General features: G+C 46.3%; 4 non-coding genes across 4 annotated transcripts; all 4 read right to left on the bottom strand.

Moving 5' to 3' along the window:
• Window positions 1-14590: 14590 nt before the first annotated feature.
• trnar-ucu (transfer RNA arginine (anticodon UCU)) lies at window positions 14591-14681 on the bottom strand. The gene is given in 2 exon segments: window positions 14591-14626; window positions 14645-14681. It is a non-coding gene; the product is annotated as a tRNA-Arg (tRNA).
• A 24012-nt stretch (window positions 14682-38693) lies between these two features.
• Window positions 38694-38776, bottom strand: trnal-uag (transfer RNA leucine (anticodon UAG)). The gene has a single exon. It is a non-coding gene; the product is annotated as a tRNA-Leu (tRNA).
• Window positions 38777-42490: 3714 nt separating this feature from the next.
• Window positions 42491-42573, bottom strand: trnal-uaa (transfer RNA leucine (anticodon UAA)). The gene has a single exon. It is a non-coding gene; the product is annotated as a tRNA-Leu (tRNA).
• Window positions 42574-66278: 23705 nt separating this feature from the next.
• On the bottom strand, window positions 66279-66369 carry trnar-ucu (transfer RNA arginine (anticodon UCU)). Its single transcript is given in 2 exon segments — window positions 66279-66314; window positions 66333-66369. It is a non-coding gene; the product is annotated as a tRNA-Arg (tRNA).
• Window positions 66370-72089: the final 5720 nt, after the last annotated feature.

The following is a 72089-nucleotide window of genomic DNA, read 5'->3' as shown; positions in this document are numbered from 1 at the left end:
AATGTTTCCAGCAGAAGAGTTAAATGTTTAAAGTTTCTGTAGGGAGTTTGACCTGAGATGGTGAGACACAAGGATGTGAGGTTATTAAAGTCTTCACCAAATGTAATAGGGAATAATTTTCTTCACTGGTGAACCCAAAGGAACAAATCTGGCACAAGAATGAGAAAAGTCAGAGGATTGAGAAACATCCAATGGTTCTTCACATATACAAGTCAGCAGACCCACAGAAAAACAGTAGGTTGAGAGTTCAGATCCAGTGATAGACTGGACAAATATCGAGCCAGTGCTTTTTTCTTTATAAACCTGACATCTGTCCACTTGGCTATTGCACCTCGTCTCGATGTATCTGATAATACTGATACTATTTGTATTCCACAGTTGCTTTGAAATCACAGGCAATATAAATGGATTGGGAATGTCAATGGTCAGGAACCATTAATGGATTGGGAAAGTCAATGGACTGGAAAATATCAGTGGATTGGGAAATTCTATGGACTGAGTTATATCAATGGATTGGGACAGTTCAGTACATTGTGAAACATCAATGGATTAGGAAACAGGAATTAAAGGGACAGATGGAGTTCAACCTGGAAAAGTGTGAAGTGATTCATTTTGGAAGGTCGAATTTGAATGCAGAATACAGGCTTAAAGACAGGATGCTTGGTAGTGTGGAGGAACAGAGGGATCTTGGGGTCCATGTCCATAGATCGCTCAAAGTTGCCACCCAAGTTGATAGGGTTGTTAAGAAGGCATATGGTGTGTTGGCTTTCATTAACAGGGGGATTGAGTTTAAGAGCCGCAAGGTTATGCTGCAGCTCTATAAAGCCCTGGTTAGACCACACTTGGAATATTGTGTTCAGTTCTGGTCGCCTCATTATAGGAAGGATGTGGAAGCTTTAGAGAAGGTGCAGAGGAGATTTACCAGGATGCTGCCTGGACTGGAGGGTATGTTTTACGAAGAAAGGTTGAGGGTGCTAGGGCTTTTCTCATTGGAACGAAGAAGGATGAGAGGTGACTTGATAAAGGGGTACAAGATGATGAGAGGCATAGATAGAGTGGATAGCCAGAGACTTTTTCCCAGGGCAGAAAGGGCTATCACCAGGGAGATAATTTTAAGATGATGGAGGAAGGTTTCGGGGAGATGTCAGAGGTAGGTTCTTTACACAGAGAGTGGTGGGTGCGTGGAATGCACTGCCAGCGGTGGTAGTAGAAGCAGATACATTAGGGACATTTAAGCGACTCTTGGATAGGTACATGGATGATAGTAGAATGAAGGGTATGTAGGTAGTTTGATCTTAGAGTAGGTTAAAGGTTCGGCACAACATCGTGGGCCGACGGGCCTGTACTGTGCTGTACTGTTCTATGTTCGATGTTCCAGATGAAAGGATTGCATTAATCAATGGATTAGAATGTGGAGAGGCAGGAGAAAATGATGCCATTTTAAGTAGGGGGCCGGGGGTTAGTAGAAACAGACCAGGGCTATTTTACTCTCTATCTCACTCCTTTCTTCTATCTGGCTCATTATCACATCCTCTCTCTCTCAGCGCGGTGGGAATCACTGGAACCCACACTTGCTGCTCAGATTGTTTGGTTCCGGGAAAATACAAGGTCCACATCAGATTGACAGGAAGGATAAATGTGATTCAGAGCCAATCATATTCCTGGGTCACTGACCCGAAACGTTAACTCTGCAAAGAAGGGTCACTGACCCGAAACGTTAACTCTGCTTCTCTTTCCACAGATGCTGCCAGCCCTGCTGAGTGAATCCAGCATTTCTTGTTTTTGTTTCAGATTTCCAGCATCCGCAGTACTTTGCTTTTATATTCCTTTTGGTGATGTGTGCTCAGCCTTGTTTTATCAGCAAAGGCAGCAGGAAATGCAAATCCTGAAGAGTTTTGAAAGAGTAAAGAAGGAGAAAGTGTTGCCAGTGACAGAAGGGTCAGTAACCAGAGGAAACACATTTAAAGTAATTGACAAAAGAATTCGAGTTGTGATGAGGAGATTGTTTTTTCAGCAGTGTGTTGTTCTGGTCTGGAATGCAATCCTGAAAGGTCAGTGGAAGCAGATTCAATGTTAACTCTGAATGGAATTGGATATGTACCTGACATGGAAAATATAAGAGGGCAATGGGGGAAAGGACCGGAGAGCGGGATGTGGGATTAATAGAATAGCTCTGTTAAATATCCAGCAAATGCACAGTAATAAGGTTCAGTGCTTGGACCTCAGATATTTTCACTCTATCAATGGCAGAGAAGGCTCGAGGGACCATGTGGCTACTCCTCATGTTCTTCCCAGTGTCCAGGATAAAGTGTAACATGACACTGATTTCCAGATGGCCGACACAAACGCAACAGACATCTTTTCTGGAAACATCACATTTAAAGTGAGAAACTAATCAGAAGGCACGTACGGGGATTGAAGCCGTAATCTTCAGTTTACAAGACTGACGCCTTACCACTTGGCCACTATGCCTTTTCTTAATGGACATCTGAGGCTCCAGAGGAGGATTTGTGATTCTTTTTCAATTTGGTTGAAACAGCATCGAGAAACATGCACAGAAATAAAGAGGGATTGTGGAATGGGAAACAGATCAGCCTCATTTACATCATCAGCATCATGAAATCTTCATTCAGACGTTCCATTCCCATCCTCAGCTTTTCTCACATCTGTACAATAATATAAGAGTGGACATTGGGTTGTTACTGGGCAGATTATATAAATAGACTATGTGCATCATCACAGGAAGTGATGTAATATAATCTGTACAGCACCTCATGGAGAGTTGTCGATGAAACCTTCAATGCAAGATGTGCAGAGTAAACTCAGGTTATTTTAACCGTCAGATTCTTATAAATTGTGTACTCAGCCTTGACAGATATCAGAATATTATATGGGGGCCACAGTAAACCAAAGCGAAGATGGAGAAATCTTTGCCTGCACCTTTGAAAAGGTCACTGGACTGAACCAAGCCGAGGAGTGACCGAGATGGTTCCAGAGGTTTGCAAGGTATCGGACTGCATCGGGTCTCGTGCAGAAGCCAGACATGGAGCAGGTCAGCACGCTATTGTCTGCAATGGAGGGAGTGTGCAGGCAACATCCTCATGAAGAACAGAAGGCTACATGTGAAGAAGTTATTAAGGCACTCAAGACCTATTTTAATTGAGGAAAAAAATGTCATCGTGGAGCCAAAGTTAAAACGCTGCATTTGCTGACAACGCAACCACCAGGTGACGCTGTACTAGCACATGCGCAAATGCAGCCTCTTCCACTGAAACGTCACTGTCTGTGACATTCAGGCAGCTGCCAGGATTAAAGATGGAGCTACTCAATTTCTCACAGAAAACAACTTCGACCCAAAAATCCCCTCAAAGGTTGCCATCACCGCCTCCGTCCCACCCCAACAGTCCCCCGCTACCTCTTGCGCATTCGCCAGTTATATAGTACCAAGTCATCTTAATTCACCTAAAGTGAATTACTTTAGGAGCAGTGATTGTCGTTTCATAAGCAAATATGGCACATATCTACACAATGGACATGTTTTGGTTGATGCAGCACAGAAACAGGCCCTTCGGCCATCATGTCCGTGCCGGCCATCAAGTACCTATCTATTCTAATTCCATTTTCCAGCACGTGGCCGTAGCCTTGTATTCTGTGGCGTTTTGAGTGCTCATCTAGATACTTCTTAAATGTTGTGAGGGTTCCTGCCTCCACCACTCCTTCAGGCAATGTGTTCCAGATTCCAACCACCCTCGAGGTGAAACATTTTTTCCTCAAATCCCCTCTAAACAGTGCCATCCCATTCTCCGGACGATCATTCCCCGCTTCCCCCCATCCCACTCTCTGACTGCTCACTCCCCGCTTCCCCCACCACCACCCCCATCCTGCTTTATGGCCGCTCACACTCCAGGCCATGTGCTCTGCCGCTTCCCTCCTCTCGGCCACTCGCTCCAACATTGCCCCATCACCTCTCGAGGCTCGCCTTGCTTTATCGGGTGGTGCGGTGAAGAATGATCGAATGTTGGAGCGAGAGGCCGAGAGGAGGGAAGCAGCATGGCTTAGAGCTAGTGTCTGGAGGGACGTGGGGGGGAAGCGGGGCGTGAGTGGACGGAGAGAGGGCAGTGCGGGGGTGGGGGGGTAGCAAGCGGCCGGAGGGCGGGGGAGCGGGGTAGCGAGGAGCGGGCTGTGAGCGGCCTGGAGTGAGTGGCTGAGAGGGGGTAGAGAGTTTTCCCGCGCATGCGCCACTTCGTCCTGGAAGATGTAGGCTGAGCATGCGCAGCATCTCAGAGCGCAGGAGACTGTTTGTGCATGTGCGAGCTTGGAGCGCTCTGATGACGTCGGCTGGCTGCTGCATTGTCAGGAATCACTTTGAATTTAATAAGCGTACAAAACAGAAAGGGGAGAGTATTCATTCATTTATCAATGACTTGTACAATCTCACGGAGGATTGTGAATACCGCAACTTAAGAGAAGAGCTGAATGGAGACAGGATTGTGTTCGGGGTATTAGACAACACCCTTTCAGATCATCTACAGTCCAGGGCTGATCTCACATTAACGAAAGAGTATCAATTGAGCAGACAAACAGAGGTTAGAAAGTTTAACCAATCCGTTGTTCGAGGGGACAGGGAGAGTCTGATCTCGAGAGCAGCAGACTCAATTGAATTTGTTGAGAAAACAAAAGGAAAAATTAGTGGTAAAAGACAAGAAAGACGGGAAGAGCATCTAGTGGTAGCTGCAACCAATTGCAGTAGGTGTGGCCGAGAGAGACACAAGTGGGAAAACCGCCTCGCCAAAGAAGCTGAGTGTTTTTCCTGCAGAAAGATGGGACACTTTCAGTCAGTGTGTGGCAGTAAAATACCAGCACTGAATATAATTAAAGGGAAATCCCCAGAGAGCAAAATCATTAATGAAGTACAGGATATCCAAAGTGTGGAAATACATTTTTTAGGTGAAATCCAGGAAATAAAGTGAGAGTTGCTGGACGACAGAAATTCTAAAATATTTTAAGACAGAGGTAGATAGATTCTTGATAAACAAGGGGGTGAAAGGTTATTGGGGGCAGGTGGGAATGTGGAGTTGAGGTTAAAATCAGGTCAGTCATGATCTTATTGAATGGTGGAGCAGGCTCGAGGGTCCGAGTGGTCTCCTCCTGCTCCTAATTGGTATGTTTGTATGTAAGAAAACATGTTCTAGATACAATGAGAACTATCATTTGTTTGGAAATGGATTTGAACCCTTTTATCAAAAGGTTATAGAGCTTTAATTTTTCTACAATTAACAGGCAAATCCTTGTGGAGTTGAGATTGACAGAAACAATGGGCTGGATTCTATAGAGCCCTCGACGTCGAGATCTGTGGTGGGGGTGGGGTGGGGGCCGCTTGAAGATGGCCCCGGATGAGACCCGCCACGGACCTCAACGCCGGCAGGGCCTGGCTCGATATTGCCGGCGACGACGAGGCCTTGTGGGGGATCTCCACCGCTCGGCAACGGGACCACAAACCTGCATTAACTTTTATCCCATCGCTTCCTGATGTTCCGCTGCGATCTTCAGCCCAGTGGCCGGCACTGCCGTGCCTTCGGAGCCCCATCCGGGCAAATGAGGTGCAACACTGGTGGGGAGGGGGGAGAAGGTAAGTTTCTCAGTGTGGGGGTGGGGGGACGGAGTCAAATTAATGTCATGGGTGTAGGGGATGGTGGGAAGGGTTATAGTTTACAGTTTGTGCAGTTTTGGGCGGAAGGTCAGATGGTAAAGGTAGGTTTTGGGAGAGAAGGGCAAATAATTAATTTAACTGTTATTGGGGGGATGGGAGAGAGGCAAAAGCAATGTATTTATTTCATTTCATTTAATCTTCCTTTAAATATTTTCCAGTAGGACTAACAGCCCTTTAAAATGGCTGACACTCCAGTTCAGTACTCAGGCAGTGCTGCACTATCAGAAATGCTATTTTTCAGGTGAGACAGAAAACTGAGGATCCCTCTGCCCTCTCAGGTGGATGTTAAAGGTACCATGGCACTATTTCAGAGAATAGAAGGGGAATTATTTCTGGGATGCTGGTCATTGTTTAACCCTGAATCAACATCACTTCAAAACAGATTATCTCGTTTTTATCACGTTGTTGTTTCTGGGAGCTTGCTGTGCGCACATTGGCCACCATGTTTCCTACATGACTACAGTGACTACACTTGGAAAGTCCTTCATTGGCTGTAAAAGGCTTTGCAATGTCCTGTGGTCGTGAAATGCAAGTCTTGCTTTTTCCATTGTTATCAGTGTCATTGTGATCAAAAGATAGGATTCGTGAACACAAAGTTTAAATCAATTTTGATTAAAATAATGTAAAAGCATCTATATTCTTGCACTGTACTTAATAATCTCCATCTTCCTATCCTTACAGAGTGCAATGTCATCGACCCTGAAATTGATTCCAGAATCTCATAGAATCTTAGACTCATAGAAAGTTTAAGGCACAGAAAGAGGCCACTTGGCCCTCAGACAATTTCAGCCCAGTTCTGATGAAAGGTCACAGACCACAAACGTTAACTCTGTTTCTCTCTCAACAGATGCTGCCAGACCTGCTGAGTATTTCCAGCATTTTCTGTTTTTATTTCAGATTTCCAGCATCTGCAGTATTTTGCTTCTGTTTTAATTTGAAAGTTAAAACTGAACCACCTGTTTACAATTCACACTGGGGTCTCCCATGAAATGATTCTGTATAATATTGATATAATGAATACAGATTCCGACACAGAGCTTCCTGTGGGGAATTGGGGATATGAAAACCAGCAGACTCTGCAGGGATTTCCACTGGGAGCACAAATTCACAAAATCTACCTTTTATATATCGATTCATTTTGATTGTCCTTCTGGAAAATTATTTTGCAACAATTTAAACACCAACCCACAGCTCCATGACTGGGTCAATTATGAGGTCATCCTCTGACAGGTCATGTGACAGCTGGAGCCACAAGACATCAGAACCAGATTTGTGACTGGATTAAAACCCGGAATCCTGTCCCAATTGATTTTCAAATAAAGCTGTTGCTGTTTGAAAACACAGCAGTTAAACTTTCTGCCTGACCATGAGGGGAGCTCGGGAGAAATTTACAAAACTCAATCCTTCAACAAAATAGTTCAAAAATCATTCATATCGAAATCATGTGAGGATTCATATGCAGTAGAGAAACAAGCAAATACAGAAAGTACAGAGGAGAGCTGAAAAAGGAAATGAGATCAGCAAGAGAATGTATGAGAAAAGATTAGCAGGTCACATAACTGGGAACACTGAAGTCTTTTACCAACATATGGACAGTCAGTGAAAGGGGGGATCAATTAGGAGATCCTGTGGAGACAGAGGGTGTGGCTGAGGCACTAATTAAGTATCACAAAATAAGCGGATGCTGCAAATGTCACAGTAAAGGAGGAGGAAGTGAAGAAATTGGACAGGATGAAAATAGATAAAGAGGAGACAATTACAAGGTTGGCAGCTCTCACAGTAGAAAAGTCACCCAGTTTGAATGGGTTGCATCCTGGGTTGCTGAGGGAAGTAAGGGTGGAAATATCAGAGACTCGAACCACAATCTTTCAATCCTCCTTAAATATGGGAATGTTGCCAGAGGACTGGAGGATGCAGGTAAGCTTGGGTAGTTCGGTATTAGTTTAATTTGACCATTTTTATAATGTATCCATTGTAATAACGAACAAGGTCAAGAAAGCCATTTTATAATTAACACATGACCAAAGGAGCCATTTTGTGTTCAGTACGAACGTGCCGTGTGGAGGACAATATTTGTGCTTAAACATTCGCACAACACGGGAAGAAACGGTTACCGATTATAAGCTCTCACTCAATTGGTGCAGAGTATGAGCGCCAGGGGTTACTTCTGACAGTTGAAGAGATCATCGCATCTCATTGGATAGCTACCACCCACTCCAAGCTGGGCAGCCCCCAATCAGTTAGGTGCTGTCCTGCCACGACCTGCTTGCTTCAATGGGTGCTTGGAGCTTAGAGAGTCATCTCTCAACAGGCGGATCGATAATCAATGCACCAAGAAAAACAAGCTCAACAAAGAAGACACCAGTCCTTCGCATCACAAGCTGGAATGTGAGGACCATGTGTCCTGGCCTTACTGACACCCTTCTGCAGGTTGATGACACACACAAGACAGCTGTGATGGACAAAGAACTCACAAGGCTCAATGTGGACATTGCTGTGCTGCAAGAAACTAGACTCGTCCAAAGTGGATCCCTCAAAGGGAAACACTACACCTTCTTCTGGCAGGCGAAAGCCCAAGAGGCAACTCGTGAGCATGGAGTGGTTTTCACAGTAAAAAACACGCTACTTGTGATGAGTGAACCACCCACAGTAGGCTCAGAGAGACTTCTTACTCTTCACTTGTCAACAAGCGTGGGCCCAGTTAATCTCATGTACATCTATGTCCCGACACTCACCTCCACCCCAGATGTCAAGGATCAATTCTATGTGACACTTGAGACTGCCATCAGTAGAATTCCCAGCACTGAGGGACTGTACCTTCTAGGAGACTTCAACACAAGCTTGGGTACTGACTACACAGCTTTGCCAATGTGCATAGAGCACCAGGGGATTGGCAAGATGAATGAAAATGGACAGAGTTTGCTGGAGCTATGCTGTCACCATAGATTCTGTGTGATGAACAGCTACTTCCAGGTCAAGCTGTGCCACAAGGTGTCCTGGAGACATCTGAGATCACGCCACTGGCACCAGCTGGACCTTATCATCACCAGTGCAAACACCCTCAGCAGTGTCCTCATCACTCATAGCTATCACAGCGCTGACTGTGACACTGAGCACTCCCTGGTGTGTAACAAGGTCAGGCTTCAGCCAAGGAAGCTTCATCCATCCAAGAAGAACGTCGTCCTCAGATCAACTCTTGATGAACCACTGATCCAGAACGGACCCAGGAGTTCCTCAACATCCTCGATCAGGCTCTTTCAGACAACAATGCTCAAGGTCTCAGTGCGGTGTCAAAGTGGAATCATCTGTTAACAAGCAGATGGAAAGGTGAGTGGAGCATTACCTTAAACTCTACATAACGGAGAATATTGTCATTGAAGTGGCTCTCAGTGCCATTCCAGACTTCCCTGTCATGGAGGAGCTGGACAGTGACCCCACCATAGTGGAGCTCAACAAAGCCATTGACCATCTTGCCAGTGGTAAAGCCCCGGGAAATGATGGTATTCCACCTGGAATCATCAAGAGTGGAAAAGCGGTTCTACTGCAGCATCTTCATGAACTTCTGTGTCTCTGTTGGAAGGAAAGATCTGCACCTCAAAACATGCGTGATGCAAACATTGTCACCTTGTGCAACAATAAGGGGGAATCGCAGTGACTGCAGCAATTAGCGAGGCATCTCCTTGCTAAGTATTGTGGGGAAGGTCTTTGCTCGCATTGCTCTGACCAGATTGCAGACCCTGGCATCACACATCTATCCTGAGTCTCAGTGCAGCTTCAGAGCTGGTAGATCGACAGTCGACATGATTGTCTCACTTCGGCAGTTACAGGAGAAGTACTGTGAACAGTACAGACCACTCTACATTGTCTTTACATATGAACATACGAATTAGGAGCAGGAGTGGGCCACTCGTCCCTTCGAGCCTGCTTCACCATTCAATAAGCTCATGGCTGAACTGATTACTCCACATTTCCATCTACCTCCGATCACCTTTCACCCCCTTGCAGATAAAGAATCTATCCATCTCTCCCTTAAAAATATTCAAAGACTCTGCTTCCACCGCCTTTTGAGGAAGAAAATTCCAAAGACTCACGACCCTCTGAGGGGGAAAATTGCTCCTCATCTCTGTCTTAAATGGGTGACCCCTTATTTTTAAACAGTGACCCCAAGCTCTAGAGTCTCCCACAAGGGGAAACATCCTTTCCACATCCACCCTGTCAAAACCCCTCAGGATCTTGTATGTTTCAATCATGTCGCCTCTTTCTCTTCTAAACTCTAGTGGATACGAACCTAGCCTGTCCAATCTTTCCTCGTAAGAGAGCCCACCCATTCCATGTATTAGTCTAGTAAACCTTCTCTGTACTACCTCCAATGCATTTACATCCTTCCATAAATAAGGAGACCAGTACTGTACTCAGTGTTGCAGAGGAGGTCTCACCAATGCCCTGGAGAGCTGAAGCATAACCTCCCTACTATTGTATTCAATTCCCCTGGCGATAAATGATAACATTCTATTAGCTTTCCTAATTACGTGCTGTACCTGCAGACTAACCTTTTGCGATTCGTGCACTAGGACACCCAGATCCCCTGCATCTCAGATCTCTGCAATCTCTCACCATTTAGATAATATGCTTTTTTATTCTTCCTGCCAAAGTGGACAATTTCCCACTTTCCCACATTATACTCCATTTGCCAGGTCTTTGCCCAGTCACTTAACCTATCTATATCCCTTTGTAGCCCCCTTATGTCCTCTTCACAACCTACTTTCCTACCTATCTTTGTCATCAGCAAATTTAGCAACTATACTTTTGGTCCCTTCATCAAAGTCATTTCGAGAATTGTAGAATGTTGAGGCCCCAGCACAGATCCCTGTGGACCACTCGTTACTTCTTGCCAACCAGAAAATGACCAATTTATGCTGACTCTCTGTTTTCTGTCAGCTAGCCAATCCTCTATCCATGCCAATATGTTACCCCTGACACCATGAGCTTTTATTTTCTGCAATAACCTTTGATATGTCACCTTATCCTTCTGGAAATCGAAGAACAATACATCCACCGGTTCCCCTTTATCCACAGCACATGTAACTCCCTCAAAGAACTCCAATAAATTGGTTAAACATGATTTCCCTTTCACAAAACCATGTTGACTCTGCCTGATTACCTTTATTTTTTCTAAATGCCCTGCTATAACATCCTCTGTAATAGCTCCAAACATTTTCCCGAAGACAAATGTTAAGCTAACTGGCCTGTCGTTTCCTGCTTTCTGTCTCCCTCCCTTTTTGAATAAATGAGTTACATTCACTCTTTTCCAATCTAATGGAACCTTCTCGAATCTAGGGAATTTTGGAAAATTAAAACCAGCGCATCAACTATCTCACTAGCCACTTCAGGACCTGGCGACTTGTCAGCCCGCAGCTCCAACAATTTGTTTAGTACCACTTCACTGGTGATTGTAATTTTATTGAGTTCCTCCCTCCCTTCCATTTCCTGACTTACAGCTAATACTGGGGTGTTATTTGTATCCTCAATAGTGAAGACCATTCCAATGTATCTGTTCAATTCATCTGCCATCTCTTAATTATCCATTATTAATTCCCCAGACACACTTTCCATAGGACCAACACTCACTTTGTTAACTCTTTTCTTTTTAAAATATCTATCGAAACTCTTACTAGTTGTCTTTATATTTCTCGCTAGCTTTCTCTCGTACTCTAATTTTACCTTCCTTATCAATCTTTTAGTCATTCTTTGCTGTTTTTTTATATTCTGTCCAATCTTCTGACCTGCCTCCCATCTTTGCACAATTATAGGCTTTTTCTTTAAGTTTGATAGTATCTTTAACTGTTTTCGTGAACCATGGATGGTGAGTCCCACCTTTGGAATTTTTCTTTCTCGTTGAAATGTATCTATTCTGTGTATTCTGAAATTTTCCTTAAATATCTGCCACTGCATCTCTATTGACTTATCCCTTAACCTAATTTGCCAGTTCACTTTAGCTAGCTCTGCTTTCATGCCCTTATAATTGCCCTTATTTAAATTTAAAATACTCGTTTGGGACCCACTCTTCTCTCCCTCAAACTGAATGTAAAATTCAATCATATTATGATCGCTACTACCTAGAGGCACCTTAACTATGAGGTCATTAATTAATCCTATCTCGTTGCACAATGCCAGGTCTAGTATAGCCTGCTCTCAGGTTGGCTCCAGAACTTATTTTTCAAAGAAATTATCCCAAAAACATTCTATGTACTCCTCATCTAGGCTACCTCTGCCCATCAGAATTTCCAGTCTATGTGGAGATCAAAATCCCCCATAATTATTGCTGTACCTTTCTGACAAGCTGCCATTATTTCTTTTTTTATACCCCATCCTGCAGTGTGGTTAATGTTCGGTGGCCTGTACACCACTCCCACAAGTGACTTCTTGCCTGTATTATTTCTCATCTCAACTCAAACTGCTTGTACATCGTGATCTCCTGAACTTAGGTCATCCCTCTCTATTGCGCTAATACCATCATTAATTAACAGAGTTACCCCACCACCTTTTCCAAGCTTCCTGTCCTTCCTAAATGCCATGTCACCTCCAATATTCTCATCCCAAACTCTGTCGCCCTGCAGCCATGTCTCTGTAATGACTATCAGATCGTACTTATTTATTCTATTTGTGCTCTCTGTTCATCTGTTTTGTTTCGAAAGCTCCATGCATTCAGATACAGAGCACTTAGTTTTGTCCTTTTATTATTTTTGTAACCTCTAGCCTTATCTGTTGATTTAATCTTAGATTTGTACATTTTGTCCCTTCCTGTCACAGTCTGTTTATCATTTCCCATATTTATACCTTTCTCTCTTGCCTTGCCTCTCCTCCTTGATTCACCATATCTTCCCAAATTTGATCCCTTGCCCCCACTATTCAGTTTAAAACCGTCTCTACGTCCCTCGTTATGTGGCTCGCGAGAACACCGGCACCAGCACGGTTCAGGTGTAGACCGTCCCAACGGTACAGCCACCTCTTTCCCTAGTACTGGTGCCAATGCCCCACGAACCAGAACCCACTACTACCACACCAGTCTTTCAGCCGCACATTACTTTCTCTAATCTTATTTGTCCTATGCCAATTTGCACATGGCTCAGGTAATAATCCAGAGATGATTACCTTTGAGGTTCTGCTTCTTAATTTGGTGCCTAGTTCCTCATACTGACTTTGCAGAACCTCTATCCTTGTCCTGCCTATGTCGTTGGTACCGACATGGACCACGACAACTGGATCCTCCCCCTCCCATTGTATGTTTCGCTCCAGCCCTGAGCAGACGTCCTGAATCCTGGCACCGGCAGGCAACACAGCCGTCTGGACTCTTGCTCTTTGCTGCAGAGAACAGTGTTAATCCACCTTACTATACTGTCCCCTACTACCACTACATTCCTTTTTTCTCACTCTTTGAGCCGCAAACACATTTTTTATTTTCAAAATATACTTTATTCATACAAATCTGCAAAAATTACATTGCCAAACAGTTTCAAACAGCACCAAAAAATACAAACATTGCAAGGGAGATCAGTTTCCTTCTCTCCTATCATGAGTTTCTTCACAACCCTTCCATTTCACTATTGTCATGCCAATTACAGTTTTACATTTACAGCAAAAGAAAATATCAACGATACAGTTCGAGGGATTTCCCATGGATCCAGCCCCTCAGTTCAGCTTGGTGGGGGGACCTTACACTGTGGTCTTTCCCCATTGAGCCTTTGCTGCGGCTGCTCCAAGCTTTAGTGCGTCCCTCAGCACGTAGTCCTGGACCTTGGAATGTGCCAGTCTGCAACATTCGGTGGTGGACAACACTTTGCGCTGGAAGACCAGCAAGTTTCGGGCAGACCAAAGGGCGTCTTTCACCGAATTGATAGTCCTCCAGCAGCAGTTGGTGTTTGTCTCGGTGTGCGTCCCTGGGAACAGCCCTGAGAGCACAGACCCCTGTGTTACAGAGCTGCTTGGGATGAACCTCGACAAAAACCACTGCATCTCTTTCCACACCTGCTTTGCAAAGACACATTCCAGGAGGAGGTGGGCGACCGTCTCTTACCCACCACAGCCAACGCGGGGGCACTGTGCGGAGGGGGCGAGACTTCGGGTGTGCAGGAAGGATCTGACGGGAAGGGCCCGTCTCACCACCAGCCAAGCTACGTCTTGGTGCTTGTTTGAAAGTTCTGGTGATGAGGCATTCCGCCAAATGACTTTGACGGTCTGCTCGGGGAACCATCCGACAGGATCCACCATCTCCTTTTCCCGTAGGCCCTTGAGGACATTCCGTGCAGACCACTGCCTGATGGACCGGTGGTCAAAGGTGTTTTGCCGCAGAAACTAAACACTTACTGCAGACGTGTTTGCCCTGGATCACACTGGCATCCAGGAGCTCCCACATGCTGCAGCTGTGACACATCACCTGTCCTGTCATCCTTAACGTGTTTCAATTCACTACTTAATTATTTTATTCAATTGTTTATTTTGTTGTATATTTTATTAAGCTTACCACTAGTTTGTTTACTATTTTAAACATTAGGACTAAAATGGACCTTAATCACTTACCAGACACTCATCAAACATGCAGCTTTTTCCAAACCAATCAACTACCTGCTTGCCTGTGATGTCACAGCTCAACAGATCCTCACCAAACAGCTCCTTCCACTGCACCGAAGCAAGAACCAAATCCTGTAAACTCACCCCAGCGGCTCTCTGTTTCCCTGCTCTCACTCTCCATTGTTATGTCACTTTTTGATTTTTTTACCCCAGCTCTGCTCCTCTCTCTCTCACTCTGTCTCTGAGTCGGTGCTTTTGACACACTTGTTAACTCTCTGTTCCGTCGTGCTCTTCTGTCTCTGGTCCAAAATCTGACTCCGGTGGGATTTGAACCCACAATCTTTGAATGCTTTCTTAATCATTATTTAGAAGTCCAACACGCTATCCATTGCGCTACAGAGCCGCACATATTTTGCTAAACATCACCAAGGCCTTTGACCTTGTCAGCAGAGACTGACTCTTCAAACTGCGATGGAAACTCGGCTGCCCTCCTGAACTCTTGGGCATCATCTCTTCTTTCCACGAGAACATGCACAGTTCCATCAGTTACAATGGAGCAACATCAGACACTTTCAAGATCAGCAGTGAGGTAAAGCAAGGCTGCGTGCTGGCGAAAAACTCTCTTAGGAACAGAGGAACATAGGAGTAGGCCATTCAGACCGTCGAGCCTTTTCTGACATTCAATTCGATCATGGCTGATCATCTACCTCAACGCCCCTTTCCCGTGCTCTCCCCATATCCCTTGATGTCATGAGTATCAAGATTTCTAACAATTTCTGTCTTGAACATGCTCAATGATTGAACAGCCACAGCTCTCTGGGGTAGAGAATTCCAATGATTCACCACCGTCTGAGTGTAGAAATTCAATTCGATCTCAGTTTTAAATGGCCTACTCCTTATTCTGAGACTTGGTCCCCTGATTTTAGACTCACCAACCAGGGCAAACATCCTATCTACATCCACACTGTCACGCCCTATAAGAATTTTATCAGTTTCAATGAGATCACCTCTCATTCTTCGAAACTTTAAGGAATGCAGGCCCAGTTTCCTCACAAGACAATCCCAACATCCCAGGGATTAGTCTGCTGACCCTCTGTTTCACTCCATCTATGGCAAGTATATCCTTCCTTAGATGAGGAGACCAAACTGCACACAATACTCCAGCGCGGTTTCACCAAGGCTCTATACAATTGCAACAAGACATCTTTACTCCTGTACTCATGACCCCTCGTGTGAAGGCCAACATACCATTTGCCTTCCTAATTGATTGCTGCACCTGCACAAGAGCTTTTAGTGTCTCATGAACAAGGACACCCAGGTCCCTTTGGACATCAACACTTCCCAACCTCTCACCATTTAAGAAATACTCTGTCTTTCTGTTTATTCCACCAAAGTGGAGAACTTCACACTTACTCACATTATATTCCATCTGCCATGTTCTTTCCCATTCACTTAGCCTCTCCAGGTTCCCTGGAAGCCTCTCTGCATCCTTCTCACAGCTCATACTTCACCGAGCTTTGTGTCATCTGCAAACTTGGAAATATTACATTTAATCCCTGCATCCAAATCATTTATTTCGGTTGTTAACAGCTGTGGCTCCAACACTCATCCTTGCAGTACCCCAATAGTAACAGCCTGCCATCCTGAGGAGGACCCGTTATTCCTGCTCTCTGTTTTCGGTCTGTTAACCAATTCTCAATCCATACCAGTATATTATCTCCAATCCTATGTGCTCTAATTTTGTTTACTCACCTCCTGTGTGTGACATTACCAAAGCATCCACTGGTTCTCCTTTATCTGTTCTCCAGGTAACATCCTCAAAAAACTCAACGGGTTTTTTCAAATCTGTTTTCCTTTTTATAAATCTATGTTGACTCTGCCCAATCATATCATTATTTTCCAACAGTCTAGTTATCACATCCTTTATAATTGGTGTATTCTTCTCCATGCTGCTATTGTACACTTTCAGTGACTCAGATGGGGGTGTTCACCTGTATATCAGAGCTGACGACAAGCTGTTCATCTTGGCAAGACTCCACTTGGACGTAGAGACTTGGACGTAGAGACTCCACTTTCCATCAACATTGACAACATCACTTTGGAGGTTGTCAACCGCTTCACATACCTTGTATCAACAATCACCAGCAATCTGTCCCTTGATGCTGAAATCAGCACCAGGATTGCCAATGCTGCAGCTGTCATGTCAAAGTTGAGAAGACGGGTGTGAACCGACAGCAAACTGACCGTAAATACAAAGCTCCACGTGTACCAGGCTTGTGTTCTCAGCACCCTCCTTTATAGTAGAGAATCATCAACAACTTATGCAAGCCAAGAAAAGCAGCTGAACAGCTTCCACCTCCACTGCCTCAGATGGATATTGGACATCTCCTGGCAGGACAGAGTGCCGAATGCGGAAGTACACCAGCGTGCAGGGATCCACAGCATGTTTGCCCTCTTGAGTCAGAGGCGGCTCTGTTGACTGGGCCAAATGAATGACAGTCACATTGCCAAATACATGCTCTGTGGTGAGCTTGCTATAAGCACAAGACCAACAGGTCAGGGAAAAAATCAAGTCATTTGGAGAGGTTTGAGTTAATGAAGGAGAGTGGGCATGGATTTATAAATGGAAGTTCATGCTTGATGAATCTAACTGCATTTTTTGATAAACTATCTGAGAAAGTTGATGAAGGGAATGCAGTGGATGTTCTTTATATGGATTTTACAAAAGCATTTTATAAAGTACCACATAAAAGGGTGGTTAACAAAATTGATGTTCATGGATTAGGAGGGTCAGTGTCCATTTGGATAGGAAATTGTTTTAAGGACAGAAAACAGCGAGTCATATGAAATGGTTCTTGGTCAGACCGGAGGATAGTCGACAGTGGTGTTCCCCAAGGGTCAGTGCCAGAACCATTGCTTTTTTTTGCTACAGATTAATGACTTGGATCTTGGAATATCAAGTAGAATCTCAAAATATGCCGATGACACCAAACTTGGAGGAGTGGCAAACAGTGAGGATGATATGAACTGCCTGAAACAGGATAGTTATCGGCTAGTAGGATGGGCAGACAGGTGGCAGATGGAATTTAATAGTGACAAGTGTGAGGTGATGCATTTTTGCAGAAGGAATAGGGAGAGGCAATATATACTCAATGCGACAGTTATGAAGATTGTGCTGGAATAGAGGGGCCTGGAGTACATGTCCATCATTCTTTGAAGTTGGCAAGACATATTGCGAGAGTGGTTAGCAAAGCATGTGGGATCTTGGGCTTTATAAATAGAGACATTGAGTACATAAGCAGGGTTGTTATGCTGAACTCTGGTCAGGCCCCAATTGGAGTGTTGCTTCCAGTTCTGCTCAGCAGACATTAGAAAGAATGTGAGGGTCCTTGAGAGGATGCAGAGGATATTTACCAGAATACTTCCAGGGATGGAGGGTTTTAGTTTCAAGGTTAGGTTAGAAAAACAGGGTTTTTTCTGCCTGTATCAAAGGAGATTGAGGGGAGAATTGATAGAGGTGTCGAAGGCTATGACAGTTTTCGATAAGTTGGCAAAGAAAAATTGTTACCATTAATATTGGTACAAGGACCAGGGGATTCAGATTGAAGGTTTTGGACAAGAGATGCAGGGGGAATGTGCGGAAGAGCTTTTTTACACAGTGATTGGTAATGATCTGTAACTCGCTGCCCCCGAGGGCGGAGGAAGTGGAGACAATCGTTGGTTACAAAAGGAATTTCGATGGGCATTTGAAGGAAATAAATTTACAGGGCTAGGGGGATCGAGCAGACGAGTGGGACTGACTGGATCGCTCCATGGAGAGCTGGCCTGTACTCGATGTGGCAAATGGCCTCCTTCCATACCACAAATGACCCAATGACTCGATGAGTCTATGTCACTCTCAGAATCAAGACAACAGAGTGACAGATTTAACACAACATTATAACATATGTTTTGTTTGACAAATTCAATAATAACTCGTCTCCACTCCTAGTATTTCTAAATCCCACACATTCACTATAATGTCAACAATTATTTCCTGTTGTGTCTCTCTCAGATTTGTAAACTTCACTATATTGGAGTGAGGTGACATCTACTGGCGGGAAGCAAGAACTGCAATCAAGCAGCAGAAACTCCACAGTCTGTCAGGGTTAAAGAAACATTGCAATATGAGGAAATAGTGAAGGGGTTTGATCGGGTTGATGGAAGCATGATTCCACTTGTGGTATCGTATGAAGCAAGGGCCGGAAATATAAAATTGTCGTTAATAAAAGAAATGAGGAATTCATGAAAAATGCATTTGCTTAGAGAATGGTTATAGAGATATACAGCACTGATATAGGCCCTTTGGCCCACTGAGTCTGCACTGACCATCAATCACCCATTTATACTTATCCTATGTTAACCCAGAATTCCCTACCACATCCCCACATTTCTCCTATCACCTACCCTGGGGCCAATTTACAACAGTCAATTTACCTATCAACCCACAAGTCTTTCGTCGTGGGAGGAAACCAGAGTACCTTGTGGAAGCCCACATAAACAACTTGCAAACTCCACACAGGCAGTATACAGAACTGAATCGGGGTCATTGAAGTTGTGAAGCTACAGTGCTCACCACTGCACCACCCTTAGAATGTGGATAGAGTAAAAAGTGAGATTGGATGGACAGAAGCAGTCTGAAAAGATGGCTCAAACAAAAGGTGAAAACCCTGAAATGTTAACTCTGTTTCTCTCTCCACAGATGTTGTCAGAGGTGCTGAGTATTTCCAGCACTTTCTGTTTTTATTTCAGCTTTGTAGGATATTGTTTTGATCTGAAAAAAATGCATGATCGGCTGTGGGTGCCAGTGAAATTCCACAGGAGCGAATAAAAACCATGCCAACGGTGGCTCGTTGGTCCAGGGGTATGATTCTTGCTTTGGGTATATAAGTGATTAATATGTGAGAGGTCCTGGGTTCAAATCCCAGACGAGCCCTTCTCTGTTGCCATGTTTAGTTTAAGGTCATCGATTGCTTTCAGCCTTCCAGAAAGCGGAATCGATTTCCAAACTGAGCCTGCTTGAGGACAGGGGAACTGGATTCAAAGAGCTTGTCGACAAAATTGAAATGAACAAAATATACAGATTGTCTAGTGGGAATATAAGGTAGCAACAGTAACTAAAGGCCTGCTCGGGTCAGCAAATGAAACCCGACCCAAGCCTGACAGCACCACATCCGACCTGGTCCGAGTCCTTTCATTTTTTTCCCGTGCCCGAACTGACCACCAGAATGTTCAGTTAAACTTGCTTCCGTTTTTCACTTTTTAAGCTTGAGCAGGTAAGGCAACAAAAACTGTAACTGGACTTGAAAGGTTGTTGAAATGTACATTAAGATTAGAGCTACGTACCGGAGGTGATGAGCTGAAGATTGTTACCATAGAAGTTAGTGATTGTTAGGTCACTAGTTAAAGAGAAACTCATGGAGTTGTGCCCAGACAGGTTGTCTCACACTGTATTGATTAAAATATTGATAGAAAATATCATTATACATTCCCTAGACTCCTGCTTTACAGGTTGAAATACTTTCTGCAAGTTTATCCAGAGAGCAGCTGAGATGCAGAGACCAGGAAGGTCTTGAGTGATTAATTATTATAAAATATACATTCTTATATTAAAGAGATTGTGCTCTACCTTCGATGGAATCGCTCACTGCAGACTAGTGCGGAGTGTTTCCCGCGTTGACGTCCTGGCTGTCACTGGATCTTGAGTCCAGGCCTCTGGATTACTGGTCCAGTAATCTTTGAAATTTCTCCCTTGATCTAATATTTTAATCTGGTTAGTCAGATTTTACAAAAAAAAATTCAATGATTTAAGACTGCTTCATGTTCAGCAGTGCCAAATGAATAAAGAAATTCAAATATATTCAAAATTATATATCAACTATTAAATACTAATGCCCAGCTTTGAATACAAAAAATGCCTCTAATTGTGTTCTGGTCTGGAATGGAATTCTTCAGTGTTTCTGTTTAGCTTGGATTGACTCGTCAATTTTCTTGTTTTTCACTTTGTCGATGCCTTTGAATAATTGTGGATCCCTCTTCAGGGTGTCTTCTTTCACCAGGTAGTTCTGACCTCTGATGATGTTGATCGTAATCAGCTTCAATTTGCTGATAGTTTTGGAAGTGAGCAGATTTCCTTTGCTTGAGTTTACAACATGGAACTTAGTCTGACGTATGGACCCATGGGAAGATTTGAAAGCTGCCCTTGCATTGGAGCATACAGTTGCATCCATCCAAACAGACGTACAGTAGAAGTGACATATTTAGTTCAGTCTGTCGATCATGGGACTTTTAATCTTAAGGTTGTGAGTTTGAGCGCCATTTAGTTTTTCCATTTTTTAGGCTTCATTAGCAGAGAGTAAAAGGAGTGTTTGAAATGAAATTCAACAACAGTATGAGAAACGCTCTCTTTCATTCGGGACTCTCGCGAGCGAGGAGTGAACAGCTGGGAAGTCAATTTCATCTGGAGTTTCGGTGGAGCAGGGACTGCTGGGTAAGTAGAAACCTGTATATTTGGGCTGTGTAAATTCTCTTACCTTTTCGTTGTGCAGCTTTTCCAGGAACACAGGCATTGCGAGCGAGGAGTGAACAGCTGGGAAGTCAATTTCATCGGGAGTTTCGGTGGAGCAAGGACTGCTGGGTAAGTAGAAACCTACATATTTGCGCTGTGTGAATTCTCTTACCTTTTCGTTGTGCAGCTTTTCCAGGAGCACAGGCATTGCGAGCGAGGAGTGAACAGCTGGGAAGTCAATTTCATCGGGAGTTTCGGTGGAGCAGGGACTGCTGGGTAAGTAGAAACCTATATATTTGGGCTGTGTAAATTCTCTTACCTTTTCGTTGTGCAGCTTTTCCAGGAGCACAGGCATTGCGAGCGAGGAGTGAACAGCTGGGAAATCAATTTCATCGGGAGTTTCGGTGGAGCAGGGACTGCTGGGTAAGTAGAAACCTATATATTTGGGCTGTGTAAATTCTCTTACCTTTTCGTTGTGCAGCTTTTCCAGGAACACAGGCATTGCGAGCGAATAGTGAACAGCTGGGAAGTCAATTTCATCGGGAGTTTCGGTGGAGCAGGGACTGCTGGGTAAGTAGAAACCTATATATTTGGGCTGTGTAAATTCTCTTACCTTTTCGTTGTGCAGCTTTTCCAGGAGCACAGGCATTGCGAGCGAGGAGTGAACAGCTGGGAAGTCAATTTCATCGGGAGTTTCGGTAGAGCAGGGACTGCTGGGTAAGAAGAAACCTATATATTTGGGCTGTGTAAATTCTCTTACCTTTTCGTTGTGCAGCTTTTCCAGGAGCACAGGCATTGCGAGCGAGGAGTGAACAGCTGGGAAGTCAATTTCATCGGGAGTTTCGGTGGAGCAGGGACTGCTGGGTAAGTAGAAACCTATATATTTGGGCTGTGTAAATTCTCTTACCTTTTCGTTGTGCAGCTTTTCCAGGAACACAGGCATTGCGAGCGAATAGTGAACAGCTGGGAAGTCAATTTCATCGGGAGTTTCGGTGGAGCAGGGACTGCTGGGTAAGTAGAAACCTATATATTTGGGCTGTGTAAATTCTCTTACCTTTTCGTTGTGCAGCTTTTCCAGGAGCACAGGCATTGCGAGCGAGGAGTGAACAGCTGGGAAGTCAATTTCATCGGGAGTTTCGGTAGAGCAGGGACTGCTGGGTAAGTAGAAACCTATATATTTGGGCTGTGTAAATTCTCTTACCTTTTCGTTGTGCAGCTTTTCCAGGAGCACAGGCATTGCGAGCGAGGAGTGAACAGCTGGGAAGTCAATTTCATCGGGAGTTTCGGTGGAGCAGGGACTGCTGGGTAAGAAGAAACCTATATATTTGGGCTGTGTAAATTCTCTTACCTTTTCGTTGTGCAGCTTTTCCAGGAGCACAGGCATTGCGAGCGAGGAGTGAACAGCTGGGAAGTCAATTTCATCGGGAGTTTCGGTGGAGCAGGGACTGCTGGGTAAGTAGAAACCTATATATTTGGGCTGTGTAAATTCTCTTACCTTTTCGTTGTGCAGCTTTTCCAGGAGCACAGGCATTGCGAGCGAGGAGTGAACAGCTGGGAAGTCAATTTCATCGGGAGTTTCGGTGGAGCAGGGACTGCTGGGTAAGTAGAAACCTATATATTTGGGCTGTGTAAATTCTCTTACCTTTTCGTTGTGCAGCTTTTCCAGGAGCACAGGCATTGCGAGCGAAGATTGAACAGCTGGGAAGTCAATTTCATCTGGAGTTTCGGTGGAGCAGGGACTGCTGGGTAAGTAGAAACCTATATATTTGGGCTGTGTAAATTCTCTTACCTTTTCGTTGTGCAGCTTTTCCAGGAGCACAGGCATTGCGAGCGAAGAGTGAACAGCTGGGAAGTCAATTTCATCGGGAGTTTCAGTGGAGCAGGGACTGCTGGGTAAGTAGAAACCTACATATTCGAGCTGTTTCTGAACCCGAGACACTACTCTTGTAGTGTCTCCCACCCGCCCTCCTCCTCTTACCAAAAAAAAGGACTCGGTTGTGTGTAGGTAAGGTCAGGCTTTTTCTATTTCTCTTCTTGTTTTATTGTGTGATTAGTTAAAAACTTGGTTATTTAGAATAGTGGGAATGGAGGTTAAGGCAGTTGAATGTTCCTCCTGCAGAATGTGGGAGGTAAGGGTCGCCAAGGGTGTCCCTGCTGACTGCATCTGCAGGAAGTGCACCCAGCTCCAGCTCCTCGAGGACCGCGTTAGGGAACTGGAGCTGGAGCTGGAGGAACTTCGGATCATTCGGGAGGCGGAGGGGATTATTGAGAGGAGTTATCGGGAGGCAGTCACACCTCAGGTAAAAGAAGAAGGTAGATGGGTTACTGTCAGGGGAAGGAGAGGGAACCAGCAGGCAGTGCAGGGATCCCCTGCGGCCGTTTCCCTCAACAACAGGTATACCGTTTTGGATACTGTTGGGGGAGACGACTTACCAGGGGTAGGCAATGGGATACAGGTCTCTGGCGCAGAGTCTGTCCCTGTTGCTCAGAAGGGAAGGGGTAAGAGGAGCAGAGCATTAGTCATTGGGGACTCCATAGTTAGGGGAACAGATGGGAGGTTTTGTGGGAACGAGAGAGACTCACGGTTGGTGTGTTGCCTCCCAGGTGCCAGGGTACGTGATGTCTCTGATCGTGTTTTTGGGATCCTCAAGGGGGAGGGGGAGCAGCCCCAAGTCGTGGTACACATAGGCACCAACGACATAGGCGGGAAGACAGATGGGGATTTAAGGCAGAAATTCAGGGAGCTAGGGTGGAAGCTTAGAGCGAGAACAAACAGAGTTGTTATCTCTGGGTTGTTGCCCGTGCCACGTGCTAGCGAAGTGAGGAATAGGGAGAGAGAGGAGTTGAACACGTGGCTGCAGGGATGGTGTAGGAGGGAGGGTTTTGGTTTCCTGGATAATTGGGGCTCTTTCTGGGGTAGATGGGACCTCTACAAACAGGATGGTCTTCACCTGAACCAGAGGCGTACCAATATCCTGGGGGGGAGATTTGCTAGTGCTCTTCGGGGGAGTTTAAACTAATTCAGCAGGGGGATGGGAACCTAAATTGTAGTTCCAGTGTGCAGGATGTTGAGAGTAGTGAGGGCAGAGATAAGGTTATAAGGACACAAGAGGGCACTGGCAAGCAAGAGCTTGGTTTAAAATGTGTCTACTTCAACGCCAGGAGCATCCGGAATAAGGTGGGTGAGTTTGCAGCATGGGTTGGTACCTGGGATCTCGATGTAGTGGCCATTTCAGAGACATGGGGAGAGCAGGGACAGGAATGGATGTTGCGGGTTCCGGGATTTAGATGTTTCACTAAGAACAGAGAAGAGGGTAAAAGAGGGGGCGGGTGTGGCATTGTTAATCAAGGAAAGTATTACAGCGGCAGAAAGGACGTTTGAGGACTCGTCTACAGAGGTAGTCTGGGCCGATGTTAGAAACAGGAGAGGTGAGGTCACCCTGTTGGGAGGTTTCTATAGACCTCCAAATAGTTCCAAAGATGTCGAGGAAAGGATAGCAAAGATGATTCTTGACAGGAGCGAGAGTAACAGGGTAGTGGTTATGGGGGACTTTAACTTTCCAAATATTGACTGGAAATACTATAGTTCGAGTACTTTAGATGGGTCTGTTTTAGTCCAGTGTGTGCAGGAGGGTTTTCTGACACAGTATGTAGACAGGCCAACCAGGGGCGATGCCACATTGGATTTGGTACTGGGTAATGAACCCGGCCAGGTGTTAGATTTAGAAGTTGGTGAGCACTTTGGTGATAGTGATCACAATTCGGTTAGGTTTACCTTAGCGATGGGCAGGGACAGGCATATACAGCAGGGCAAGAATTATAGCTGGGGGAAAGGAAATTATGATGCGATTAGGCAAGATTTAGGATGCGTAGGATGGGGAAGGAAACTGCAGGGGATGGGAACAATCGAAATGTGGAGCTTATTCAAGGAGCAGCTACTGCGTGTCCTTGATAAGTATGTACCTGTCAGGCAGGGAGGAAGTTGTCGAGCGAGGGAGCTGTGGTTTACTAAAGAAGTTGAAGAGCTTGTCAAGAGGAAGAAGAAGGCTTATGTTAGGATGAGACGTGAAGGCTCAGTTAGGGCGCTTGAGAGTTACAAGCTCGCCAGGAAGGATCTAAAGGGAGATATAAGAAGAGCAAGGAGAGGACACGAGAAGTCATTGGCGGATAGGATCAAAGGAAACCCTAAGGCTTTCTATCGGTATATCAGGAATAAAATAATGACTAGAGATAGGTTAGGGCCAAACAAGGATAGTAGTGGGAAGTTGTGTGTGGAATCGGAAGAGATAGGGGAAGTGTTAAATGAATATTTTTCGTCAGTATTTACTGTGGAGAAAGAAAATGTTGTCGAGGAGAATACTGAGATACAGACTACTAGGCTAGATGGGATTGAGGTTCACAAGGAGGAGGGGTTAGCAATTTTGGAGAGTGTGAAAATGGATAAGTCCCCTTGGCCAGATGGGATTTATCCTAGGATTCTCTGGGAAGCCAGGGAGGAGATTGCAGAGCCTTTGTCCTTGATTTTTATGTCGTCATTGTCGACAGGAATAGTGCCGGAAGACTGGAGGATAGCAAATGTTGTCCCCTTGTTCAAGAAGGGGAGTAGAGACAGCCCTGGTAATTATAGACCTGTGAGCCTTACTTCGGTTGTGGGTAAAATGTTGGAAAAGGTGATAAGAGATAGGATTTATAATCATCTTGAAAAGAATAAGTTCATTAGAGATAGTCAGCACGGTTTTGTGAAGGGTAGGTCGTGCCTCACAAACCTTATTGAGTTTTTTGACAAGGTGACCAAACAGGTGGATGAGGGTAAAGCCGTGTATGTGGTATATATGGATTTCAGTAAGGCGTTTGATAAAGTTCCCCACGGTAGGCTATTGCAGAAAATACGGAAGTATGGGATTGAAGGTGAATTAGTGCTTTGGATCAGAAATTGGCTAGCTGAAAGAAGACAGAGGGTGGTGGTTAATGGGAAATGTTCATCCTGGAGTATAGTTTCTAGTGGTGTACCGCAAGGATCTGTTTTGGGGCCACTGCTGTTTGTCATTTTTATAAATGACCTGGATGAGGGTGTAGAAGGGTGGGTTAGTAAATTTGCGGATGACACGAAGGTCGGTGGAGTTGTGGATAGTGCCGAAGGATGTTGTAGGTTACAGAGGGACATAGATAGGCTGCAGAGCTGGGCTGAGAGATGGCAAATGGAGTTTAATGCGGAAAAGTGTGAGGTGATTCACTTCGGAAGGAGTAACAGGATTGCAGAATACTGGGCTAATGGGAAGATTCTTGGTAGTGTAGATGAGCAGAGAGATCTTGGTGTCCAGGTACATAAATCCCTGAAAGTTGCCACCCAGGTTAATAGAGCTGTTAAGAAGGCATATGGTGTGTTAGCTTTTATTAGTAGGGGGATCGAGTTTAGGAGCCACGAGGTCATGCTGCAGCTGTACAGAACTCTGGAGCGGCCGCACCTGGAGTATTGCGTGCAGTTCTGGTCACCGCATTATCGGAAGGATGTGGAAGCTCTGGAAAAGGTGCAGAGGAGATTTACTAGGATGTTGCCTGGCATGGAGGGAAGGTCTTACGAGGAAAGGCTGAGGGACTTGAGGTTGTTTTCGTTGGAGAGAAGGAGGAGAAGAGGTGACTTCACAGAGACATATAAGATAATCAGAGGGCTGGACAGGGTGGACAGTGAGAGCCTTTTTCCTCGGATGGTGATGGAAAACACGAGGGGACATAGCTTTAAGTTGAGGGGTGATAGATAGAGGACAGATGTCAGAGGTAGTTTCTTTACACAGAGAGTAGTAGGGGCGTGGAACGCCCTGCCTGCAACAGTAGTAGACTCGCCAACTTTAAGGGCATTTAAGTGGTCATTGGATAGACATATGGATGAAAATGGAATAGTGTAGGTCAGATGGTTTCACAGGTCGGCGCAACATCGAGGGCTGAAGGGCCTGTACTGCGTTGTAATGTTCTATGTTCTATAACTCTCTGCAGCATCTCGCTGTGAAAGATTGAACTTTATCTCATTTCTTTTTCAGCTGGGAGTCAGTGCGGCTCAGTGGGACTTCTAGCTGTCTCCCACCTCACAATCCATCAGTGCTGAGAAAGCAATGGGAAATATTACTCATGGCTGAGCAAGCAGAGGACACCGATTTAAGGTGAATGGGAAAAGAACCGAAGGCAACATGAGGAAAAACCTTTTTTATGCAGCAAATGGTTAAGATCTGATATGTACTGCCTGAGAGTGGACGGAGGAAGATTCAACCAAAGCTTTCAAAAGGATATATGATAATTATCTGAAGGGAAAAAAAATCAGGTTTTCATGGAATACATGAGGATGTGGCATGAGCTGAGTTGCTTGTGCAGAGAGGCAGCACAAGCACGATGAGCTGAAACCTCCTTTTGTGCTGTAAGTATTCTGTGATCTATGATTCTATACAACGTGAAACCAACACTCACATCTGAGAAACTGACAGGTACAGTGTAAACCCCACACTAACAAACCAGCAAATGCCAGGAACAGATTAAAACAACAGTCCTAGACAAGAAACTGACAGATACTGTGTGAAACCCAAAAATCACTTATCAGGATTTGGCAGTTAATGTGTAAAAACCTCTCTTCAATATCCATCCTGCAAGGTACAAAGAAAATTAGGTACAAACCCAGGCTCATACTTCGAAGACTGAGAGATAAAGAGCAAAACACAGACTCACCTACAAGAGGCTGACAAGTACAGAGAATAAAATAGAGGGGGTGCAGATTAAAAACACATGCATGTAACGGATACTGATAGGGATAGAATCAAACCCTTTCTCACACATGACACGAAAATTGGTGGTGTCGGAAATAGTGAGGAGGAAAGCCTTAGATTACAGGCCAATATAGATCGTCCGAGGCAGAGAATATAAGAGCAGTGAGGTTATGACGGAGCTGTATAAAATGCTAGTTAGGCCACAGCTGGAGTACTGTGTACTGTTCTGGGCACCACACTATAGGAAGGATGTGATTGCACTGGAGAGGGTGCAGAAGAGAGTCACCAGGATGTTGCTTGGGCTGGAGCATTTCAGCTATGAAGAGAGACTGGAAAGGCTAGGGTTGTTTTCCTTAGAGCAGAGAAGGCTGAGGGGAGATAAGATTGAGGTTTACAAAATTATGAGGGGCATTGATGGGTTAGATAGGAAGAAACATTTTATCTTAGCGGAGGGGTCAATAACCAGGTGGCATAGATTTAAGGTAAGGGGCAGGAGGTTTAGATGGGATTTGAGGAAAAAAATTTTACCCAGAGGGTGGTTGGAATCTGGAACGCACTCCCTGAAGAGGTGGTAGAGGCCGGAACCCTCACAACACTTAAGAAGTATTTACATGAGCACTTGAAATGCTATAGCATACAAGGCTACGGGCCAAATACTGGAAAATGGGATTAGAATAGTTAGGTGCTTGATGGCCAGCACAGACACAATGGGCTGAAGGGCCTGTTTCTGTACTGTATAACTCGATGACTCTATATCAGAAACTGATAGATCTGGACAAAAGCTGATGTTCACATACAAGTTGTTGAAAGATATGTGGTGAAACTCACATTTTTTTTTATTTCCAAAATATACTTTATTCATAAAAATCTGTAAAAATTACATTCCCAAACAGTTTAAAACAGCATCAAGTCAAAGAATACAAACAGTGCAAAGGTGATCAGTTACCGTCTGTACAATCATGAGTTGCCTCACAACCCTTCCATTTCATTGTCATGCCATATACATTTTTACATTTACAGCACACAAAATTTCTCCGATACAGTTCGAGGGGTTTCCAATGGATCCAGCCCCTCAGTTCACCTTGGTGGGGGGACCTTACACTGTGGTCTTTCCCCATTGAGCCTTTGCTGCGGCTGCCCCAAGCTTTAGTGCGTCCCTCAGCACGTAGTCCTGGACCTTGGAATGTGCCAGTCTGCAACATTCGGTGGTGGACAACTCTTTTCGCTGGAAGACCAGCAAGTTTCGGGCAGACCAAAGGGCGTCTTTCACCGAATTGATAGTCCTCCAGCAGCAGTTGATGTTTGTCTCGGTGTGTGTCCCTGGGAATAGCCCGTAGAGCACAGACTTCTGTGTTACCGAGCTGCTTGGGATGAACATCGACAAAAACCACTGCATCTCTTTCCACAAAGTTAACTCACATAGCAATAGCAGAAACAGTCACAAACCAAAAACTGAAACATACAGAGTAAAAACCCACATTCTCACACCAGAAATTCACGGCTACAAAGTGAAGCTGACTCTCTCCTCCCAGGCACTGACAGGTACAAAAGAAAACACGCACTAACATACCAGGAAATGAAATGTAGGAAATAAAACCTGATTATCATGTCAGAGATTTTCATTAATGACAGTTGTGGTACCCAGAATGCTCTGCGCTCCAGAATTTGCCTTGTCTCTGATAAGGAGCAGGCGCGGTAGTGGCTGACCTCCATCTGCAGCTGGAGCGGAATATTCACAAAGTGCAGGGAGACCGCGCCCGTAGTGGGTGCACACAGCTGGAGCAGGGCATCAAGGCCACAATAGGATGGAACAATCCCGTTTGTGTCCCTGCGGGTGGCGGTGAAGCTTTTCCCTGTGAGGCGTCCCGAAACTGCCCGCCAGCAAGGTCAACTGGTCAGAGAGCGTCTGTAAATGGATAGGAATTGGGGATTGGGCAGGGAGCGTCTCTAAATGAATAAGATTTGGGGACTGGGCAAGGAGCGTCTGTAAATGGATAAGAATTGGGGATTTGGCAGGGAGCGTTTTTTTATCCGTTCATGGGATGTGGGCGTCGCTGGCTCGATCTCAGCTGCAGTAATGTGTCCAGTTCTGGGCACCAGGTTTCAGAAAGGACATCAAAGCTTTTGAGACAGTTCGGAGGAGATTTACGAGAATGATACCAGAGATGAGGGGTTTCAGTTCTCTGGACAGGGTGGTGAAGCTGGGATTGTTGGCCAAAAATGTCAAGGGGAGGTGAGGAGAGATCTTTTTACCTAGTAACTGATTCGGATTTGGAATGAATTGTCTGACAGGGTGCTGGAAACAGATTCAATTATAACTTTCATAAAGGAATTGGACAAATATTTAAAAGTGAATTTCTCCAGGACTATGGGGAAATAGGCAGGGGGTTGGACTAATTGCATCATTTTTTTCACAGATTCAGCACAGGCACAAAAGACCGATTGGCCTCCTTCTGTGCTGTATGATTCTATGAAATAGTGACAGTCAGGGCAAGTCTGTATAAGAAGGAGAAATGGAGACAGGTCAGGGAGAGCACATCACCAAAACTGGGAGATACTACATTGGACAGGGAGGGTCGGAGGGGGAGAGAGCACGTACATACAGTCAGAATCAGCACCTTCAGGGGAGGAGAGAGAGAGGAACCAGTGAGTGTAGAACTGAACCCAGCCAGAGTCAACCTGCTGAAACACCAGTGAGTTCACACTGGGGAGAGATCATTCACCTGCTCCGTGTGTGGGCAGGGGTTCACTCAGTCATCCAACCTCACTGAACATCAACTTGTTCTCACTGATCAGAGACCTTTTCAATGTCCTGACTGTGAGAAGAGCTTGAAAAGCAGTAATGATCTGCTGAAACACCAACACATTCACTCTGGGGAGAGGCCGTTCCCCTGCCATGTGTGTGGGAAGGGATTCACTCAGTCATTCAATCTGCTGCAACATCAGCAAGTTCACATGTAACTGCAGGGGTTGGATTCTGCTGTTGTTGCTGCTATTCATCACTTTCAGAGACAAAGTTGGGTCTTACTTTATAACCAGTGTAGTCCAGAGCAAAAGCGTCTTCTTAATGTTGAGATAAACGGGAGAAGAAACCGGGAAGTGGCGGTGAGGATGGGGGAGGTGCTGCACCATCACTTTAATGGTGCACCCTCCCTCCCCCGGGTCCTTGTTGCACGTCCGCCAGGCCCAGTGGCTCTGATTGGGGTCCTGAGAGCCCCTGAGACTCGGTGCAGCTGAGGCTGCGCTCACCCCCGCTCAGCTCTGTTGTGATATTTAAAATACGAAAGGCCTGTCGGACTGAGAGCTGATCTGGAATTTAGAAAGCAGCATGACTGGAGGCTCATTGCTGCTCAGCACAATCTCACCCCCCGCTCTTGGGAATTGTTGATTCTACATCCTGTAGTTCAGTTCTTCACTTAACTAGAAGGGGAGATGTGTGAGCAGAAAAACAGAGCAAATTAAAAAACACAGCTGGACAGATGTGCAACAGGTCAATCTACTGTTACAATAACTCCATCACTGACTCCCTCCTGACAGTAACCAGCCCTTTCACAGAGACTTTGGGTGGCTCTGAAAAGAGCCTTTGGTTTATTAGATGTCATTTCGGCCGCTTTCCTTTTTCTGGGAGCTCTGAGCGCTGGTTTTCTTGGGCAGCAGCAAGGCCTGGATATCAGGCAGCACCCCGCCCTGAGCGATGGTCACGTCTCCCAGCAGCTTGATGAGCTCCTCGTTGTTGCGGACGGCCAGCTGCAGGTGTCTGGGGATGATGCGGGTCTTCTTCAACGTTCCAGGGGCGGCACAGTGGCACAGTGGTTAGCACTGCAGCCTCACAGCTCCAGCGATCCGGGTTCAATCCTGGAACTGCCTGTGTGGAGTTTGCAAGTTCTCCCTGTGTCTGCATGAGTTTTCTCCGGGTGCTCTGGTTTCCTCCCACAAGCCAAAAGACTTGCAGGTTGGTAGGTAAATTGGCCATTATAAATTGTCACTCGCATAGGTAGGTGGTAGGGAATGTAGGGACAGGTGGGGATGTTTGGTAGGAATATGAGATTATTGTAGGATTAGTATAAATGGGTGGTTGATGTTCAGCACAGACTCGGTGGCCCGAAGGGCCTGTTTCAGTGCTGTATCTCGAAAACTAAAAACTTCTTGTTTTCCCGGGCCACGTTACCGGCCAGCTCGATGATTTCAGCGGTCAGATACTCGAGCACAGCAGCCAGATAGACCGGGGCTCCGGCACCCACACGCTCAGCATAGTTACCCTTTCTCAGGAGCCTGTGATCATGGCCCACCAGGAACTGCAGTCCAGCCCGTGAGGAGCGAGACTTGGCCTTGGACCGAGCTTTCCTGCCGGTCTTTCCTCTTCCAGACATTTCCACAATCTCACAAATACTTTCACAAAGAATGGATAATTTCTCAGCTTTTGTCGTCAGCTTGAAATAGTCAGGATGGCCGAGTGCTCTAAGGGGCTGTGTTCAGGTCGTAGTGTTTTCTGGAGGCGTGTGTTCAAATCCCACTTCTGCCAAGTTGTGTTTTGACTGAACTGGAGGGATTTGGGAGCAGCGGTGAAGGGAGAACATGGAAGAATATTGACAAGTAGAATGAAAATGGACCCAAAGATGTTTCTTCAATACATTAGAGTCAGAGGCAACTAAAGAAAGAGGAGTGCACTGAAAAGACCAAAAAATCACAGTGATTTTTGACATCTTGCCAGGATTGAGTGGCGCGTGCACGGGATGATGTCATTTTGCAGCGCCAACGTCATCACATTTCCGCAACAAATCCATCTTCGTGCATGCGTGATAAAGCGTCATTGGGTATCTAGCCACCCGATCCCCCCACCACTTGGCTAGAGGAAGTGGCTGAATGGGAGATTTTGAAGCTGTAGCTCTCCCCCCTCGGCAACTCACTCCAGGCCTCGACGATTCCCCCCCTCAGCCGCTCGCTCCAGACCTCGCTGCTCCCCCAACCCCCACTCCCCTGGCCAGTTGTTCCTCGCTTCGCACCACCCCACTCTCTGGCCACTCGCTCCAGGCCGCGCCACTTCCCTCCTCTCAGCCACTCACTCCTACGTCGCCCCGTCACCCCTTGAGGCCCTCCTGCTTCGACAGGTGGCGCCTGGTGAAGAAATGTCGGAGCGAGTGTCACGGCCAGAGCTAGCAGCTGTGGGCTGGGCTGGGACAGGGTGGGGGGTGGGGGTGCGGAGAGCGAACAGCCAGAGTGCGGAATTTCGCCAGTAGGGAGGAGGGGGAGAAAGCGAGTTGCAGAGCGGGGAGAGCGGTCAGTGAGGTGGGAGCTAGTAGCTGCGTTCGGGTGAAGTCAATCCTGGTCAGTTATATAAACAAATCACAATAACGAATTGGCAGCACATTTTATCCTCTGCCCGATTTTCCTTTCCATCGATCGGGGTGCTAATTCACTATCTTCCAATGGAAATTCAATCATAAAATTCCTTTTGTATTTCATAGGATTACTGAAATGTTAAATGGATCTGAGGATTACAGTTAGTATTAGGAAACGCACCTGAGTGAATTAGCACCCCAATCGATGCAAAGGAAAATCGGGGAAAGTATAAAATGTGCTGCCAATTCGTTATTGAGATTCGTTGAGTAATTCGATTCTGCCCAACACTGAAATTGGCGGCTTTTTTGAATTCAACCTTTCTGCCAGGACGACAATTTAAGCCAATGATTTGCTGTATTTTCTAATTCGAGGCTCGGCAATTGGTTAAGACATGCGAATGGGAAGAGGGTGACCAATCAGAAGTGGGCTCTGGATAGCGCGGGTTCAAACTGCGGGAATTCCAGGTCCCTGAATGATTGAGCTGAAACTGATCAGTTTCACAAACCCTGTCAGTTTCAGTGCAGGAAACACCGTCTCGGGGGAAATAACATCACAAGTGGGTCTGGTTCCTGTGACCGATTCAACGGCTGCTGCAAAACTCCCGGATTCCCTCATTGCATCGAAATCATTTTGAAATTCTATGAAAACAATGAGTGATTCTGGAGGAGTGATGTGGCTTTTCATTGAGGGCATGTGTGGACGGGGGAAATAACTAAGTGTAGAGCCTCGGGCACTGTTTACACAGCCCGTTTAGAAAATCAAATCCACTGCACATCCTTGCTACAAATGAAATGTCAAATTTGGGGATTCTAGTTTTGTATCTCGAACACAGCACAGATTTATTCCAGACAGTTCGAAACAGCCTATCCCAGCTCCCGTTTCCAGGTCACTGCTCTCTCTGTGAGGCGGTGGGTGGCTCTTAGAAGAGCCTTTGTTGTGTTTGCTGGAAAGGGTCGAGTGTTCAGCCGCTGAATCCGTAGAGAGTGCGGCCCTGCCGTTTCAGAGCGTACACCACATCCGTGGCAGTGACCGTCTTGCGCTTGGCGTGTTCAGTGTAGGTGACCGCATCCCTGATCACATTCTCTAGGAAAACCTTCAACACCCCGCGAGTCTCCTCATAGATCAAACCCGAGATTCGCTTGACCCCGCCACGGCGAGCCAGGCGGCGGATTGCTGGTTTGGTGATGCCCTGGATATTATCACGAAGCACTTTGCGGTGCCGCTTTGCTCCGCCTTTGCCCAGTCCTTTCCCTCCTTTACCTCTGCCAGACTTTCTTTTATTAATTTCCAAAATATACTTTATTCATAAAAATCTGTAAAAAAAATACATTACAAAACAGTTCCAAAAAGCACCAAGTCAAACAGTACAAAGAGTGCAAAGGGGATCAGTTTCCTTCAATGCAGGAGTGAGTTGCCTCACAACCCTTCCATTTCATTGTCATGCCATGTACATTTTACAGCAAACCAATATTTTCTGGCTACAGTTCGAGTGGTTTCCCATGGATCCAGCTCCTCCGTTCAGCTTGGTGAGGGGACCTTACACTGTGGTCTTTCCACATTGAGCCTTTGCTGCGGCTGCCCCAAGTTTTAGTGCGTCCCTCAGCATGTAATCCTCGACCTTGGAATGTGTCAGTCTGCAACATTCGGTCGTGGACAACTCTTTGCGCTGGAAGACCAGCAAGTTTCGGGCAGACCAAAGAGCGTCTTTCAACGAATTGATAGTCCTCCAGCAACAGTTGATGTTTATCTCGGTGTGCGTCCCTGGGAACAGCCCATAGAGCACAGACTCCTGTGCTACAGAGCTGCTTGGGATGAACCTCGACAAAAACCACTGCATCTCTTCCACACCTGCTTTGCAAAGACACATTCCAGAAAGAGGTGGGCAACGTCTCTTTTCCACCACAGCCACCTCGAGTGCCGCGTGTGGATGGGGTGAGACTTCGGGTGTGCAGGAAGGATCTGACAGGGAGGGCTCTTCTCACCATCAGCCAGGCTACATCTTGGTGCTTGTTTGAAAGTTCTGGTGATGAGGCATTCTGCCAAATGACTTTGGACTTCTGCTCAGGGGACCATCCGACAGGATCCACCATCTCCTTTTCCCGTAGGGCCTTGAGGATATTCCGTGCAGACCACTGCCTGATGGATTGGTGGTCAAAGGTGTTTTTCCACAGAAACTTTTCCATGAAGGATAGGCAGTACGGCACAGTCCAACTGGATGGAGCATTCCACGGCAATATGACCAGGCCCATCCTTTGCAACACTGGGGACAGATGGAACCACAGCACGTAGTGACACTTGAAGTTTGCAAACTGGGGATCTACACACAGCTTGATGCAGCCGCACACAAAGGTAGCCATAAGGATGAAGGCGACGTTGGGTACATTTTTCCCGCCCTTATCCAGAGGTTTGAACATCGTGTCCCTCCGGACTCGGATCATTTTGGATCCCCAGATGAAGCGGAAAATGGCTCAGGTGATCGCCACAGCGCAGGAATGCGGTATGGGCCAGACCTGCACCACGTACAGCAATGTGAGCACCTCGCCCTTGATGACCAGGTTCTTACCCATAATGGAGAGAGATCGCTGCTCCCACATGCTCAGCTTATGTTGTACCCTGGCTACTCGCTACTTCCAGGTTTTGGTGCACGTCTCAGCCCTTCCAAACCATATCCCCAGCACCTTCAGGTAATCTGACCTAACGGTGAAGGGGACAAAGGATCGGTCAGCCGAGTTCCCAATGAACATGGCCTCGCTCTTGCCGTGTTTAACATTGGCTCCCAAGGCCAGTTCGAGCTGGTCGCAGATGCTCATCAGTCTGCACACAGACAGTGGATCCGAGCATAAAACGGCGACGTCATCCATGTACAGGGAGGTTTTAACCTGAGTGCCTCCGCTGCCTGGGATTGTCACCCCTCTCATGCTCGCATTCTTCCTAATAGACTCAGCAAAGGGTTCAATACTGCAAACAAACAAGACAGGGGAGAGAGGACAGCCCTGTCTGACTCCAGATTGGATCGGAAAACTTTCTGATTCCCACCCATTGATTGAGACTGCACTACTGATGTTTGTGCAGAGTAGTTTGATCCAATTGCAGATTCCCTCCCCAAACCCCATTTTGGAATGCACATCCATCATGTAAGTGTGCGATATCCTCTCAAAAGCCTTCTCCTGGTCCAGGCTGATGAGGCAGGTGTCCACCCTCCTGTCCCGTACATAGGTGATCATATCCCTGAGTAGCGCAAAGCTATCAGAGATTGTCCTGCCTGGTATAGTATAGGTCTGATCAGGGTGAATCACCAGCTCCAGAGCAGACTTGAATCGACTGGCTATGTCTTTTGACAGAATCTTGTAGTCAGCATGAAGCAGAAATTGGGCCACCAATTTCTGATTTCTGTCCTCTCCCCCTTCTGCTTGTCGATGAGGGTGAAGATGCCTTTTCTCATGGATTCTAACATGCTGCCAGCCTGGAGCATACTCTTGTTTACTGGCAGACATGTTGATTCTTTCCTCAAATCAGTGCACAATAAAAGAGACTGATTCTGTCAGGCTCCTTTTTATACAGGCCACCTGGACCTGGCTGAGAAAGGCAGAGTGAGAGCAGGGAGGGGAGGAGACAAGAGTGAAGATTAAACAGAGAGCTAGATGGAGGAGACACCCAGAGTGACAGACAGAGAGAGAACGGCCCCTCATCTTTCAGCTCCACCTCCAGTTTCCTCCGGGCTGCCAATTTCAAACCCTTTATTAACAGTAGAACCAAAACCCAGCTCTCCACACAAACCCTTCCAGACTCGGCCTTCACAGTCAAGGCTTTCCAGAAAGCCGGAGCTTTTAAATATGGTCCCGATGCAATTAACACTCAGTAATATTCCCACCTAAACACAGTCCATTCTATACTAAGAAACCTCCTCAGTAACATCACCATTTCCTCACACATCCGCTTCCAGCAGTTCACAGCACCTTACTGCAGCTGTTTGGGGAATCTCCTGTGTTAAGATTTGAGTTGGAAAGCGACCTTTACCCGGCAGTGTTATTGTCTCACACTGAATCTGCCAGACATCCTGTTCTCTTTATTGCGAGAGAGAAAGCACGGATTTAGGAAATGTTCATTTGAAATGATCTCTATTGAGATCGAGCCCGGCCGTGGGACAGGTATTCCAGTGCAAAGAGCTGTCCATGATCGAGTGTTGCAGACTGGCACATTGCAACGTCCAAGACTATGTGCTGTGGGACGGCATTAAAGCTTGGGGAAGCCACCATGGAGACTCAATGGGGAAAGGCTGCAGTCTGAGGCCCTAGTAGGCCATAGTACAGTGAGGGTTGGAACCCGTGAAAAACCCCTCGGGCTGTTTGCACCAGAGAATGTTTGATTTGTAATGTAAATACTGTAAATATAACCTGTGCAGGCAGGGATAGTGAGATACATCATGTACATTATTGAAGGAAACTGATCTGTATTGTACCTTATGTAATATTAAATTTGAACTGCTTTGCAATGTAATTGCACAAATTATATGAATAAAATACATATTGTGCAAAAGAAAGCAGCTTTCCTGTCAACACACACCTTGTCTCTGGTCACAACTTTCCTGTGATCTTGTCATACCCAACTTCGCTCTATATCTTCTGACACACACACTTTACAGTCTGTCATTTCCAAAAACTAGCATTCTAAAATCAAAAGACCTTTTGTTTATTTCTCCTTTCTTTTCATTTCTCCTCTATTCTTCTCAATCACTCCCGTTCAACAGTCCTATTCAGATCAAGGTGGAATGTGAATCGTGTCACAACACACCTGACACTATTATTACCCTTCTTTTCTCTTGTCTCATTCAATGGGAAAGTTTTATTCACCAGTCTGTTGCTGTTTTACACTCTTGCCATACCATCTGGTATTGCATCCATCTGAATTCTGTGCTTTCATGGCCTTATATTTCTTTTCCACTTCTGGATGATTTGTTTGCTTCAGTTCCATTCAACCAGGCTGGACCACAGGGAAGCTTAGAACCTTTGCCTTGGATGGGTCCACGTTGATCCATTACATTCAGAATCACCTCCTTGAAATAACTCCATAGTACAACTACAGTAACCACACAGCATCTGCTTCAAACACTCCTCCACATTTTATCTGTTCTGACCGTCAACACCTCCAGCTCTTTTGTTTAAGTGGAACCCATCAGGTGTGTTTAGGCTCCTTCTATTCTGAAAGCTGTAGCACTGGTTCAGGGAATTCAGCCCTGTTTCTCTACTCGAAAGGATCAGCCATGCTTGATCTGCCTCGTATTTTGCTTTTATTGCAACGTTACAAGACCTCCAATCCTCTGGCACCACACCTGTATCCATTGAGGGATTGGAAAATGATGGTCAGACCTTCCACTATTTCTTCCCTGGCTTCTTTCAACAGCCTGGGGTACATTTCAACTGGTCCTGATGATTTATCCACATTCAACGATGCTCATCCCATTAAGACTTCCTCTCTCCTTAAGTTATCACGTCCAATACTTCACACTCCTCCTCCTTAATAACAATATCTGCATCACCCTCTCATTCGGGAAAACAGTAAAGTATTCATTCAGGATATTGGCAACATCTTCCACCCCGATACAAAGGTTACATTTTTGTTCTTTTATGTGCCCTGCTGTTTGCTTAGTTGCCTCTGACTCTCATGTTTTATTGCAACATCTTTGGGTCCATTGTTACTTTGTTTGTCCATGTTCTTTCCTGCTTTCTCTTTGCTCTTCACCGCTGCTCCCAAACGCCTCCAGTTTCGTCAAAACACAACTTGTCAAAAGTGGGACTCGAACCCACGCCTCCAATGGAGACTGCGACCTAAACGCTGCGCCTTAGACCGCTCGGCCATCCTGACGGCCGGCGATGTACTATCAATGCTAAAGAAATTGTTCATTCTTTGTGAAAGTATTTGTGAGATTGTGGAAATGTCTGGAAGAGGAAAGACCGGCGGGAAAGCTCGGGCCCAGGCCAAGTCTCGCTCCTCCCGGGCTGGACTGCAGTTCCCGGTGGGCCGTGTTCACAGGCTCCTGAGAAAGGGTAACTATGCTGAGCGTGTGGGTGCCGGAGCCCCGGTCTTTCTGGCTGCTGTGCTCGAGTATCTGATCGCTGAAATCCTCGAGCTGGCCGGCAACGCGGCCCGGGACAACAAGAAGAACCGCATCATCTCCAGACACCTGCAGCTGGCCGTCCGCAACGACGAGGAGCTCAACAAGCTGCTGGGAGGGGAGACCATCGCTCAGGGCGGGGTGCTGCCTAATATCCAGGCCGTGCTGCTGCCCAAGAAAACCAGCGCTCAGAGCTCCCAGAAAAAGTAAAGCGGCCAAAATGTCATCTAATAAACCAAAGGCTCTTTTCAGAGCCACCCACAGTCTCCGTGAAAGGACTGGTTACTGTCAGGAGGGAATCAGAGATGGAGTTATTGTAACAGTGGATTGACCTGTTTCACATCTGTCCAGGTGTGTTTTCAGTTCCCTCTCTGGATTTCGCTCTGTTTCTCTGTTCACACATCTCCCCCTCTAGTTAAGTGAAGAAGTGAACTACAGGGTGTCAGAATCAACAATTTAATAAATCCCGCTGCCTTCGATTTGATAAATCCCAAGATTATCCCGGTACATTAACGGGAACTGGTTCGGAGCTGATGAATTAATTTAATAATGGAAGTGTCCGGTTTAATTCTCTGTTTTTTATTTGGACAGTTTGAATTGTGTTTTTATTTCTCTCCGGTGATCTGTGCACCGCTTCGCAATGAGAATCTGCTCCCGGAACAGAGTAAATACAGGAAGGAAGAGGCCATTCTCGGGCTGTGTGTCTCTCTCCTAACCTGATCTGTTTAGACCGCACTGTTCCCAGAGGACGGAATCAGTGAGAGTTGTGCACACACAGGAGCTGAGTCCATTGCAGCGCTTTAATATGTGCCTTCCCCCCGGCCCTCCCTATTCTCCGGACACAGAGCTGTCTGTTCCCCCCGGCGGCGGGATAGGGTCGGGGATTCTCTCCCCGCAGTGTCAGGGTCTGCAGCCCCGGGGAACTGGCGGTTTCAGTCAGAGTGACCGAGCTGCCTTATATGTCCTGTGTACTGATCTCCAATGGATTCAAATATTAGTGAACTCATTGTGTAATGTTTGTAAATAACCTTCATGTGAACGGACCCGGCTCCATTAATGCCTTCCAAATAAAACTGGGATCCATTTCTTTTCCCCAAATGCCAGCTAACGGATCCCAGGAGCGGGGTTGAGATTGTGCTGAGCAGCAATGAGTCTCCGGTAATGCTGCTTTCTAAATTCCAGACCAGCTCTCAGTCCGACAGGCCTTTCGGGAAAGGGATGTGACAAAACAGAAACCATGTGACCGCCCCTTCAATCTGATGGGTTTGATGATGAACAGAGATGGCAGCTCTTTCCTTTGCTGATTTGGTGGCTCTGAAAAGAGCCCTTGTTACACTTGTTACTGAAGCTGGGTTTAAGGTGCGTTCCCCGCGGATGCGGCGGGCCAGCTGGATGTCTTTGGTCATGATGGACCGGGATCATTCTGGTGAATCTGCTCATTTTCTGACAGAAGCATCAGTCGCTGTTTGAACTGTTTAAAGTCAGGGGTGTATTAGCAGCCAGAAAGTGAAGGGCAGTTCATTGCTCCCTGCAGCATTATCCGCCTCTTTCAGGAGAAAGGATCAGAAACCGCTCGTTTCTGTCAGTCCCCGAGAAGCCTGTGAGAAGCGGTTAGTCGCTAATGTGTTCCTTTTGCAGAGAGGAAGCTGATATTTGTCCCGTTTTAAATTGCTGAACCGGACCTTCATCCCGCCGCTTCCAGTTAACAGATTGACAAATGAAAACGATTCCTAAAATCGCGTCAGGATTTTGTGACGGTAAATACAGTAAAACAGAACATAAAATGAGAGGTTTTAAAATTGTTGCCTGAAAATTGAAATTTTCCATCACTTCAATTCCTTCCTGCTCTGGAATTGCCGGGCTTTTTCCAATTGGAAAATCTAAGCCAATGAGAACTTCTATTTACTTATATGTGATTCTCCTATTGGTTAAGAATTGGATTGAGAAGCGGGTGACCAATCAGAGACAGAGTCAAACTGCGGGGATTCCAGGCCCCCAGTAACTGAGCTGAAACTGTTCAGATTGACAAACCCTGGCAGTAGCTTCACACATTGGACACTTCACACTGAGTCATTCAAGGGCTGGTGTGAGAGAAGCTTCAGATCCTGTCATTACTCTCTGACTCATTATTTATCTAGAACCAAACAATTAGTAAATGTGAAGCAGTGAAGAGACTTTTCACTCTCACTGCAGAATGTGTCATCTGGGGAAATAAGGAACTATTATTTTCGGAGATTCCAGGTTCATTCCTCCCTGAACAAATCCATTCCTCACATTCCCGATCACAGACTATCCCAGCTCCTGTTGTCACCCGACTCCAGCTGAATTGGAGAAACTCATGTGTTGGGGTTTGAGTTGTGAGGTGGGGTTTCTCCGCCAGTGTTCCTGTCTTACAGACTCTCCCCCTGAATTTGTGAACTGAGACTGCACCGAACACATCTCCAGTCAGAGTGAGGGCCGGATATTACGGTTTTATTACAGAGAGTGGGGAAAGGGCTGGGTGGAGGGGAGTCACCAGGGATCCTGGATTTACTCCAAATCATTTCCATGTGGAATCTGCAGGCGGGGCAGGGACAGGGATCATTTGATCAGGGGATCAGCTCTTTCCTGAGAGATGTGGGTGGCTCTGAGAAGAGCCTTTGTGTTCAGATGTTTCCAAGTTTCCCGCGCTCTTTCACTTCTTTCCAGACCCTGCTTTCTGAGCCTTCGCTGCTTTCGGCTTGACCTTGCTCTTCCATGTCTGCACTTTCTTCAGCGCCTTTCCGCCCGCCGCACTCTTGCCTTTTTTGACCTTCTTCGCAGGAGACTTTTTCTGAAGCGCTGCATTCTTCACCACCTTATTTGGCGTTGCCGCCGCCTTGCTGCTCGTTTTCTTGGCTGTTACTTTCTTTGTTGTCACTTTCACGTCTGCTGGTTTCTTCACTAAAGATTTCTTGTCTGCTGGTTTCTTCACTGAAGATTTCTTGTGTGCTGGTTTCTTCACCTTCTTTCCCACTTTTCACCAGGTTTTCCTTCTTGCTGATTTTGAAGGAGGCGGAGGCTCCCTGTCCCTTGCTCTGCACCAGGGAGCCTTTGTTCACATTCCTCTTGATACTTTGCTTGATCTGGGTTTTGAGCTTCTCCTGAGCGGTGGCAGACCTGCAAGGAATCAACTACCAGCTAGCGTAGAAAGAGAGACCAAGGCTCAGGGCCTTCAGTTACCTGGAGGGGAGTCGGAGAGGCAGCGGATCCTGTGAGGAACCACAATCCAGGAAGGATGAGAAGGTCATTGTCAGGGGACAGAGGAGATTAAGTTAAAGATTTACCAGTTTATAAGCAAGCGCAGAGCCAAGGAACGGTGCTGGGGCAGATCAAATAATAGGAAGCTGTGATCAGTTGGAAGGCAAGAGTGATTAAATGACAGAAGAGATGATGGTGCAAGGCAAAAGTCAGGGAAAGAAAAAGTAACATTTTGTAAGCACAGATACCAGGAGTGGAGTTTGAACCCACGCAGACACATGTCTATTGGATCTTAAGTCCAACGCCTTAACCACTCGGCCATCCTGGTACATTAGCCAACCACTGAAATGAAATTTAATGTGATCCGGGTGCCATCTGGCCTTTCACAATTTTAAGTTATGACTCCTCTCCCATGCTGAATTGGACCCTTCATTATTTATGAACCTCAATAGGATCACCCCTCAGTCTAGGTTTCTCTAAGGTGTAGGGTCCCAACTCTTTTAGTCTAACTTGATAACCAAGATGTCTTATACTGGGAATTCGTCGAATGTCTCTCCTCTGTCCCCTTTCCAAAGCCTCAATATCACCCATCATGTGAGGAGACCAAGACTGGATACAATATTCCAAGTGAGTCCTGACCAAGGTTTCATAAAAGGACAAATTCGGGACATCTCAGATACTGAAGGAGTCCATGTCCAGAAGCAGCAAGACCTGGACAACATTCAGACTTGGGCTGCTAAGTGACAAGTAACATTCACACCACATAAGTACCAGGCAATGACCATCTCCAACAAGAGAGAATGTAACCATCTCCCTTTGACGTTCAACAGCATTACCATCGCTGAATCCCCCCACCATCAACATCCTGGGGGTTACCATTGACAAAAGCTTAACTGGACCATTCATCTACATTCTCTGGCTACAAGAGTAAATCAGATAGTGGGAATTCTGTGATGAGTAACTCAGCTCAAGGCACATGGTGAAATGCTCATTAGGAGAGCTGGAGAAATGGACTGGTCAGGTGGGCAGAAAAGTGGCAAATGGAATTCAACTTGGAGAAGTGTGAGGTGATGCCTTTGGTGAGGTCAAACACAGCAAAGGAAGACACAATTAATGGGTGAATGCTGAGAGGTGTAGAGGAAGTGAGGGACCTTGAAGTGAATGTCCACAAATCCCTGAAAGTAGCAGGATAGGTTGATAAGTTGGTTGAGAAGGCTTATGGAATCCTTTCCTTTATTAGCCAATGTATAGAATATAAGAGCAGGGAGGTTATGCTGGAACTGTATAAATCATTAGTTAGGCCACAACTTGAGTTCTGTGTGCAGTTCTGGTCACCTCATTCCAGAAAGGACGTAATTGCACTCGAGAGGTTACAGAGGAGATTTACGAGGATGTTGCCAGGACTGGAAAAATGCAGCTGTGAGGAAAGATTGGATAGACTGGGGTTGTTCTCCTTGGAATAGAAGAGGCTGAGGGGAGATTTGATTGAAATGTCCAAAATTGTGAGGGGTCTGGATAGAATGGATGGGAAGGGTCTATTTACCTTAGTAGGGAGGTCAGTGACTAGGGGGCATAGATTTAAAGTGATGTGTTGAACAATTAGAGGGGAGATGAGAAAAGGTTTTTTCACCCAGAGGGCTGTGGGAGTCTGGAACTCACTGCCTGTAAGGGTAGCTGAGGCAGAAACCCTTAACTCATTTAAAAGGAGTCTGGATGTGCACCTCAAGTACCTGAACCTGCAGGGCTACGGTCCAAATGCTGGACAATGGGATTCAGCTGGGTGGCTCGTTTTTTGGCCTGCCTATGCTGTAAACTTTCTATGTTCTATGATTCTATGCAGACACAATGGGCCCAATGGCCTCCTTCTCCACTGTAATAATTTTGTGATTTTTGACTCTCCAAAACTTGGCAACCATCTACAAGGCACAAACCAGGATGAGTGCAGCACCAACAATACTCTAGAAACTCGACACTGTTCAGGACAAAGCAGCCGCCTTGATTGTCACCCCATTCACCACCTTAAACATTCACTCCCTTCACCACTGACGCACAGTGGCAGTAGTGTGTACCATCTACCAGATGCACTGCTGCAACTCACCAAGGCTCCGCAGACAGCACCTTCCAAACCGAAGACCTCCACCACCTTGAAGGACAAGGGCTGCAGATGCATGGAAACACCACCATGTGCAAGCTCCCCTCCAAGTCACACACCATCTGATCTGCAAATATATCGCTGTTCATTCACTGATGCTGGGTCAAAATCCAGGATCTCCCTTCCTAACAGCACTGTGGGTGTACCTACACCACATGGAGTGCAGCAATTCGAGAAGGGAGCTCACTGCCACCTTGTCAAGGACAATTAGGGATGGGTAACAAATTCTGGACTTGCCAGTGTCGCTCACATCCCATGAAAGAATATGCCTCATTTTATACTCAATTGTCCTCTGAATGCAGCCCAACCCTCTATTTGCTCCAACTATCACTTCACAGCATTGCTGCTGTACCTTTAGAGATCTGTGCACGAGAACATCCAGATCTCTGCTCAAAATTATTTTCTTTTTTCCACCTACTTTAATGTTTTTCCCTGAAGGGTGTATGAATGTTGAGCATTCGCCCTGTCCACATGAATAACACTGCACTTACCCAAATTAAACATCATTTACCAGTCATGAACCCAATCTCCCAACACATTAAGATCAGCCTGAAACAGTCGAGTATCGTCTACAGTCTGAACACTCGCACAGATCTTCAAATCATCTGTCCATTTACAGATGGTGCCACCTACACCTACATCCAGATCATTAATAAAAATAGTAAAGAGCAACAGTCCCAGCACCGATTCCTGTGGGACACCACTGGCAACTGGTCTCCAAACAGATCCAGATCCATCTGTAACTACTTTCTGCCTACGTCCTGCCAGTCAGTTCCCAATCCAGATCAATATATTACCACTGATACCAGGGACTTTAATCTTATTGAGAAGCCTCTTGTGTGGAACCTTATCAAAATCTTTTGGATGAGATCAGCTAATTGAACACAGGCTGGGGATGAGGCCTAGGCCTGTCCTGCTTTGTGTGTGGGTCTCAGAACCACACAAGGTGAGATCAGCTCACTGAGCACAGGCCCATCCTGCTCTCTATAGTGCTCAGTACCTCACCAAATGAGAATAACTAACACACCACAGGCCATGGAGCCTCGGCCCATACTTCCCTGATTGCGGTTCAGTGCCAACCAGGTCAGATTAGCTAATTCAGCACAGGCCGGAGATGGAAGCTGGATCTTTCCTGCTCTGGGGGCTCCGTACCATACCAGGTGCGATGAAGTAAAATACCACAGGCCGGGGATGGAGCCTGAGATTTCCCTGTTCTGTGTGGGGCTCTGTACAACAACGTGTGAGAAGAACTATCATCCCTCAGGCTGAAGAAGGAGCCTGGGCCCATTCTGTTCTGTGTGGATCCTACCACACTGAGTGGGATCAGTTAACTCAACACAGGCCATGAATACAACCAGGCCCTTTCCTGCTCCGTGTGGCTCAGTATCACACCAGGTGGCATCAGCTAACACAGCACAGGCTGGGGCTGGGGCTGGTGCCTGGGCCCGCCCTGCTCTGTGGGCTCAGTAACAACCCGTAAGATGAACTTTTTTCAAAAGACTTCAGTGTATTTATCTCTGTCCAACACTCTGAGGCAGCTTTCTGTGTTTATAAAGAGTGTAATTTATTGACTGGTCTCTTGGATCAAACAGGGTAACAGACAGAGGTCTGTGTGCAGAGGGTTTGGAGGTGAGCTCTGATTCCTAACGCTTTCTGGACTGTGAGGAATAAAGAATGAATGAGAGAGAGAGAATGTGGGAGAAGGGATGATGGAAGAATTTGTCCGTGAACCTGATTAAAAGTGGCTCAAACGCAAGATAATATGAAGATATCAAGAGCAGAACATTAACATAATCTGAGTTCCGCGATCTGGTCGGGTCCCATTCCCCTGAAGTAAGGAATGAACGGGTGGGGAAATTCCGCCTGGAGTTATATTTGTCTCCAATGAAGATGAGTTCACAGTGAGGATGGAATAGCTCAGTTGGGAGAACACTAGATTGAAGAACCAGGATACAATCCCTGGTTTCATCAGTTTTAATTTGGTGTCTCCATCAATTTAAGTAGAGAGAATCAGAGGGGAGATTTTCCACTCTTGACCCCATGGGCTGAATGTTAAACTAACGGTGCGGCTCTCGGCAGAGACACCGTGAGTGGGTGCCGTCACCACACGAGTGAAATGTGGCCGGCCGACCCCGATCACGGAGCAGCTGACCAATTAATGAAGGGGAGGCGTGGGGCCCATGTAAACAAGGACCAGAGGTAGGGAACGAGGCACCGATGGCACCGACATCTGACACAACGGCAGGTGCTGGCACCATATTGAAAGGACTGCCAGCCCTGTATTCACTGCTGCCTGGTTTAAAGGAGTGTCTTCCTGAGAGCCCTCTGCTGTCCCAGAACCCGTTCTGCTGCCTCTGCTGTCCCAGAACCCGTTCTGCTGCCTCTGCTGCCCCAGGTCCCGTTCTGCAGCCTCTGCTGTCCCAGAACCCGTTCTGCTGCCTCTGCTGCCCCAGGTCCCGTTCTGCTGTCCCAGGACCCGTTCTGCTGCCCCAAGACCCATTCTGCTGCCTCTGATGCCCCAGGACCCGTTCTGCTGCATCTGCTGTCCCAGAACCCGTTCTGCTGCCTCTGCTGCCCCAGGTCCCGTTCTGCTGTCCCAGGACCCGTTCTGCTGCCCCAAGACCCATTCTGCTGCCTCTGCTGCTCCAGGACCCGTTCTGCTGCATCTGCTGCCCCAGGACCCGTTCTGCTGCCCCAAGACCCGTTCTGCTGCCTCTGCTGCCCCAGGTCCCGTTCTGCTGTCCCAGGACCCGTTCTGCTGCCCCAAGACCCATTCTGCTGCCTCTGCTGCTCCAGGACCCGTTCTGCTGCATCTGCTGCCCCAGGACCCGTTCTGCTGCCCCAAGACCCGTTCTGCTGCCTCTGATGCCCCAGGACCCGTTCTGCTGCCTCTGCTGCCCCAGGACCCGTTCTGCTGCCTCTGCTGCCCCTGAACCCGTTCTGTTGCCTCTGCTGCTCCAGGACCCGTTCTGCTGCCCCAGGATCCGGTCTGCTGCCTCTGCTGCCCCAGGACCCGTTCTGCTGCCTCTGCTGCCCCAGAACCCGTTCTGTTGCCTCTGCTGCCCCAGGGCCCGTTCTGCTGCCCCAGGACCCGTTCTGCTGCCTCTGCTGCTCCAGGACCCGTTCTGCTGCATCTGCTGCCCCAGGACCTGTTCTGCTGCCTCCGCTACCCCAGGACCTGTTCTGCTGCATCTGCTGCCCCAGGACCTGTTCTGCTGCCTCCGCTGCCCCAGGACCCGTTCTGCTGCCTCTGCTGCTCCAGGACCCGTTCTGCTGCATCTGCTGCCCCAGGACCTGTTCTGCTGCCTCCGCTACCCCAGGACCTGTTCTGCTGCATCTGCTGCCCCAGGACCTGTTCTGCTGCATCTGCTGCCCCAGGACCTGTTCTGCTGCCTCTGCTGCCCAGGACCCATTCTGCTGTCCCAGGACCCGTTCTGCTGTCACTGATGCCCCAGGACCCGTTCTGATGTCACTGATGCCCCAGGACCCGTTCTGCTGTCTCTGCTGCCTGATAGGTAAGGAGCTGAATGCGCGCCTGCAGTGACCATGGTCCAATAGTTTAGCGATGCCTTCCTGCAGGTTCGCCTCCAGGTGACAACAGATAGGTGGAAGATCCTCTTCCCCAGGGATGGGAGGTGGAGACCTGTCCACCTGACCAAGCAAAGCTGCTTTGAGATAGTAGGTGAAGTCAGCAGCCGTGGGGTCACCCCCAAGACATGGATCCAGTGCAAGAAGTGGGTCAATGACCGGATCCGGGCTGCTCAGGCGCAAACTCAGAACACTTTGGACCCTTTGGACATTGCACATGGCAGAGTGAGAGGGAGTGTTTGGTGGAAAGGGAGTGACCACCCAGTCATGTGTATTGGGGAATGGCAGCAGGACATGCTGCCTGAGGCTTGGCTGCATCTCGGTGGGAGGTGCACGTCAGTCATTGTATAAACTCACACAGTCCCTCGAGAGGGGCCACATGCAGGAGGAATATGTGTGTCCACATCATGGACTGCTGGACTATCACCATCAGAGATATTGGGTTTGTCCCCGCTGGGAGACTAACTTTGTTGATCATAGTGGCTGCAGGAGAAGACAGCCCACAATCAAAAAGAGCATGTCAAGACTGGCAGTGGATGCCTTATCTCCATGTCCTCATCCCTATGGAGGAGGAGGCCATGGAACAGGCCGGGCAGCAAAGCAGCTGCTCCATAGCTGGTGGAGAGACAGGGACACCTAACTAAGAGAGTGAATGAACATCTCCTGGGGCACAAGGGTGCATCTGCTGCAAAGGAGCCACACTGCTCATCTGTTCACCACTGCATCAATGGAGCTGCACAGTAGGGGTGGTTGGAATGTCACGATGGGCAGACCCTAACCCTTCAATGTCCCTGTTTTCACATGCAGGCTAGGATGAAAGACAAGAGCGAAGAGCTAGAGAGACTGGGGGACAGCCAGACACCTCTGAGGAGGAGGAGGGAGCCTCAGAGGGTGCACCGTCACATCATTCCCCTGCACCCTCCACCAGCACAGAAACCCTCACTCGGTGGGTATCCACTTGCTGTTAGATTTGGGCACACAAGCTGGTGAGCACGTCACAGACAGGCAAGGGCAGATGACGGAGGCAGTGACAGGCGAGGCCACTAGCATTTGGAAGTCTGTGGGAGGCCAGGCCCATGCTGAGTCCCAGGCTGATGACGTGCCTCTGGTGTCACCAGCAACACGGGAAATGCTGAAGCTGCAGCAAGAGGTCAGGCAACATCTGGCAGAGTTGCCGGAGGTTATGTGTACCCAAGTTCGGATGATGGAGGAGTCCATCCAGGCTTTGCATGCTGTACTGTCTCTGATGGGGGTGTGTCTGGCTTCCTTCCTTGAGAGATTGGTGACTCTGATGGAGAGCCAGATCCAGCCGACCAATCAGTGGCTGCCGGAGATGTGTGCAGACCTGCACTCCATCGCTTTGTCCATGAGCTCCATCCAGCGGTGACAAGGCGAGAGGGGGGAACGAGGCACCTGAACTCTTCACCAGGTCCACGTCCCTCTCAGGTCAGCAGCGAGTTACAAGTGTGTCTTAATAGGGGGAGGAGCAGCTGGCTGCTACATCTGGGGTCTCCTCTCAGGGTGCTCCTGGTGTGGACAGTAGCTCCAAAGCCCCTCTGCCAGTGACACAAGTGATGCCAGTGCCTGCCTCCATCACCCTCGATGACAGAGGGGGGTCCCTGTACCTGTGCAGGAGGCCCTCAGTGTGCCGGGGCCCTCCAGGCCTCAGGCAGCAAGAGGACGGCCACCAATGTCATCCCAAGCCATGGGGCAGCAAGGTCAGCAGCCTGTCTCCACCTCAGCTGACAGAGCAGGGGGAGCACCACGTAGGAGCACGCGGAAAAGATTTCAGAAGAGCACCTAGATTCACTGAGGGGTTCACGGTGAATGTACATTCCAGATGGATAGGGTTGCGTTTGTTGTCACACGGAAGAAAGAAATGATGTTCTCTCACTATGTCTCCTTGCTATTGTTGATGCCCTTTGGGACTTCATTTAAACCGTTCCTCCCAAGGGGCTGGAAGTGAGGGACCAAGCCCTGAGTTCACAAAGCTTCGGCCTTGTCACTGTGCGATGTGTACCTGGACGCTGCAGTACAGAAGGAAGGAGGCGACAAAAGGGCTGTTTAAAGCTAAGACTTTATTGCTGTGGTTCCAGAAGGTGGTAAGGCTCAAAGGAAACTTGAATGTATAAGGGTGTCTCATGTCTCCCTTGTGTGTATCTCATGGCCCCTTCCCTGCTGTGCCTGAGGTTCTTCATCTGGCACTGCTTGGGCAGCATCCTCCTCCACATCCTCATCATCAGAGGAGACATCACACTCCACGATATCCTCACTAATCAACACCTCACCCCTCTGTAATGCCAGATTGTGCTGTGCACAGCAAACCACCACGATATGCGAGACCCTCGCCGGGACATACTGAAGGGCTCCACTGGATCGATCTGGGCACCTGAATCTCATCTTCAGGAGACCAATGGCCTCCTTGATGGTCGCTCGGGTTGACCCGCAGCAGGTGTTGTACCTCTCCTCTGCATCCGTGCGTGGGTTCCTCACAGACGTCAGTAGTCATGTCCTCAGTGGGTAGCCCTTGTCTCCAAGGATCCATCTCTGAAAGCGGATGGGTCCGCGGAAAGGTTCTGGCACCTGGGAGTGCCTTGGTATGCAGGCGTTGTGGCTGCTTCCCGGGATTTGTGCACACACCTATGGGATCAATTTGCAGTGGTCGCAGACCAATTGCACACTGAGGGCCTCCTGCACAGGTACAGGGACCCCCCTCTGTCATCGAGGGTGATGCAGGCAGGCACTGGCATCACTTGTGTCACTGGCAGAGGGGCTTTGGAGCTACTGTCCACACCAGGAGCACCCTGAGAGGAGACCCCAGATGTAGCAGCCAGCTGCTCCTCCCCCTATTAAGACACACTTGTAACTCGCTGCTGACCTGAGAGGGACGTGGACCTGTTGAAGGCTGCTGGCTGGTCTGCAGGAGCCTTGATGGTCACATGGGTGCAGTCAATGACACCCTACACCTGGTGGAATCCAGCGATGGCCCCAAATCCTATAGCTCTCTCAGCTTGACTGTTTGGATCAATGTGCACATAGTCACCGGCCCTCCTGAACAGGACATTGGTGACCTCGTTGATGCACTGATTCACTACAGACTGTGAGATTCCACACATATCTCCAGTGGATCCCCACAATGATCTGGTGGCGCAGAAGTTCAGTGGCACGGTGACCTTCAGTGACACTGGCATCAGGTGCCCACCAAGTCGCATGGGGCACAGCTGCATCATGGCAGAGAGATCAGTGACGACCTCCGTGGAGAGGTGCAGTCTGCGGAGACACTGTCACTCGGACATCTGCAGGTTGTTGAACCTCGGCTGACGTGTTCCTCTGCCTCCTTCTCCAGCCTCCTGTTCGAGGCTGGCCTTCCTGTGGGCCCCCAAGCTGCTGTGGTGCCCCTGCTGGTGCCTGCGCCTCCCTCCCTTCCTCTCTACTCCTCCTCCTCCTCCTCAATGGGAGCCACGAATGAGGCCCATGACAGGTCGCCCCTCCCTGAGTGCAAGGCCTTCACATTAAACAACACCCAGCCACATTTACCTCATTTGTCATCCTCAATGAGGTGGCACTGCCCCAATGGCACCCTGGTGTTGTTCCCTCTGCAGAGCTGGCACATTGGCCCCCACTCCTGACAGTGTTTCCCGATGCCCTTTCCCCCTCCACCCTTGCTGCCAAGTGACGCTGCCTCACCCGATAGCTTCCCAGTGAAGCCAACACTCAGCTCCCACCTCCCAGTTGCCTCCATTAACCAGGCGAGGCTCTGAAGCCCCGTGGTTCCCGTGTGCTATTAGTTCAATTGGATCCAGTGAATAAAATTGCTGACAATTGGATTCATAAATACTTTAAATGCCTTCTTGCCGAGTGGATGTGCGAAGTGTGCCCTCCATGTCAGCCGCCGACAGAAAAATCCGGTCCAACGTCTTCCATCCCTATTTTATACTCCCCCCCCTCCCCCTCCCCGGCCTCCATTCCCGTCTCCAACGGTCCCTTAAAATTCTGGCCCATGTCTCTAAGACTAATGGGAGTGAAACCACATCTGCTCCTCAGACTGAACAGGGAGAGCTGCTCTCTCTGTGTTTAAAGTGAATGAATCTGATCTTTACCTTGTCTTACTGGAACGTTCACTGTCTGGAAATGTCTGTTTGAAAATGTTTTCCTGTTATATTAATGGAGCAGAGGAGCAGATGTGAGGTACTGTTGAACAGAGAGGTTTGGAAGTGGGTGAAGGGGTGGAATGATGGTGTAAGTGAGAGGTGCAGTGAGTTGGCCATTCTCAATAGAGTGTCAGGAATGAAGGTCAGAGGAACAGACCAGGCTGGAAACACAGAAAGAGCGAGGAGAAGCTGGTGTGAAAAACAGAGATTAAACAACGGGCTTGTTCAGTTGGTTTGGGTCTGGTGTTTAGAATACCCGGAATCTGGGTTCACTTCCCTTCCAACTCAGCGAATTGTATCAACATTATGTTCATAAAACCAGAGAATGATACCCAAAGAAGGAGACCATTTGGTCCATTGTGTCAGTGCTGTCTCCTGTAATCTGTACATTTTTCCTTCCAGTATTTATCCCAATTGCTTTTCAAAGTTACGAATGAAGCTGCTTTCAAGTCCTGATCAGAAAGTGCATTCCAGATCACAACACATCACTGTATAAAAAATCATTCCTCATTTCGCCTCTGGTTCTTTTCTCAATCACCTGATAAATACATCCTCTGGTTACTGACCTTTTTGCCACTGGAAACAATTTCTCCTTATTTAACTTATTAAAAACCTTCTTGATGATGTCACATGCTAGACTGCCAGTAAAACTGAAGCCCATGGAATAAAAGGGACAATGACAGCATGCATATGAAGTGTGCAGACTGATAGGAACATAGGAGCAGGAGTAGGCTATTCAGCCCGTCGAGCCCACCCTGCCATTCAATATGATGATGACTGATTGTCCACTTCAATGCCTTTTTCCCACACTATCTCCATCTCCCCTATGTCATTTGTATTTAGAAATCTGTCAATCTCTGCTTTAAACATACTCAATGACTGAGCTTCCACAGCCCTCTGAGGTAGAGAATTCCAAAGATTCACAACCCACTGAGTAAAGAAATTTCTCCTCATCTCTGTCCGAAGTGGCTTTCCCCTTCCGTTGAAATTGTGTCCCCTGGTTTTAGACTCCTCAACCGGGGGAAACATCTTAGCTTCATCTACCTGTCTATCCCTTTAAATATTTTGTAAGTTTCAATGAGATCACCTCTCATTCTTCAAAACTCTAGAGAATACAGGCCCAGTTTCCCCAATCTCTCTTCATTTGACAGTCCCGCCATCCCGGGAACAAGTCTGGTGAACCTTCGTTGCACTCCCTCCATGGCAATGATATCCTTCCGAAGGTAAGGGGAACAAAACTTCACACAGTATTCCAAAGTGCAGACCAACCAAGGTTATATACAATTGAAGCAAGGCTTCACTCCTCCTGTACTCAAATCCTCTTGTGATAGAGGCTAACATATCATTAGCCTTCCTAATTGCTTGCTGCACCTGCATGTTAGCTTTCAGTCACTTATTGACAAGGACACCCAGGCCCCTTTGTACATTCACACTCTTACCATTTAACAAATAATCTGCACATCTGTTTCTCCTACCAAAGTGGATAACCTCACATTTTTACACATTATATTTCATGTGCCACTTTCTTGTCCACTCACTAAGTCTGTCCAAATTCCCTTGAAGCCGCTTTGCAACTTCCTCACAACACACATTCCCACCTAGTTTTGTGTCATCTGCAAACTTGGAAATACTACATTTGGTCCCCGCATCCAAATCATGTGAACAGCTGGGTCACAGTGTGGTGGTGAACAGTTGTATTTCTGTCTGGAGGAAGGTTTACAGTGGGTTCCCCATGGTTCCTCATAACTTCAGTTATGTGCAGACACTGGAAAAGCTGGGGTTGTTCTCCTTGGAGCAGAGCAAGTTCAGAACAACTTTGACAGAGTTAGAATCAAGGAACCAAATGGTTACAGTACAGAAGGAGACCATACAGTCCATCATGTCCATGACAGCTCTTTGCAAGAGCAAATCAGCTAATTCCACTCCTCTGCCCTTTCATTGTAGCCCTGCAAATTTTCTCGATTCAGGTGTTTATCCAATTCCCTTTTGAAAGCCACGATTGAATCTGCCTCCAGCACACTCTCAGGCAGTGTATTCCAGATCCGAACCACTCACTCTGTCCCACACCCCGGTACCATTGCAGAAAATCTTTTCTGTTCATTTCATCCCTCATAAATAATTGAAATGAAATGTTTATTAGGAAATGCACAACATAAAAAGGAGAGAGAAATAAATGCTGAGCAAAATAGAAGTCAATGTTTGGAAGGTAAAAAGAGCAAAAGATGTAACTTTTATTCTGGATGAATGAGAGGAATATATCACACTTTGGGGATTTTGTAAGAGGATTTACTGATAAACCTGGGATTTGAGAGGAAGCTGCTTAATGGTTTACAGAACAAATTCAGCCCCTGGGATGGAGCCAACAGCTGCACCGTCCAATAACAGACAGGCCGGGTCACTGTCTCAGGCCTAGTGAGCTCAGTCGATGAAAGCATGAAACTCTGAATCTCAAGTTTTTGAGTTTGAGCCCACGGTGGGTGTTTTCTATTTCCTTTCTAGGCTGATTTTACAGGCGTTATCCAGCTCTGAATTCCTCGGCAGAGAGTTCAAGGAGTGTTTGAAATGAGATTCAACAGCAGTATGAGAAAGTCTCTCCTTGATTCAGGACTCTTACCTCTCTGCAGCATCTCGCTGCTGAAGATTGAACTTTTTCTCATTTCATTCTCAGCTCAGGGTCAGTGTGGATCACTGGGACTTCTGGCTGTCTCCCACTTCACAATCCATCAGTGCTGAGAAATCAATGGGGAATATTACTCACATGTTGTAATGTTTTATAAATACTTGAATGTATTTCACACTGTGTCCAACAGTGTGAATCTCCACTGGTATATCAGCTCACGAACACTTCAACAGAACATTCACATAATGTGAGCTCTGACATCTGTTCAGATCCCATTCCCAAGACCTGGAAAGTGGGATTGGGCTGGATCGCTCTTTTTCAGCTGGCACAGACACGATTGCTAAATGGTCTCATTCTGTGCCATAAATTTTCTCCATTTTCTATGTTCTATGAAGTGAGGTGTGATTGGGAGGGGCAATTCCACCAGGGTTATATTTTATACCAAAAGAATGACACAAAGGATACTTCACATTTTTATTCATTCATTCATGCGATGTGGGCATCGCTGGCTAGGCCAGCATTTATTGCCCATCCCTAATTTCCCATGAGAAGGTGGTGGTGAACTGCCTTCTTGAACCGCTGCAGTCCATGTGGGGTAGGTACACCCACAGTGCTGTGAGGAAGGGAGTTCCAGGATTTTGACCCAGCGACAGTGAAGGAACGGCGATATAGTTCCAAGTCAGGATGGTGTGTGGCTTGGAGGGGAACTTGCAGGTGGTTGTATCCCCTGCATTTGCTGCCCTTGCCCTTCTCGGTGGTGAAGGTCGCTGGGTTTGGAAGGTGCTGTCTCAGGAGTCTTGGTGCATTGCTGCAGTGCATCTTGTAGACGGTACACACTGCTGCTACTGTGTGCCGATGGTGGAGGGAGTGAATGTTTGTAGATGGGGTGCTAATCAAGTAGGCTGCTTTGTCCTGGACGGTGTTGAGATTCTTGAGTTGGAATTGCACCCATCCAGGCAAGTGGAGAGTATTCCATCACACTCTTGACTTGTGAATTGCAGATGGTGGACAGGCTTTGGGGAGTCAGGAGTCATGGATGCGTGAGAGGAATATATCACACTTTGGGGCTTTTGTAAGAGGATTTATTGATAAATCTGGGATTTGAGAGGAAGCTGCTTCATGGTTTACAGAACAAATTCAGCCCCTGGGGTGGAGCCAACAGCTGCACTGTAATTACTCACCTCAGGATTCCAAGCCTCTGACCTGCTCTTGTCGTCACATTATTTGTGTGGCTACCCATGGTAACCTCCATGATGTTGATGGTGGGGGATTCAGTGATTGTAGTGCTATTGACTGTCAAGGGGAGATAGTTAGATTCTCTCTTGTTGGAGATGGTCATTGCCTGGCACTTGTGTGGTGCGAATGTTACTTGCCACTTATCATCCCAAGCCTGTGAGACTGAAATAGCTCAGTTGGGAGTGTGTTGGACTGATGATCCCTGGTTCAATCTGGGTTTTGGCAGTTCTCCTTTATTCTGCATCGCCCTTTGGTTTTGACTCTTGAGCTGCACAATTTACACTGAAATTATTTACCCAACTCTGAAGGTTGGATTGGAATAGAGAGATATCAATGATGGGAAATATTTACATTGTCAGCTTTAGCTTATTCTCTATCTCCTTGTGTCCTTTTCCCCAGTTTTTGAATCTTTCGGGGCCGGGTGAACATTTGATTTGCTGCATTTGTCCCAAACTGAAGCCTTTTCCACATCTCTGGGCGGTCAGACTTGCTCTGTCTGTTTTTGCTGCTCGTGACCATTAACGAGAAAGGCCACGAGTTCAATGTTTATCAGCAAATGGAAGACAATTGGAAAGAATTCTGTGTTACTCCAGACCAGTGACAAAGATGCAATGGATGTTATTCAAAATAAATTCCCTTTGACATTTTATGTAAACTTGTTTGCATCTAAAAGTTGGATTTTAAGTGTTACAAAAATGTGTCAAATTAATGACTGACCATGTGACAGCGCACATGGGGATCAAATCCACAGCCTTGTTGTTATCAACACTGCGTCCTAACCAACTGAACTAAGCGGCCGATAGACAGAGCCAGGTATGGGTTTGAGCCGCACGCTGTGCGGTTTGTGTTTTATTTCTCACACTGGGTGACAGAGCGATTGTGCAAACAATGGACACATCACATCCCTGAAACATTGTTCTGATATAAAACAGTGTGAAATAAGAACTGTGCATGGAAATGGAACGGAACCAGAAATCAGGATTTTAATCTATTAAAGTTGATCTTGAAATTCTACCATGCACGAACATTCCAAGAGAACGCACTCTCTTCTGATATAAAATCCAGGAACATGAGCTGCTGGAAAACATAACTGAGCCTGACGTGATTTGAACACACAACCTTCTAATCTGGATACAGACACGCTACCGTTGCACCACAAGCTCACACATAAAGCAAAGTCTTCCATTCCTGACAGATTTACTTCTTGTTCAGATTCAGTGATTGAAATTAATTCAATCCTCATCTGACCTCCGCTCTGGAAAGGCCTGCCACCCGACCTGAACCCGATGGGACCCTACGACCTGTGTCGGGTCCGGGTCGTGTTGGGTCGCTCTTCCGGGTCTGGCTTTCGGGCTCGGTCAGGTCGGGCCAGGTTCAGGTCGGGCTGGGTCCAGGTCGGGCTGAGTCCGTGTCGGACACACACTAAGTATTACATTTAACTCTGCTGGGAAGTTGAGTTTAATAAGTGTCAAAAGTTGAAAAGCCAACCTAAGCTGGGAGTCCGGGTCATCAAGGAGGGAAACTCTGAGTCTGCTCAGTGAGCAAGTGAGCATCTCTATGACGTCATTGCGCTCATGCTGCAGCTTCCTGCAGATTCGGAATCGGGAGGTAGATAAAATGAACATTCCAGTGGTCGGGTGAGGCTCGGGTTAGTTTGGGCGTGGGAATAAATGGAGATACTCGGGCCGGGTCGGGCTCGGGTCTAATGTGGTTCTGTCAGGTTCCTGACCTGAGCAGGCCTTTACCGCTCTGTCAGTTCAGTGCCTTATTTAAACTATTACTTGGAGTTCTGTTTTACAGGGTCTCGGCTGTTTAAGTGTTTCCCAGACCCACGACTCTGATTAATCAGACATTTTGCTGTTAACTGCTGCTGCTACAATTGAAATGTAAAAAAGAATTTCCAGTGACCTGCAATCAATGGACAAATACATTTCAGAAAGTTAAAGCTCATTCACCAATCCACAAATGTGTTTCTCTGCTTATATTTATAAACAACTCCTTCTCTCCACTATGAGAACTATACAATCACTCCAGTTATTTGAAAGTTAGTATAAGATGTTCCAGATCATCAATTTTAAAACCGCAGCAGGTATTTTCCAGAAAACTTCTCTGTTGGAACCTCAGTCCCATTTAGATTGAAAGTGGACAATTAATGTATTCACTTGTTCATTGTGGACAGGTGTCTGACTTGGAATAAATCTCATTAACTTTCAATGAGGTGGCAGTATTTCTGTGCTCCCATTTTACACAGTCTGTCCTGTTCATGCACCATGTTTTTATTCTCCTCTCCCATTCTCCACAGGATACAGATTGCAAGCATCATCAATCTAGCTGTTGAAAAGCATTGGAAGAATCTGGTCACACAGGTATTGAAACATTCATTTTCTGCCATTTTCCAAGTTGGTTGCTTTAAACACAGTGCGATGTGCAATCATCTTGAAAAGAGATTCTCTTCAATATCCAATACAAACTGAATTACAAACCTGACAGACAAACACAGGAGAACAAGTGACTAGTGAACACAAACCTCATGGTGCTCATTTTCAGATTTATTGCAGTCATCCGACAAAACAAGTGAAAGAATATTCCAGTGAAATGATTTGGAAAGTAGGGGTGACTTTTGTTGGTGCCTTTCTTTGCTCTGTTGGTGAAACTTTCTTGCACCTGACTCCTGTTCATGTCTCTGTTTCCTCTATTGAATGAGGAAGGAGGTATTTGATCAGAAATCAACTGGATTGTGTACCTTTGAGAGGGGATTTCTGCACCATCAGGGCTGGAAACAGGAGTGAGTGAAAGACAATGTGTGGAGTTTGATTTTGTACAGAGGGAGAGCAAATCTAACAGGACTGTGAGATATTGGCCTGGATTTTACAGCCCAATAGCGGTGAACTCTGAGACTTTCACTGCTATTGAGGGTCTGAACAGCACTGCAACTGCTGGTACATGCACACACTAACACCAGCATCTGGAAGTTGTGGTGGTGAGAAATGTGCTTAGAAGGAGCCTCTGATCATAATCGCACCAGCCCACTCTTTAAAGTGACAGGGACCTGTAGTTCAGCAATTTGGGCTCATTGCCCACAATGTACCCTGATTTTTACCTGGGTTGGATTAAAGCCGGTACCAACAGGCTCAGGGGTGCTCGGGAAGGACTTTTCTGTTGACACAACAGCTCCACTATTCCAGGAAGACACCGGCAGCAGCAGTTGTCAACTTTCAGAGGGAGTTCAGACATTTTAAATGTTGTATTTTATTTCTTAATTGCATGAAACCTTTTAGCATCGCCTGATCAGAGTTCTTAAATTTACATCTGACTTTTTATTAACAAGATTGAAGTGCTTTTAAAAGATCTCTAAATGTATATGACTTTTTATCAAGATTTACTTGGCTTCTTTGTAAAGACTCTTGAGCAAGATTGAAGTGACTTTTAAAAACTACATCTTATCCTTTAAAATCCTGCTTCCATGTAGATGACATTGGAAGATGGCTTCAGAATAACTTAGACTATCTTTCTAACAGGTACTGCAACAGCTTAAGACCTACTTTTCTGTAAAAGCTGGTGAATTACCTTCCGGGAGCGGAGAGGAGCGGAGAGGAGCAGACCTATATGGACCGAAATGAGGAGAACGCCGAGAGCGGAGCCGATAAATCCAATCCGAGGATCGAGGCCCAGTCTCTTACCTTCCAGGAGTGGAGTGGAGCTCTTCCAGTGTGCTGGAGTTTTGAAAAAAACGAAGCCAACTGTGATGTCAGAGGAGGGCTGCAAGGTGATTGGTTGGTGAGTCACTGCTGTTAGTGTATTTAAATATCTTAAAGAAAAGGGCAAAGTTTTTTACTTGAAAAAAAAACCTCTGCTGATAAGATGAGTATAACTAAAGTGTTTTTTTTATTCAGTGTAGCTTTTGAAGGACTTTAGATTGTAATGGGTAGAACAAGGCCCCTAGTGTCATTAGTATTTTTTAATTAAGGGAGTAACGAATTAATCTAAGGGTAAATCGTGGCAGGAGAGCTCAGCCCCGTGATATGCTCCTCCTGCGCTATGTGGGGATTCAGGAACCCTCCCAGTCTCCATGACGACCATGTGTGCAGGATGTGTATCCAGCTGCAGCTACTGGCTACTCGCATTATGGAGCTTGAACTGCAGGTGGTTTCACTGTGGAGCATCCACGAAGCTGAGGGCGTCATGGATAGCATGTTTAGTGAGGTGGTCGCACTGCAGGTAATGGATGCACAGGCAGAAAAGGGATGGGTGACCACCAGATGGAATAGTAGGAGCAGGCAGGTAGTGCAGGAGTCCCCTGTGGCCATCCCCCTCTCAAACAGATACACCGCTTTGGTTCCTGTTGGGGGGAAGACCTCCCGGGGAAAAGAGCAACAGCGCGGTCCGTGGCACCACGGAGGGCTCTGCTGCACAGCAGGGGAGGAAAAGGGGAGGAAGAGCTATTGTGATAGGGGATTCTATCATAAGTGGTGCAGGTAGGCGTTTCTGTGGCCACAAACGAGACTCCAGGATGGTATGTTGCCTCCCTCATACTCGGGTCAAGGATGTTTCGGAGCAGCTGCCGGAAATTCTGAAAGGGGAGGGTGTGCAGCCAGAGATCATGGTCCATATTGGTACGAACGACATAGGCAGGAAGAGAGATGAGGTTCTGCAAAGTGAATATAGGGCGTTAGGCAGAAGGTTAAAGAGCAGGACCTCTAGGGTTGTAATCTCAGGATTACTCCCTGTGACACGTGCTAGTGCGGGTAGGAATAGGAGGATTAGGCAAATGAATGCATTGCTGAAGACTGGCGTAGGCGGGAGGGCTTCAGGTACTTGGATCATTGGGATCTCTTCTGGTGCAGAGGTGACCTGTACAAGAGGGATGGGTTGCATCTGAACTGGAAGGGGACCAATATCCTTGTAGGGAGGTTTTATAGTAATACTCTGGAGGGTTTAAACTAGTCTTGCAGCGGGGGTGGGACCCAAAGTAGTAGTCTCTCCGATGAGATAGTTGAGGCAAATGGAGAGGTTAAAGCAAGCAAGTCCAGTAGGCAGGCCAGGCAGGGGCAGGACAGGGAGCGTGGAAGGTCTGGTGGGCTAAACCGCATTAACTTTAATGCAAGTATCCTTACAGGTAAGGCAGATGAACTCAGAGCATGGATCGGTACATGGGAATGTGGTATTGTAGCTATTACGGAAACGTGGTTGAGGGATGGGCAGGACTGGCAGCTCAATGTTCCGCGGTACCGATCCTTCCGGCGTGACAGAGGTGGAGGTAAGAGAGGAGGGGGAGTTGCACTATTGATTAGGGAGGACATCACGGCAGTACTTAGAGAGGATATTCCGGGGTGAATGTCCAGTGAGGCCATACTGGTAGAACTTAGAAATAATAAAAGGGTGATCCCTTTGATGGGATTATACCATAGGCCCCCCAATAGTCAGAGGGAAGTGGAGGAGCATATATGTAGGGAAATCACAGATAGGTATAGGAATTATAGGGTTGTAATAGTAGGTGATTTTAACTTCCCTAATATTGACTGGGACTGCCTTAGTGCTAAGGGATCAGATGGGGAAGAATTTGTTAAGTGAGTCCAGGATAGTTTTCTGAAGCAGTACGTGGATGGCCCGACTAGAGAAGGGGCTACACTCGATCTCCTCTTCGGAAATGAGGATGGGCAGGTGGTTGATATGGCAGTGGGGGAGCACTTTGGGACCAGTGACCATAACTCTATTTGCTTCAAGATAGTTATGAAAAAGAATAGGACTGGTCCTCAGGTTGAAGTCCTAAATTGGGGGAAGGCTAATTTCCATGGCATCAGACAGGAACTCTCAAAAGTTGAATGGGAGAGGCTGTTTACAGGTAAAGGGACTTCTGGCAAGTGGGAGGCTTTTAAAAGTGAGATAGGAAGAGTTCAGGGCCAGCATGTTCCTGTTTGATGGAAGGGCAAGGCTGGCAAGTTTAGGGAACCTTGGTTGACGAGGGATATTGAGGGTCTGGTCAGGACAAAGAAGGAGGCATACGTCAGGTATAGGCAGCTGGGATCGAGCGAGTCCCTCGAGAAGTATAGGGGATATAGGAGTATACTTAAGAAGGAAATTAGGAGGGCGAAAAGGGGCCATGAGATTTCCCTGGCAGATAAGATAAAGGAGAATCCTAAAAGATTCTATAAGTGTATTAAGAGTAAAAGGGTAGCTAGGGAGAGTGTAGGTCCCCTTAAGGATCAGTGTGGCAATCTATGTGTGAAGCCACGCGAAATGGGCGAGGTCTTAAATGAATATTTCTCGTCTGTATTTACCGTGGAGAAGGTCATGGAAGCTAGTGAGTTCAAGGGAGGGAACAGCGATATCCTGCAGCATATCAACATTACAAAGGAGGAGGTGTTGGAGGTTTTGAAGCGCATTAAGGTGGATAAATCCCCAGGGCCTGATCAGATGTATCCTAGGATGCTATGGGAAGCAAGGGAGGAGATTGCTGGGGCGCTGGCAGAGATTTTTGTATCATCGTTAGCCACGGGTGAGGTACCGGAAGACTGGAGGATAGCTAATTTGTTAATTAATAAATTAAATAACAAATCATGTCGCCTCTTTCTCTTCTAAACTCTGGCGGAGACAAGCCTAGCTTGTCCAATCTTTCCTCGTAAGACAGCCGACCCATTCCATGTATTAGTCTCGTAAACTTTCTCTGTACTACCTCCAATGCATTTACATCCTTCCGCAAATAAGGAGACCAGTACAGTACTCAGTACTGCAGAAGAGGTCTCACCAATGTCCTGTATAGCTGAAGCATAACCTCCCTACTATTGTATTCAATTCCCATGGTGATAAATGATAACATTCTATTAGCTTTCCTAATTACGTGCTGGACCTACATACTAACCTTTTGCAATTCATGCCCTCGGACACCCAGATCCCTCTGCATCTCAGAGCTCTGCAATCTCTCACCATTTAGATAATATGCTTTTTTATTCTTCCTGCCATAGTGGACAATTTCCGACTTTCCCACATTATACTCCATTTGCCAGGTCTTTGCCCAATCACTTAACCTATCTATATCCCTTTGTAGCCCCCTTATGTCCTCTTCACAACCTACTTTCCTACCTATCTTTGTGATCAGCAAATTTAGCAACAATATCTTCGGTCCCTTCATCTAAGTCATTTATATAAATTGTAAAAAGTTGAGGCCCCAGCACAGATCCCTGTGGAACACCACTCGTTACTTCTTGCCAACCAGAAAATGACCCATTTATGCTGACTCTCTGTTTCCTGTCAGCTAGCCAATCTTCTATCCATGCCAATATGTTATCCCCGACACCATGAACTTTTATTTTCTGCAATAACCTTTGATATGGCACCTTATCCTTCTGGAAATCGAAATACAATACATCCACTGGTTCCCCTTTATCCATAGCACATGTAACTCCCTCAAAGAACTCCAATAAATTGGTTAAACATGATTTCCCTTTCAAAAAACCATGTTGACTCTGCCTGATTACCTTAATTTTTTCTAAATGCCCTGCTATAACATCCTCTGTAATAGCTCCAAACATTTTCCCTGAGACAAATGTTAAGCTAACTGGCGTGTCGTTTCCTGCTTTCTGTCTCCCTCCCTTTTTGAATAAATGAGTTACATTCACTCTTTTCCAATCTAACGGAACCTTCTCGAATTTAGGGAATTTTGGAATATTAAAACCAGCGCATCAACTATCTCACTAGCCAATTCAGGACCTGGCGACTTGTCAACCCGCAGCTCCAACAATTTGTTTAGTAACACTTCCCTGGTGATTGTAATTTTCTTGAGTTCCTCCATCCCTTCAATTTCCTGATATACGGCTAATACTGGGATGTTATTTGTATACTCAATAGTGAAGACCGATGCAAAGTATCTGTTCAATTCATCTGCCATCTCTTAATTATCCATTATCAATTCCCCAGACACACTTTCTATTGGACCAACAGTCGCTTTGTTAACTCTTTTCTTTTTAAAATATCTATCGAAACTCTTACTAGTTGTTTTGAAATTTCTTGCGAGCTTTCTCTCATACTCTAATTTTACCTTCCTTATCAATCTTTTAGTCATTCTTTGCTGTTTTTTTTATATTCTGTCCAATCTTCTGACCTGCCTCCCACCTTTGCACAATTATAGGCTTTTTCTTTAAGTTTGATAGTATCTTTAACTGTTTTCGTGAACCATGGATGGTGAGTCCCACCTTTGGAACTTTTCTTTCTCGTTGAAATGTATCTATTCTGTGTATTCTGAAATTTCCCCTTAAATGTCTGCCACTGCATCTCTATTGACTTATCCCTTAACCTAATTTGCCAGTTCACTTTAGCTAGCTCTGCTTTCATGACCTTATAATTGCCCTTATTTAAATTTAAAATACTAGTCTGGGACCCACTCTCCTCTCCCTCAAACTGAATGTAAAATTCAATCATATTATAATTGCTACTACCTAGGGGCACCTTAACTATGAGGTCATTAATTAATCCTATCTCGTTGCACAATGCCAGGTCTAGTATAGCCTGCTCTCTGGTTGGCTCCAGAATGTATTGTTCCAAGAAATTATCCCCAAAACATTCTATGTATTCCTCATCTAGGCTACCTCTGCCCATCTGAATTTTCCAATCTATATGTAGATTAAAATCCCCCATAATTATCACAGTACCTTTCTGACAAGCTGCCATTATTTCTTCCTTTATATCCCATCCGACAGTGTGGTTAATGTTAGGTGGCCTGTACACCACTCCCACAAGTGACTTCTTGCCTTTATGATTTCTCATTTGTACTCAAACTGCTTCTGCATCCTGATCTCCAGAACTCAGGTCATCCCTCTCTATTACGCTAATACCATCATCAATTAACAGAGCTACCCCGCCACCTTTTCCTCGCTTCCTGTCCTTACAAAATGCCATGTCACCTCCAATATTCACATCCCAATCTATGTCGCCCTGCAGCCATGTCTCTGTCATGACGATCAGATCGTACTTATTTATTCTATTTGTGCTCCCAGTTCATCTGTTTTGTTTCAAATGCTCCATGCATTCAGATACAGAGCATTTAGTTTTGTCCTTTTATTATTTTTGTCACCTCTAGCCTTATCTGTCGATTTACTCTTAGATTTGTACATTCTGTCCCTTCCTGTCACAGTCTGTTTATCATTTCCCATATTTATACCTTTCTCTCGTGCCTTGTCTCTCCTCCTTGATTCACCATATCGTCCCAAATTTGATCCCTTGCCCCCACTATTCAGTTTAAAACCGTCTCTACTTCCCTCGTTATGTGGCTCGCTAGAACACCGGCACCAGCACGGTTCCGGTGTAGACAGTCCCAACGGTACAGCCACCTCTTTCCCCAGTACTGGTGCCAATGCCCCACGAACCAGAACCCACTACTACCACACCAGTCTTTCAGCCGCACATTACTTTCTCTAATCTTATTTGTCCTATGCCAATTTTCACATGGCTCAGGTAATAATCCAGAGATGATTAACTTTGAGGTTCTGCTTCTTAATTTGGTGCCTAGTTCCTCATACTGACTTTGCAGAACCTCTATCCTTGTCCTGCCTATGTCTTTGGTACCGACATGGACCACGACGACTGGATACTCCCCCTCCCATTGTATGTTTTGCTCCAGCCCTGAGCAGATGTCCTGAATCCTGGCACCGGCAGGCAACACAGCCGTCTGGACTCTTGCTTTTGCTGCAGAGAACAGAGTCAATCCACCTTACTATACTGTCCCCTACTACCACTACATTCCTTTTTTCTCCCTCTTTGAGCCGCAAACACTTACTGCAGACGTGTTTGCCCTGGATCACACTGGCATCCAGGAACTCCCACATGCTGCAGCTGTGACACATCACCTGTCCTGTCATCCTTAACGTGTTTCAATTAACTACTTAAATATTTTATTCAATTATTCATTTTATTGCATATTTTATTAAACTTACCACTAGTTTGTTTACTATTATAAACGTTAGGACTAAAATGGATCTTAATCACTTACCAGATGCGCATCAAGCAGGTCGGTTCTTCCAAACCAATCAACTACCTGCTTGCATGTGATGTCACAGCTTACCAGATCCTCACCAAACAGCTCCTTCCACTGCACCGAAGGAAGAACCAAATCCTGTTTCCTCACCCCAGCGGCTCTCTGTTTCCCTGCTCTCACTCTCCATTGTGACGTCACTCCTCGATTTTTTTTTCCCCTGCTCTGCTCCTCTCTCTCTCGCTCTGTCTCCGAGTCTGTGCTTTTGGCGCATTTTTTCATTTGTTGTTCCGTTGTGCTCCTCTGTTTCTGGTCCAAAATCTAACTCTGGTGGGACTTGAACCCACAACCTTTGAGTATCGTCTCAATCATTATTTAGAAGTCCAACACGCTATCCATTGCGCCACAGAGCCTCACACATTTTTGCTAACATCACTAAGGCCTTTGATCTTGTCAGCAGAGACGGCCTCTTCAAACTGCAATGGAACACAGGCTGCCCTCCTGACCTCTTGGGCATCATCTCTTCTTTCCACGAGAACATGCACAGTTCCATCAGTTACAATGGAGCAACATCAGACGCTTTCAAGATCAGCAGTGGGGTAAAGCAGGGCTGCGCGCTGGCGCCAACTCTCTTAGGAACAGAGGAACATCGGAGTAAGCTATTCAGCCCGTCGAGCCTGCTCTGTCATTCAATTCGATCATGGCTGATCACCTACCTCAAAGCCCCTTTCCCATGCTATCCCCATATCCCTTGATGTCATGAGTATCAAGATTTCTATCAATTTCTGTCTTGAATATGCTCAATGATTGAGCTGCCACAGCCCTCTGGGGCACAGTATTCCAATGATTCACCACCGTCTGAGTGAAGAAATTCCACCCATCTCAGTTTTAAATGGCCTACTCCTTATTCTGAGACGATGTCCTTTGGTTTTAGACTCACCAACCAGGGCAAACATCCTGTCTACATCCACACTGTCACGCCCTGTAAGAATTTTGTCAGTTTCAATCAGATCACCTCTCATTCTTCGAAACTTTAAGGAGTACAGGCCCAGTTTCCTCATAAGACAATCCCACCATCCCAGGGATTAGTCTGGTGACATAAAAACAAGAAATGCTGGAACCACTCAGCAGGTCTGGCAGCATCTGTGAAAAGAGAAGCAGAGTTAACGTTTCAGGTCAGTGACCCATCTTCGGAACTGACATATATTAGAAAAGCCACAGGTTATAAGCAAGTGGGGTGGGGGTGGGGCAAGAGATAACAAAGGAGAAGGTGTAGATTGGACAAGGCCACATAGCTGACCAAAAGGTCATGCAGCAAAGGCAAACAATATGTTAATGGTGTGTTGAAAGACAAAGCATTAGTACAGATTAGGTGTTAATGGACTGAATATTGAGCAGCAGGAAGTACAAACCTGAAAAAAAAACAGTAGGTAAGCAAACTGAACAAACTGAGATGAAATGAAATAAATGCAAAAAAAAGATTAGTCTGTTGACCCTCTGTTTCACCCCCCTCTATGGCAAGTGTATCCTTCAGAAGATGAGGAGACTAAACTGTACACAATACTCCAGTGCGAATTCACCAAGGCTCTATACAATTGCAGCAAGACATCTTTACTCCTGTACTCATGACCCCTCGTGTGGGTACAACATACCATTTGCCTTCCTAATTGATTGCTGCACCTGCACAAGAGCTTTTAGTGTCTCAGGAACAAGGACACCCAGGTCCCTTTGGACATCGACACTTCCCAACCTCTCACCATTTAAGAAATACTCTGTCTTTCTATTTATTCTACCAAAGTGAATAACTTCACACTTATTCACATTATATTCCATGTTCTTGCCCATTCACTTAGCCTCTCCAGGTCCCCTGGAAGCCTCTCTGCATCCTCCTCACAACTCACACTTCACCGAGCTTTGTGTCATCTGCAAACTTGGAAATATTACATTTAATCCCCACATCCAAATCATTTATATAGGTTGTTAACAGCTGTGGCTCCAACACTGATCCTTGCAGTACCCCAATAGTAACAGCCTGCCATCCTGAGAAGGACCCGTTATTCCTGCTCTCTGTTTTCGGTCTGTTAACCAATTCTCAATCCATATCAGTATATTATCCCCAAGCCTATGTGCTCTAATTTTGTTTACTCACCTCCTGTGTGGGACCTTACCAAAGGAAAATACAAATACCACACATCCACTGGTTCTCCTTTATCTGTTCTATAGGTAACATCCTCAAAAATCTCAACAGGTTTTTCAAACCTGTTTTCCTTTTCATAAATCTATGTTGACTCTGCCCAATCATGTCATCATTTTCGAACTGTCTAGTTATCACATCCTTTATAATTGGCATATTCTTCTCCATGCTGATATTGTACACTTTCAATTACTCAGATATAGGTGTTCACCTGCACATCAGAGCTGACGACAAGCTGTTCAACTTGGCAAGACTGTGCGCCAAGACCAAAGTGGGTAAATTCCTAGTCTGTGAGTTGCTATTTGCTGATGATGCTGTGCTGACATCCCATAATGAAGTTCAGTCACAACAGCGTGTAGATCGGTTCTCCCTGGCCTGCAACGAGTTTGGACTGACAATCAGCATCAGGAAGATGAAAGTTACGGGCCAGGACGTAGAGACTCCACTTTCCATCAACATCGACAACGTCACTTTGGAGGTTGTCAACAGCTTCACATACCTTCAATCAACAATCACCAGCAATCTGGCCCTTGAAGCTGAAATCAGCACCAGGATTGCCAAAGCTGCAGCTGTCATGTCAAAGTTGAGAAGACAAGTGTGAACCGACAGCAAACTGACCGAAAATACAAAGCTCCACGTGTACCAGGCTTGTGTTCTCAGCACCCTCCTTTATAGTAGAGAAGCATCAACAACTTATACAAGCCAAAAAAAGCGGCTGAACAGCTTCCACCTCCTCTGCCTCAGATGGATACTGGGCATCTCCTGGCAGGACAGAGTGCCGAATGCGGAAGTACACCAGCGTGCAGGGATCCGCAGCATGTTCGCCCTCTTGAGTCAGCGGTAACTCTGTTGACTGGGCCAAATGGATGACGGTCACATTGCCAAAAACATGCTCTATGGTGAGCTTGCTATCAGCATGAGATCAACAGGTCAGGGAAAAAAATCAAGTCCTTTGGAGAGGCTTGAGTTAATTCAGGAGAGTGGGCATGGATTTATCAATGGGAGTTCATGCTTGACGAATCTAACTGCATTTGTTGATAAACTATCTGAGAATACTGATGAAGGGAATGCAGTGGATGTTGTTGAAATGGATATTACGAAAGCATTTTATAAAGTACCACATAAAAGGGTGGTTAGCAAAATTGGGGTTCATGGATTAGGAGGGTCAGTGTCCATTTGGATAGTAAATTGTTTTAAAGACTGAAAACAGCGAGTCATATTAAATGGTTCTTGGTCAGACCGGAGGATAGTCGACAGTGGTGTTCCCCAAGGGTCAGTGCCGGAACCACTGCTTTTTTTGCTGAAGGTAAGTGACTTGGATCTTGGAATACAGAGTAGAATCTCAAAATATGCCGATGACACCAAACTTGGAGGAGTGGCAAACAGTGAGGATGATATGAACTGCCTGCAACAGAACAGTGATAGGCTAGCAGAATGGGCAGACAGGTGGCAGATGGAATTTAATAGTGACAAGTGTGAGGTGATGTATTTTGGCATAAGGAATAGGGAGAGGCAATATATACTTAATGGCACAGTTATAAAGAGTGTGCTGGAATAGAGGGACTTGGGGTTCATGTGCACCGATCTTTGAAGGTGGCAAGACATATTGCGAGAGTGGTTAGCAAAGCATATGGGATCTTGGGCTTTATAAATAGAGGCATTGAGTACAAAAGCAGGGTTGTTATGCTGAATCATTATAAAACTCTGGTTAGGCCCCAATTGGAGTGTTGCTTCCAGTTCTGCTCAGCAGACATTAGAAAGAATGTGAGGGTCCTTGAGAGGATGCAGAGGCGATTTACCAGAATGGATCCAGGGATGGGAGATTTTAGTTACAAGGTTAGGTTGGAAAAGCTAGGATTATTCTGCCTTTCTCAAAGGAGATTGAGTGGAGAATTGATAGAGCTGTATAACACCTCTAGAGAACAGGCCATCCGAGACTGGGTATTGTGTAATGAGAAAGGATTCGTTAACAATCTTGTTGTGTGGGGTCCCTTGGGGAAGTGCGCCCATAATATGATAACATTCTTCATTAAGATGGAGAGTGAGAGAGTTGATTCCGAGACTCGGGTCCTGACTCTAAACAAAGAAAACTATGAAGGTATGAGGCGGGAGTTGGCTATGATAGATTGGGGAACGTTACTTAAAGGGTTGACAGTGGACAGGCAATGGCTAGCATTTAAAGAGCGCATGGATGAATTACAACAATTGTTCATTCCTGTCTGTGCAAAAGTAAAACAGGAAGGGTGGCTCAACTGCGGCTTACAAAAGAAATTAAGGAAAGTATTAGATCCAAGGAGGAGAAATATAAAATGGCCAGAACAAGCAGCAAACCTGAAGATAGTGAGCAGTTTGGAATTTAGCAGAGGAGGACAAAAGGATTGATTAAGAAGGGGGAAATAGAGTATGAGAGTAAGCTAGCAGAGAACATAAAAACTGACTGTAAAAGCTTCTATAGATATGTGTAGAGAAAAAGATTCGTGAAGACAAATGTGGGCCCCTTACAGTCAGAAACGGGGGAATTTATAATGGGGAACAAAGAAATGGCAGACCAATTAAATACATACTTTGGATCTGTCTTCACAAAGGAGGATACAAATTATCTCCCAGAAATGTTGGGGAACATAGGGTCTAGTGAGAAGGAGGAACTGTATGAAATCAGTATTAGCAGGGAATGTTTGGGAAATTGATGGGATTGAAGGCCGATAAATCCCCAGGGCCTGATAATCTACATCCCAGAGTACTTAAGGAAGTGGCCCTTGAAATAGCAGATGCATTTCTGGTCTTTTTTCAAAATTCTATCGACTCTGGAACAGTTCCAATGGATTGGACGGTAGTTAATGTAACTCCACTATTTAAAAAAAGAGGCAGAAAGAAAACAGCGAATTATATACCGGTTAGCCTGACATCAGTCGTGGGGAAAATGCTGGAGTCCATTATAAAAGATGTTATAGCAGAGTGCAATAATAACTCGTCTCCACTCCTAGTATTTCTAAATCCCACACATTCACTAGAATGTGAACAATTATTTCCTGTTGTGTCTCTCTCAGATTTGGAAAATTCACTGTATTGGAGTGAGGTGACATCTACTGGCGGGAAGCAAGAACTGCAATCAAGCAGCAGAAACTCCACAGTCTGTCAGGGTTCAAGAAACATTGCAATGTGAGGAGACAGCGAAGTGGTTTGATTGGGTAGATGGAGACATGATTCCACTTGTGGTGGTGTCTGAAGCAAAGGCCAGAAATACAAAATTGTCATTAATAAAAGAAATGAGGAATTCATGAAAAATGTAGCAACGTAGTGAATGGTTAGAATGTGGATAGAATAGAAAGTGAGATTGGATGGACAGAAGCAGTCTAAAAGGATGGCTGAAACAAAAGGTGAGTGCCCTGAAACGTTAACTGTGTTTCTCACAGCACAGATGCTGCCAGAGCTGCTGAACATTTCCAGCACTTTCTGTTTTTATTTCAGCATTTGCAGGATGTTGCTTTGATCTGAAAACAAATGGATGATTGGCTGGGGGGTTCCAGTGAAATTCCACAGCAGCTAATAAAGCCTGACCTGTCAGTGGCTCGTTGGTCTAGGGGTATGATTCTCGCATTGGGAGTATGGTTAATTAACATGCGAGAGATCCTGGGTTCAAGTCCTGGACGAGCGCTGGTCTGCTGGCATTTTTAGATTAAGGTTATCTATTGGTTTCAGCCTTGCAGAAGGTGGAATTGACTTCCATACGGAGCTGGCTTGAGGACCAGACAACTGGATTCAAAGAGCTTGTCGACAAAATTGTAATTAACTAAATGCACAGATAGCCAAGTGGGAATATAAAGTTGTTGCTGTAATTGTGACCTGACTCCAAAAACAACAGGAACTGGGTTCTGGACTGGAATGGAATGGAATTCTTCAGTGTTTCTGTTGTTTGGCTTGCATTGACTCATCGATTTT

This window comes from Heterodontus francisci, unplaced genomic scaffold (genome assembly GCF_036365525.1).
Source record: "Heterodontus francisci isolate sHetFra1 unplaced genomic scaffold, sHetFra1.hap1 HAP1_SCAFFOLD_184, whole genome shotgun sequence".
NCBI lineage: Eukaryota > Metazoa > Chordata > Chondrichthyes > Heterodontiformes > Heterodontidae > Heterodontus > Heterodontus francisci.
The sequence above is the reverse complement of the archived record's forward strand: the minus strand, read 5'-3'. Positions and strand labels throughout refer to the sequence as shown.